The 65771-nt window shown below is 33.9% G+C and overlaps 1 protein-coding gene and 1 non-coding gene across 2 annotated transcripts; both read right to left on the reverse strand.

The window, feature by feature from the left end:
* Positions 1–44067: 44067 nt before the first annotated feature.
* Positions 44068–49950, reverse strand: Su(f) (cleavage stimulation factor subunit su(f)). Its single transcript, XM_076762396.1, has 13 exons — positions 49805–49950; positions 49488–49679; positions 49273–49305; positions 47650–47747; positions 47403–47556; positions 47084–47317; positions 46625–47008; positions 46289–46535; positions 46131–46200; positions 45935–46031; positions 45587–45845; positions 45374–45508; positions 44068–45262 (listed from the first exon to the last, which is right to left on the reverse strand). The coding sequence occupies exons 1-13, from the start codon at positions 49826–49828 to the stop codon at positions 45048–45050; spliced, it is 2142 nt and encodes a 713-aa protein (XP_076618511.1). The 5' UTR covers positions 49829–49950; the 3' UTR covers positions 44068–45047.
* A 664-nt stretch (positions 49951–50614) lies between these two features.
* Positions 50615–50688, reverse strand: Trnan-guu (transfer RNA asparagine (anticodon GUU)). Its single transcript has one exon. It is a non-coding gene; the product is annotated as a tRNA-Asn (tRNA).
* Positions 50689–65771: the final 15083 nt, after the last annotated feature.

Raw genomic sequence — 65771 nt, forward strand, 5'->3', positions numbered from 1 at the left:
AAGTAGGGTAAACAAGATTTTACAAAGCATTACCAGCCTCAAGTAGACCTTACACGATCAGAAAACTAGATTTTCGTTTCAAAAACATATTTGGTTCTTCAAGAAATACTTTTCAATGACGTAATTAACTTTGCAACCAATTTAAATCGCATTTCCCAATATGATATTATTAAAATTCTTGAATTAAAACTACGGTAAGCACAAAAGGTTTTAACAATTATGTAACCGTTGTGATCACAAGAAAAGTACCGCAAATATATTTCGAAAACACGGTTTACCGTATTATTGCAAAATTAGTTGTTCATCTGGGGACTCAATATTTTTCAATTTAAAATATTACGGAAATCGATTTTTGATTGTCGGACAGTTTGTTTCGTTCCACCGTGCGCCGTCGATGACACCTCGCAATGATCGACTCGATTTCTCGTTCCGAATTTAATTTCAACGAGCTTTTACGCAACTCGGTCGACAAATGAATAGGAACACGCGACCTGGGAACAATGACAGTTTCGTACTTTCGATTACGCTGTTTTGCACCTTGCGAACTCGGCCCATCCAGTTCATCCCCCCTTCCCTCCCCGATGTTCCTCATTAATTATTCATATTCAATTAAAACTTTTTGCTCGTGTTTCAAGAGTGCACGGTAAACGTTTCGATTACCTCCGCCTCCAACCAAATAAAAGCCGCGCCCTCGACGTCGAAGGGTGCGCGAACGTCGAACGTATTAAGGCTATTGTACTGTGCGGAGCAAACTGAACGAAAAAGAAGAAAAGAGAATGAATATTGCGTAAATAGAGGGAGGAGAGAAACAGGCGAACGTTTGATTCCCTCGTTCACCCGCGCCCCATGTTAATCAGAAGAAACGGGATCATTGTTTGTACGATCAATCTTATTTGAACGCTAAAAACGATCTCGTTTGCGCGAACTACGCAGCCTGATGGATGGTATGTTCACGCGATGACATTAATTCCTCAATGTACGGTATTTATTAACAACATTGTTTCGTTCGACGCGATCATGGTCGTTGTAATCGTTTCACCGGCGAATCAATTTTACGCGACCGTATCGCTTGCTACCTATAACGAAAGCCATTTCGTTAACCCCTTAACCCTTCGTTAGTCGCGTGGGTGACACGTGTCACCCGCCCCTATATTTCTCTTCATAATTCCAACACGGTTTTAGTTAGCAACGCTCCCCTGTACTTTTCCAACAACGTGCAAGAAAACCGTTTATACTAACACTTACGTAAAAGAATTTCTGGATTACTGTTTTTGCTACAAATATGGATATGTGTCAGTTATTTAAAAGTGTGCATATATTGCTATGAAAATTAGTTTGTGTAAAGTGTTTAAAATTGTTTAAGAGAAAAGTTTTAAATGATTTTATCGTAGTAAATAGACCATTTCATTTTGTTAAAATAGATTAGTTCAATTTTTAGACTTTACACCACTGTAAATAATCATGTATTTGTTAAAAAAGTAATTATTATTGGAGTTTGTGTTAAAATTAAAATTTGTTTTCCCTACGATTAGTTCCTTTCTTTACACATTACATTATATGTTACATGTGCCCTTTCTATGTCGAACGACCTGGTTAGATCACAAGAGTATAGCAATATTAACAGCCAACATTATCACCCCTACAATATTTAAGATATTAATTATTTTTGAGCTCATACAATATCATTTTGGTTTAACCTAAATAACTTTATTTTTTAAGAAGTTTCATAAAGAAGAATTCTAAAATATTTCATCTGTCTCAATTTTCAATATTTTGGGTATTCTGGAAAGTCCAATAATAATTTTATATTTAACAGCGTTATCCATGATGTACAATAGAAGAATTATTTTATTGTGGCCATATTGATACGTGTATTATTATTTTATACCTCAAACGTTGGCAATGTAATAATTCTATTATTGGATTAGTTTGTCATTATAGATTTTTGCAAATTTTTGACGACTGATTCTCTGTTCTGGATACAATTTACGTTGCGAGTATAACTAGAATTTTTAATTTAAATCCCACTTCCGTAGTAGTAGACCAAACTTGGTTTTAATCGCAGGACCGAGTGACATGGCCGGTGTTATTACGACAGGGATTAATTTAAGAAACTAAAAACTACTTGAGAAGTTAAGGGCTTCGCGAGGTAACTCGCACTTTCTCCGATATCTATCTTGTCTGAGCACTCGAGAAATCTTGGAAGTCACCAGATTCACCTAGGAAGTAAATCTTCTTGAAAGAACCATCTAAACATAGACACTTTTAACGTATCGAATACGATATAATGGATTTCACGACGTAAAATAAAATAAATTAATTAACAGAATGAAATAAGGAATATTTGCTCTTATAATAACAGGTTTTGTTTATATTATTTGTAATATGTAAACGCGTACAAGAACGTTTAATACTATCGCGTCCAATGGTAAACTGTATACCTTTGCAGCGATAGGATTTCAGTAATTCAATCAGAATAATAATTATTGGCAGTGTATGTACGGTCAATTGTAATGTTTATATAGCGTACCTTCGCGAGTTAAAATTTAATTATCTGAAAAATGAACATCTATCGCATAATTCAATTTCTGTTTCATTTATTTCCTGCATTAGTTGTTACAGACAAATATTCATAGTTGAAGTATTTTTATTCGCATTTTTGTCAGAAGTACGTTTCATTAAAATCTATTAATATTTGCATGAGTAACTGTATTACCTGCAGCGGTGTACGATATCGATTGCAATAGTTATGAGCAGTCATTCATTTGTCGTACAATAAAGTCGCGAAAATGTTCGATTTAAAACAAAATTTAATATAAAAAATATGGTGAATAGTTTATATTAATGAGAACAACATTAACAATTTTTTAAATTATATTTATCTGTTACATCTAGGTTTTTTCAAGATAAATGTACAATCTCAAAAAGAAGAAATTATATTGCGAGTGAATTTAATATGAATACGTTTATAAAGGAATCTTACATACTATCACTTTTGTTTAATAACATAGTAATAAAAATTAATCTAAGAACTAGAAAATAAAACAAATCTAAGAGCTAGAAAATAAAACATACTATGAAATTTGTTGCACACAAATATATAAACTTTTTACGTATACATTTGTCCTGCTTCTGTTCTAAACTCTGCTGTTCGTGTCAAATGATTAACAATTATTATCCTACACAAACCTATTCGTATTTTAAATTTTATATCATAAAGTACTGTTATTTTAGTGTTTCCATCGTATCTTCTCCCCTTTCAAATCTCGTAAAATATCACCGATTGCGAAACTAAAAAATTATTGATGAATCAGGTCTATGCGATGCTGGATCATAAAAATTTCCAAAGTACTTGCTCTTCAGCCCCCATTCCAGTTAGTTAAACGTATACGTTGCGCCTTGTTTGAGAAAACAGCGATTGCAAATGGGGGGCAGGAGCGTTTCCATTTTATCTTCTGCCATATCGTTCCAGTCCCGAGAAAGAAGAATAATGCTGGGCAGAAATCACAAAGGGTAAACGAAACAGAGGGTTGGTTCAAGGACGCCCCAATATTCCGAAGTTAATTGAATGCAAAATAAACAAGTCTGCTGATGATGTCAATAACTTGTCAGACACGCAACCCTCTAATTAAAAAGTTTCTGCCACCAAAAACACTGTTTTTCGGAATCGAACGAATCTACTTTTTTTACAAGTAATCAGAAAGCACTGGAGATTATAAGATTTTATTTGACCTTTTTCATTTATTTTTTGCCGATTTGCGTCGGTCTATTAATTCTAACAGTTCATATTTTTTTATATTTTCTAAATGTGTAAATATGGAAAATACCAGCTAAGAAACATGGAAATTTTATTTCATTTCAATATGTGTTTTGGACAATTATTTATTATTAGGGTAATGCATTATGAACAAAATTTGTAACTATTTTCTATTAATTAAAATAATTTCCATCTGCTTGAATGTGCTTCTGCCAACGACTAACAAGGGCATAAAAATAAGTTTTTTTAAATCCGAATTTTGTAGACTTATTGATAGTGTTTAGACTTGTTAAGAAGAAACTAATTTCTTCTTCGTTGAGTAAATGTATCCCTTTTAAGAAGATGTCTAGGTCTATAAGAGATCAGTTTAAGATGCTGTACAATCTCATAGTTTAAATCATTAGATTTCAAATCTGTTATCAGTGATGTACGAGTCCTTGCATATCGTATTATTCTTCCCTTATTTGTGAGGACCCCCACCGCATTTAACAAGATTAGAAATTGAAATTGTGAAACTGGACTTTAGAATAAAAGCATAGCCATCTTATTTTTTATTTTATACCGAATATAATAGCAAAGACTACTTTTCAAACTCATGATTCTATCGAAAGCTACGATGGTTTCATACGCTGCATTCGAAGATTCGATTTCACGTCGACGCAGAGAGAAATATTGTAGACTCCGTCGGTTCGGAACGAGTTAAGGAGAGTCGGATTATAAAGTTGTCGAAAGTGGGACATAAAGCGTTCGCTATTTAAAAGCGCGTTACGTCCGTATAAAATTTTACACGTACCCGTATTCCTGGGAAATTTGAGAGGGCAATCGGTAGAGCGGACCCATCAAGGGAGAAATTCAAGAAAACATTGACCTAAACTCGGTGAAGATTCCATGGGGTTGGCGTTGCCAACTAACTCGATGGCCCTCCCAAACCACAAGGGGTCGTCGAGCCAAAACGGCAGGAAAATTTAATGTTAGCTGGCGATTCGTATCGATCGTTCGCAGTCAGAACTTCAAGTCTAAACCGCAGGACCAAACGTCGGGATTCTCGCTCGAAGTCCTCGCCGCGTCGGTTTAAGTCACTCGAACGCGACAGTCGTTCGAATTATAAACTTTGCATCGTCTCTGCGACAAACTGTGTCTCTTAGATCAGGGATTCTCAATGGAGATCATGCGGTACCTAACCGTGAACCACCATTTCTTTAAAGCCATGAGCGAACGATGTAAAACAAGTAACTCAACTTTAGAGCAGACCATGGAACAAAATTCAAAATTAAGTCCCCATTTTTAATTTTGACTTATTTTAACGCGTGGAATCGCCGCGTAAAGTTTCAAACACTTGTTGCACAACGCTCTGTAATTCTAATTATAGTAGTAGATACTAAATGCCAAAATAAGACGTAAATAATTTTTGTGTCGGTACCGTTAAACAATCAAACAAATTCTCACATTTTACTGTTTTTTTCCACACAAAAATCAATAGAACCAGCTTCAAAGTGCTGGCAAAATTTTATTTTTCAATATTTGTGCACAATATATCGATCTGCATTCATACTAAACAAAATGGTTTTCTGTTTATCCATTTTAGAAAAACAGAACGGTCGGAAACGAGGCAAACGCGAAATAACTGTATCTTTCACAATTGTAAATATTTGTGCATGGAAAAATTGCGTATATTTCCTAGAAGCGAAGAACATGCAATGAAATTCGATAGAGTATTTTTGAGTTCCAAACAACACATAAAAATTGCCTAGTCTAGAATACACGTTTTTACCTTTAGTCTCGCGAATTCTATGGATCGTATAATCATATAATATACTTACACCTCGAATACGCTTTACATATTTACCGTCATATTCATATATTCACCAAGATGCCAGCGTCTCGCGGTAGTATACTTAATCAATTCACAAATCCACCCAGGATCTCATCAGAATCGTAGACGGTGTATCGAATACGCTGAATCCATTCTCGTTCTGCCATGTTTATGTAAGGTCACGTAGCATCGTCTGCGAGTAGTTCGACAAGTCTTAGCCGAGTTTCCGGTTTACGAGCGTGGAAGGCTCCTTCCGCGTGTTTATTGCCCGAGAAATAAGGGACGGAATTAGAGGGCCTCTCGAGGGGAGGTCGCGTGAGCGTGAAAAGCACGAAAATGGAATAAACAGGAGTCACTGTGTCGAAGAAATGAGATGGGTGGTTCTCGAGGGCCTCTAATACATGTAGTCGTTATGCCAAAAACAACTTTGAAACGCGAGATGGTTGTTTTCAAGTAAATTAGCTATTTTCAATGTCTGACTGGTTCCTTTCCTGATTGCTAGAAGGCATTAACTCTCGTCGATCCTTTTTTGAAAACGCAAAAAAACGGTGCTCTATGGTGCTATTATGTTCGTCGCCATTTTTATTGCTATATACAAATCCACTCAAATTGTACAGTGCCAAATTCTACGACGACAATTTAATAACTTTATCGTATATTAGTACAGACAAGATTCATAGTTGATATGTCAAAAACAAATATTTTATTATAATATTAAATTCTTGTGTGGGAAGTAAAGGACGAGATATTTCTTCGATATTTTATATATTTATTTATTTAATATCTTTACTACTGGAAACACAAATACAGGAGTTTTAGAAGGATTGATCAATTTTACAGAGACAGAGTAAAGATCACCTTTGGTTGTCACCATTTTTATTGCTATATATAATTCCACACAAACAACGATAATTTAATAACTCTATCATATATTGGTACAGACATGTTAAGATCCATAGTTAACAAAAATTTGAGGCAAACAATTGATAATGTCTGCAGAGGAAGAAGAGAAAATTAAACAAGAAAAATATTCTTTCTTGAGTACAATAATTATTGGTGATGGAAAGTGTTTTTAAGAGAAAATAAGTTAATGTTACCTCAAAGTTAAATATTCAAGTGGAATAGACGGTTTACTACATACGGTGGATGTATTTTTAATTGTTAAAACCTAGGTAAACAATTATTGCAAAACTTAATAGTTTCTTACTCGACACACTGTTACGTTTAAAAAACTCAGTGTGACTTTCGTACGTCGACAAAAAAGTACAAATTATTGTGTTGTACCTTCGCCTTGATACTTATACTTTTGTGTTAAATATTTTTTTCTATATATTAAACAATTTATGTATAACTTAGGGGAGTCGAGTTAGGCGACTGTATAATAGCGTCCCAGGTAACGTGTGTCGCGACGTTTCGTGCAGTCTTTACTAAGCAGAATAGAATATAAAAGCAAATACGTCGACTCGTTATCATCACGCCAGCGTTCTCGGCGCGGAAACTTTCTTATTACGCGGAAACAAATCCGGCACTCGTTACCACCGCGGGACTTATAACTTTAATAAAGCTCCTTTTTTTTCGGTCCGCGCGAGCAGAGTCTCGCATTAGCATTCGCGCACCGACGATAACTGCGGCTTGCGCGACTATGCGCTCTCTCTTTCTCTCTCTCTCTCTCCTTTCTTTTCTTCTCAACGGGGGAAAAATCTGTACACCGGTCGCGGAGAAAGCGGAAAATGCTTTCATTCGTGGATTAAAGAACGCAAAACGAAGGAAATTCTTTCGGCAGGAGGTAACATGACCGCGTGCACTAGGAATCTATAGGGTATGGTTTCGTTATTTGGATCGCAGACAAAAGAGTAACTTTAAGGTAGATATTAAAGTTTCTTAGATATTAAGGATATTAAAACAGCAATCGAAGTGGATAGTGCATATTGCAAGAAATTGGAAGTTGTTTACATTAAATATTCCTAACTTTGAATTAAATATTTTAATTGTATAATTTATAGTTGAAAGTCGAGTTTTATATTATAGATATAAAAAGTATCTCATCAATATTTCAGGTTTAATATAACTAAATTTCTTTAACGTCCTCGTTTTAATTCTAGTACGCAATCTTGTTTTTCAGGCTTTCGTCTATCAGAAAATATGTATGTCAGGGCTATTAACTTTTTTTCAATAATTCTAGCGAAGATACTCAATAAAAAATACGCGGGTCATCTCAAGAGTAATATAGAAATGCGAATAAATGAAAGAGAGTGTCCTTATGGACGAATTATTCCAACATTTCACAAGTATTTCGGCTAGCTTTGTCAAGAGATTTGTCAAGAATTATTATTTATTTAATTTTGTATAGCCCTTCGATACGACCACCTTGGCAACCTTTGAATGCTTCTTATCGTTTATGAAGGTCTTGAGTACTAGTTAATACCTCCCTGAAGTTGATCTCTTCTAATACGTCGGCTCACGACGATACTCAGCGCCTTCGAGTTAGGATAACGATTACATCGCGTGTATCCCTCAAGTTTTGAGAACTGATCGTAGTCAGGGGAGCAGTAGAGTGAATAGGGGAGCGTTTCCCAATGATATTTTTTATTAAACTGGTCACTAGATCTATCAAACGTGGACGTTCTCGTGCGTTTATCGTGATGCATAATTGCACACAATTAACATTTCTACGTCAAGCATTTTTCGAATTTATGAACGTAATTTATTAGGGTGCCGAAATGTTTCATAAATATAGTTCATTCGCTTGTACGCAACTGTGGAACATGATTGAATATCTTTTATATAACGTTAAACGTTTTATAATTTTTAACAGATTCCTAATAATAAAATTGTTAACGAATTTTTAAAGAAAAATCTTGTTATACGAAAAAAAATTATATTTTGCTCCTGAAAATTGAAAAATCTTACTATATTTTAGTAAAATATTTGTGAACTATACATAAAAAGTAATTATGTTATTAATTAAACCAATATTGCACTTCGTATACTTGAAGTATGTAATTTGTAATTAATGTGTGCTACGTTTCGAAATTTTTGGCAAGAAATAGTGGAGTTATATAACAATGATCAAAAAAGATGCATTTGCCCCACTGAGCGCTGCCTAAATTGGAACGCGTTGATAAATACGGCGAGCCCTCGCTTAATGCACTTTTTGTGCTGCATAAGAAGTACACACGTTTAGTTATTAAATACTTGTAATTAGAACCGTGTGTTACGCGAAAAACACCTTTTTCGCATGAATAAAGCTGCATAGTCGACAGAGTGGACGATTAGTCTCGACGGTTGTTTCTTTAACACGTTGACTTTAACGCTAAATTTGCGTGGAAATTTGCTGAGAAGATTGACTGTGTTTGGACACACTACCCTATGTGTTAGTTAAAATATTTTCTGTATTTTGTAACTTGACGATACATAAAAAATCATTAGCATATAAATGTATTTACAGATTTTACAATTATTTAAACTTGATATGTGACTCAAAGCTACATCTTTATAGTATTTAGGATAATTTCTTTTAAAATTATAACGTTTATAAATTTTTTCAAAATTTTTGATTACAAAACGGAATTTTAAAGAATTAAAAAATTGTAAAAATACCAATTTTATATAGAACTTATCAAGTGACCACATTTATATTTTCATAGTTTTTGGGTCATGTTATAATTATTAATATGTAATTTTGTCAGATTTTTCGTTGGTAAATTTTCGAACCCAAGAATCATAGAATTTGTTGGTTATTTGGATTAATTTACACGTTTATATATTTGGATTAAATCTCCTTTTCCACGTGAAAATAAATTTAATTAGTTTTCTATTATTCCGTACCGAACAAGGTTGAGTAATTAGCTTCTTCCCCTTTCATTAATTTTTTTAGGTTTTATTGTGACTCCTATAGTAGTCGATAAGATCGAGAATAGTGATCGATTGAGAGATCGATTAGTTCGAGGGGTTCATTAGTCGTGACGCGCTCCTCGAAACAAATGAAGAGCGACTTTTCCAAATCTTTAAACGCAAAGCTTGTATACTTTTATGTACGCTTAGTGGAATCTTTACTAAATATACTAAATATATACCTTGTTATTCGTTAATCAGTTCGTAATCTCCTACACTGCAATGTTCCTACTATTTCGGATAATCAACGTTCTACTGTAAAATAATAACGTAATATGTTGTATGTGTTTAAACGTTGGTTGTGACATTATAGTGTGTGGTCAGCTTTCATGTTGGGAAATGCAACAGTTGATTTGTTACGCAGTAAAATCTAATTTCGAGAAGTTTAATGTGATATTAATTCTGTGCAGCTAATGTATTTACAACCCAGAAGATAATACATTTTAGTTATGATATAATATAGCAATTTTCCAACATACACGTGTAACAATTATTTTATAATCGCTGCGTATTTTTAAAAACAAGAACTAGAACAAAATTACAGTGCTATTAACAATGATTTTGATCGATATAAGACACGATAGTAATCTTTATCGTCGGCGTATTTTATAATGTTTAATATAATAAATGTGATACGTCTAATACGTAATCATAATCGTAAATCTTTAAATCGTGTAACAACTCTCTAATTCTCGTGTAAGTACCATTCGATTATAGGATAATTACAGTGTGATTACACGAGATTGTACAGCGACAAATATGATCGGATTACATTTTGCTGAACTCTGCATCGAACTAGTCGCGCGATTAGTTTGGCGCGCAATGCGTTAGAGAATATCGAAACAAATATAACGCCAGATCGATTTAAATTTTGTATTTTCGATTCGTTTATTAGAGATACTACGATCCAGGAAAACTGTCGAAAATGATTTAGACAACCTTATCCCATAGAAAATGTCGTGAAATGGGTATAACTGGGTAACGCGCGATTTCGCGGCTCGTCCGCCTGAAAAATGTACATAATACGCAGGAGAAATCCGTGTTAGGCGCAAGTGAAATATACAGACCGGAGTTCGGTTAAACGAAATGAAAGGCTGCGCGCGTCGTTGTCTTGTAACGTTCTTTCCACTTCTTTTATTCGTTTTCCAATTTAATTCTTTATTCCCGGCCGTACCGCAGTAGTCCGGGCCCTTTGTCGCTTTTTCACCTTTCTCTACCGCGCACTCACACTTTTCACGTTCCCCATGCTTTTGTGCTATGAGTAATTAAAACATTTTGGCCGGACTATGAGGGCGAGAGTTCTTTGAGCTCTAAACGTGCCAGAAAATTCATCCTTCGCCGCTGCCCCCGCTGGTTCCCGCCATACTGGCCGCGGTTCACTCTGTTTTTTTTTATCTTTATCCGCGCCGTGGGTTCATAAAAGGATCCACGCACGCTGTACAGAAACAAAACTCTGTTGAAATGATAAAGGCAAAGTGTCCAGTGGGGAGAACTGCCGGTCGTTCGCGCGTTTTTATTCGAGACCTGTTTAAACGTCAGTATTTTGTTAAACAAACCGGCTACACCTTCAAATTGTCGTATTTTCGTTCTTCCTATTGTTAAGCTTTTGTTTTATGTTGCGTCTGCTGGTTAACCCCTTGACGTACAAGTTCTTCATGTCAAGTTTTACAATTATGAGGCTACTCACACGTCATCAAGTCTTATACAGTGTTTTGTCTAACTGTGTACAGTGAAATATATCAGAAGAGGTAAAAGCTACGGAAAAAATGTTTAAACATGTTATTCAGAATGAAAGGATATCTTATGTAGTAATAATAATTTTTCCATTGATATAATGGTAAAGGACATTTCGAGGTCAAGTTAATTTCTTTAAATCAGATCATATTTGTTTATTCCTAGTATGACAGTTGGTTTCAATACGAATTTAATAACTTACAATGTTGTATCATTTCTTTCAGACAGTCATAAATTAAGAGTGATTAAACTCACAACAGTCGGAGGCGAACAGTATTACAAGTCGATTGCCTACATTTTGGTTGACGTGTTATTTTGACTTAATCTCGTGCCAAAACGTTGTTAATAAATAACTAAATCAAATATTAGAAATTTGAGACTTTTCTTTATGCCATTATTGATCGATATTTATTTTCTAAAATTTCTTTTTTATTTTTTAATTTTTAAAACGATTTCAGAAGTGTATTATAAATGGTGGCAGTCATGTTGAAGGATAAAGTAGGAGAATTTTAAATTCACGTTAATGGAAGCTTAATCGGTAATGAAAATAAAAAATGATCAATAATGGCGTAAAGAAAAGTAGCAAATTTCTAATATCTGATTTAATAATAACAACGATTTGACATGAGATTGAGTCACAATAACACGTCAACCAAAATGTAGGCAACTGACTTTAATATTGTCCGCCTTCGACTGTTGCGAATTTAATTGCTCTTAATTTATGACTGTTTGAAAGAAATGGTACAACATTGCAGGTCATTGAATTCGTATTGAAATCAGTTGTCATAATACGAATAAACAAATATGTAGTCTGATTTAAAAAAACCAACTTGACCATTATATCAATGAAAAAATTGTTAGTACTACGTAAGACATTTTTTTAGACTGAACAACTTTTCTATAAACATATTTTTCGTAGTTTCAACCCATTCCAAAATATTTCACTGTGCTCAGTTAGACGAAACGTCCTGTAAATTAAAATCAACACATTTTTACATTCACGAGGTATTCGTAAATGTATTCTTTTTCGTGGCCATTGTACGACCAAATTTAAACAAAATTAAATAGTGGACGTTTGAAAAATTATTTGGAATGAAATCGTACATAAAAGAGTTAATCGTTGTCGACGTAATTTAGCCTATATAGTTTTTTAAATGTGTTTGTTTGAATTTTGTAAAGATTGCGCGTTATAGTCGAGTAAAACTTGAAGAATCGTCTTTGACAAAGGACTAAGTTATGCAATTCGATTTTACAAAGCTTATGTTTTGCGTATAATACATATACTGTGCGTACGCGAGAAGTTGACTAGCGAAAGGAATGCGGGTCTGATAAGTTCACTACTAAGTAGGGGAGACTGGGACTAGAAATTCCGATTTTGAGAAAACATAAAAAATGACTAGGAAATAATGTAGTTACTTCATTCACTCCTGACTAATTCATTGTTAAATTTATTATATTTTAAGATTTTCAGCTCAAATTTAATATATTCCAATAAGTTTTTCATAGAAACTCGTTTTTTTGTGATTTGTCGAATCAGAATTTCTTACCCTGTCGTGCAAGTTGTTATCGCTCTGAGGTAAGTTGTTACCAAGAAATAAGTGTTACTTTCCAATGAGATATTTCATTCTCTGATGAAGTAAAACACAATTTTATTAATAAGGTTTGTCTATTAACTTCGGATTAACATAAGTATATATGTCGGAGAAACAACATCATTAGAAATTATTCGTGGGCTATTTCTTTCGAGTCCTCTCGGGCTGCCAATCCTTGGTCTCGTAATTCGTTTCATATTATTTAAAATTGTCAACTAATTAACAATTAACTATTAACTCAAACAAACTTTATTAAACAGAAAATAATCAACGAAAACTGATGAGTCCTTTGTAGGAATTATTTAACTTTTATATCACACGTCTTTATCGTCCGGAAACCCTTTTTATTCTGTTCCTTTCTTTTCGTATATTTCTTTTTTCAAGCATTCTGGTATCAAGGCAATCATTTGGATTACTTTCAAAGGCCACATCCAAACGTGAATGCCAACCAGTCGCACGTTTCGATTAAAGCCAAGATAATTTTATTTATACAGTATGAAGTAATATTAAATTTTCTAATGGTTTACGATATATATTTTTGAAAGAAAAAAATATGTCATCTTTGGCATAAACATTGATTTAATAAAATAAAAACAATAATCTAATATAATATAATGACAAATGAATAATAACTTTACTTTATTGGAAATAACTTCGATATTTAACTGTATGAATATTTCATCTTTATTCCTTAAACATGATTTCGATGGAGATGGTGCCTCTTTCCGTTTTCCGTTAATATGTCGTATGCTAAAATGTAACAGGAATTATTTTTACATTTGTAAAAGATGGGGTAAGTTGTTACGGTAACAATATGCCTCGAATCGTGGGAACAACTAGCCCCAATTGACTTATATTGCAATGTTTACAAATATTTTGTTTATATATTAAATATTCTAATAAATGCTATTACAACATGTTCTTAAATGTTACTTGATTTATAACGACAGAACAATAAATGATATTGACATTAAATAATTGAATACGACAAAAGAATAATGATTGCAAGATATTTACTTACCTGATATGTGACTACTTCTTGTCTAAAACTTCACAATTCGCTGTCATGAACGCTGTTAGAATGTTTAACAGCGTGGTGTGATCAATTTATGTTTTCAAAATAATTGAAAACATAACGCTATCTTTTTCATCTTAAAAATGTAACCGTCGGAATAACTTACCCCTGGAACTTGTAGCCCCAGTCTCCCTTACTCTCCTGTACCCTGTGACTTTCCACTAACCAATTTCTCACGAATACACAGTATGTTTCTCACGCGTCAAAATGATCTTACGTAACCAATGGAGAAAGATTACCGAACTCGTATACAATGTAGAAATTATATCAATCGAATGTTTGACTAAAAGTTTGTTACTGCTCTTAAAAACTAAATTTTTGATGGATGGAGAAATTAAAGTTCAAGGACAGAATCAGATGTGGCTATTCAGAAATTGGTTATTTAACAGAATTGTAGAAGAGGATCATAATAAGGAGGTTGTATGTAAAATAGTTCAAGGAAAGGGAAAAATGTGTGACAGAATGGTCGTAGGAATGAACTTAGCCATTACAAAAGTTAAGTTACAGGATAATAATTTGCACAAATCGGATCTAATAAATACACTGTTCTTTATCAATTATCTATTATTCGAATAAAATTTTGCCCACCTCTAATGCAGTTACAGAATTTAGCATCGCCAGTTGCAAGATAACGATATACATTGGATTTAAAGAATTCACTGTTGTTTATTGATTACTTGTTATTCAAATAAAATTTTGTCCAATTCTGATCGTTATAATAGGTAGTACGTTGGTCCATCTCAATTCCGTTGGCGCGAATTCTGTTGCCTCTCGTTTTTGTGGAAGATGAAATATTCGCAGAAAGTTTCTGTCCACTTGTTACGGTCGTCGAAGCGATTTCATCGAATTGCAGGAAATTCCGATGTCGAAAACATCCCCTTTGAAGCCGCGACCGTACTTAGAGTGTCTCGATTGCGCGAATGTTTTTGTTAGGTCGACGTTTAATTTCGCTCGCAGCGAAGCGAGGGACGCTTTTGACGCTCCGACGAATCTTGCGATTGAGCAACGGCGCCTTCAGAGTATCGAAATTTCAAAGAAACGTTTGATCGTCCGGTAATTTTCCTTACTGAAAATTGTCCAAGCTGATGCTGACGCTGATCAATTTTTTTTTCTCAGTCGAGACGGTAGGTTTTGAACCAGAACGTTGTTGGCTGCCGCAGAGTTCACGGAGCTAATTATTTAGCAAGTAAAAACTTGTTCGCAAATATAATATTTATCAGCGATAAATATAAACATGAGCAAAAAAAGGGTATTGACAAATTCGAATACTCGAGTAGTTCGACCACATTTCAGGCGGTTTGAAGCAATCATCCAAGAGCCTTCGATTTCTTTTACAATTTTCTAATAGCACAGCATTTAATTAAATTAAAGCAGTTAAAGAAAAATATCGTGTAAATTGGATATCGACTGATCAATTAATTTTAATCTTCGTTTCAAATCAAACGGTAACACATCGATTAAAATACATTAGCGTGTACATAGAAAATAAAATATAGTTGATAAAACATCTTCCTTATATTGTTTTGAACAAAATAATTCGAAAAGTCACGTAGGCATTGTATAACATTTTCTTCATTATCTTTTCTTTATTTTTACAAAAGCAATCACTTCTTGCTCGTTAGTAAAATACTTTTGAACGTACCTTGTACAATATATTAGGGGTTTCGTGAGAAAATGATACAAACGACAAAGTCAGTAAGTTTAGAAAATTATGATAATTAATTAAATATGCTTCGTAAACAATTTTGTTATATGCCTGAGTGAAGTATTATTTCAACTTTAAAAACGAGTAGCTGTCTTTAACTAGACTGAAACTGTAAGATCAGTTATTTTCGTAAAACAATAAACGTCACGATCGCAACGATCCAAAATTTCGACACAACACAGCGCGCTATTTTAAAATAAAATGGCAACTCGCAACTTTTTTTCGCGTTTTCGAGCCTTTTGTCTCGCAACAAGCCTCCACTGACAGAAGAGCAATCATCATGCTCTACACTACGGAAACGTTGCAAACGGCGCGTAAACGTAAATTTTTCCGAGAAATTACGCCAGGAAATATACAGGGTGGTCCGTCAGCACAGGAAACTGAATTTATTTTATTATAGTTGTAGATACATGAATAAATGTTTCAAATATAGTTCGAATTGATTTTAAGGATGAAACGTGTGCAATAGAAATTTTTTATTTGCAATTGTTTACATAAGTTATCGTTAGAGTTGAAAAAATTACAATTTAGATAAAACGCTAATCGTTTACAAAATAGTTAAAAAAGGAAATACAAAACAGGTCAAAGTAGTTAGATCTAAGACTGAAATTGAAGTACAGAGACAAATAATTGTAACAGAAGGAGAAGGTAAATATAATTATAAAACGAATCAAGCTTTAAGTTGACACATACTAGTTATTTTTTTCCTCTGTTGGAATTAATTATTTTTTAACGTTCATGGTGTTATTAAATTTTCTATCCTCTTACGTATATTTAACTCCTAACTTTATTTTAAGCCCAGATATAACCAGTTTCTTCTATTTTAGTGGTTTGAGTAATAATTCAAATGGTTTAAAGTTCACAAAATCTTAGTTAGAATAATAGTTTATGTTCTAAAATATACAGTAATAATACAATTATTTTTTAATGGGAATATAAACTAGCTTGAAAATTACTTCAACGTTTAAAAGTTCAACAAAACTGATCTCGGAAAAAAAGTTTCTCTTCGTTATATTCGTCCTTCAAAACCACCTTATATACAGATTGTTCGATAACTGAATACAGGATAGAATTTTTTCATGCAAATCTTCGTTTTTGAGATAAATAACTGAAAACGCAATGACTTGTCCAACATGTCTGGCCATTACTTGCTATTTCTACTTGAATTGGGTATTTGTAAGCCTGAATTAATACTGGTATGCCATTATTTGTTTTAATCAATTGTAATTAGTTAAAAAACAATAGACAATACAATACAGCAATCAATACTTAAGGGTATTAACAATAAGAACGTTAATTAAGGAGAAATACCGAATAATAGCTAGACACGTTAACCAAGTCGTACCGAAACATTTTTAGAAACCAAAACATCGTACAAAAAAATGTTATACCTTATTTTCAATACAGTTTTTCATCCATAATGATCCTATACCTCCAGTTACCAAGCATCCTGCATACTTAAAACGTTTTCTCGTGCCGCCGAAACCGAAGCAGATAATCAGGCGTCCAGTTTCTGCTGAGGCACCATGTCTGCGCAGATTCGCAAGTAAAATAATCTCTTAAGCTTCCAAAAGAAACACACCTCCGCCCCTTCGGGTTATCACCAAACTTTTAAACCTCTGTTTGACAACTTCACAGATTCAACAGGGAGGGGGGAGAAAAAAGAAAACAATTACGTTGCAGGTTTTCACTCTGCCCTCGAGAGACTGCGCCAGCGTAAACTGAAACACGCCGCGAAAACTGGTAATTTTCACCCGATTTACGTGGCTCGTCACGTACCACTGGGAACAGGGATGAAACGTGCCTGTCAGAACTAATTAAAGATTCTCCCGATTCTCCAGACAAGCTGCTTTAATTCTCGCGAGTATCCCCTGCGTGTCGGTACGACGATAGGGGCGGACAGGGCCACGGTGTAAAACGGTGGCTGCAACAGGGCATCTTCTTCGCGGAGAAACAACGAAACATCCCTTGATTAATAGCGCCGCTCGCTAGACCCTGTGCCCCGTCCCTCTTTCTCTTTCTCTTTCCTGGAAGGCACTCCATTCTTCTTGTCTCCCTTCCTTACTCCTTCCTTCCTCACTTTTGCCCTTCCATGCTGCACGGGGCTATTTATCATTCGCGCGTTTCCGTGTGTTATCAATTTCACCGACTCTAACGACTGTGTACCGGCCGAGCTTCTTAATTTTTTTAGAACCCCGACCCCCATATGTGTAACAAATGGTCCGTGTCTGACACGTCACGGATGCTACCACTGCGTGTTCGTCGTTTCTTCGCCGTGGCAGTTTTAGTGCCGACGATTCGCGAGCTCGGAGAAGATGGAGATGGACGAAGGAACGTCTCCGGGAATGATGGAATAATTTCGAAGATGTTCTGACGTTTGTCGTGCCGACAGGACAACGAACGGACACCTGTTTGTAGGATGGACGTGACTTGGGGCTTTAGAATTTGTCTGCCATTTTTTTGTAGATATTACCACTTAAACCGCTGGCGTTTTATTAATGTAGTCTGTGATAAGATATACTTGGAATACCAGTATCTTTACGAAGGCTCCGTAAATGTTATGTTGCCTTTTGTACATAAATAACGCACAACCATTGTTACCAGACATCGTTATTCATGTTTAGCTTTCACTTTAAGCTACACAAAATAAATATTTACTTTATTTTTACTGGTCCATAAATCTAGGAATTGAAATCTTAGAACTGTTTGCATCACTACATTTGTATCTTTCGGAACATCGAATAAATTTCTTTTGTCGTGCAAAGTTCGAAACTTTTGTAAGGGTTGTAGCCCTTATGAGCAACATTTTATTGTTTTTAAATTATTTACTGGGAAATTGAAAGCAGAGAAACTTCGCAAAAGTCTGGTTTGAACGAACTCGGTATTCGAGCGTCTTTGGGAAAGAATAATGTGCTTCTATAACGTCGCGAATATTACATCGGTGCACCTGTCATATGCACACCGCTCGCATCTGTTCAGTCGTTGGAACGTTCAATGGAACAACGTACGCGCGTCAAAAGAATCGATAAATCCCGTGTTCAATATTGAACAAGAGGCGAATAATCGTGAAATAAATGAAACGTACGGTCTCTTACGTCGAACAAATACATTGCAATTTCTTACGAAGCGGAATGGCCGAGCGATGGTTCGCCGCATATCTAAGAAACGTTCGCGTTGCCCGAAAACCGCTGGCAGGATCCAGCAGAGTCCGACGGAATCCCCCGATTTTGGTAAATATTGCAGCCTTCGTACCAAAGATATTCACAGCACGCCACAATTGGCCAAGCCAATTCCATTACTCTCCGAACTGAAGGATTGCCGCCACTCTGGCCATCGAAGTATGTAACACTTTCCGAAATTGAAATCTCTCAAACCGCCAACTGATTCCAAGTTTACGGTGGTATTTACTTGCGTACTGTTACCAAGAACTTGTCTGGTTTTCTTCGGGGTCCGTAGAAAGTCTCTTCTTCAAAGCTATTGTTCTTCGTCTTCGATGATACGATCCACGGGAATGGTTCGTAGGTGCTTGGAAATTCGATTTTTTTGTTTTTGCATTTCTATAATGTTTGGACTTCTAAACATTGTTATTGTCGAATAGCTTAGAACGCGTTCTTTATTCCTTTCAAATATTAATAGTACAAGGGTTTAAGACCCTCCAAATTACTTAATAACACAGAATTTACCGGACTTATTTAAATTTAAGGAATTTGCAATTTTACCATCTCACTGCCTCACTTGACGATAGAAAATTAATACTTAAAGATATTAATACTAATACTTAACCCCTTGACATACGATTTCATTCCAAATAATTTTTCAAACGTATACTATTTAATTTTGTTTAAATTCGTTTTTACAAAGAATGACCACGAAAAAGAATAAATTTATTTTATAATTACCTTATGAATGTAAAAAAGTGTTGATTTTAATATATAAGATTTGATGACAAGCGAGTAGCCTTATGATTGTGAAACTTAACGTCAAGAACTTGTAACGAGTCAGACTCGTCATTGTACGTCAAAGATAATTAGTTTTCAAGGGATATTTTGCGCCCAGATACCTGCACCGTTGACATCGCGGCCAACTACCCCCGTACGCGCCCACAGTGGGTAGAACTTAAAGTTTCGGAAGGACTGAGCCATACGGGATGGGTCAGCTCCGATTTATCAATCAAAACATCTCCCATAATAGAAATTTTGTATTTAAACAACGGCCGTACAGGACAAACTCGGAATTTAAGATTTAAAGGATTAGATTCAGATTTTTAAGAGCTTGTACGAATTGAATCGTTTATATATCTGCACTGAACATTTTCTGTTAATTCGTTTATGTTTATATATTTGAATTGTTAATAAATTATTGTGCTGTCAAATAAATGTTTTCTTTACTATTTGCTAAATAATCGACTTCACGAACTTTGTGAGAACCAACATATAAAGTATTTGAATCGAATCGATCCTGACTTATGGCCACTTGTGATGCTTTCAGATTTTCGTACGGAAATTGCGTAAAGGAATAAGGGATTGTTACTGTTTCTGTCAATGTTACAAAACATTCGAAACGAGGTTCGTAAAAGACATATTACTAACACTAGAACTACCAAAGCGATCAAAATGACCTATTCGTAATTTCTAATAAAACTTGTCAAAAATTTACTGTAATTTTCTATAAGAGAATGAATAAACGCTTATTTCTATTGCATTATACATTTCTTTGCGTATCTATCGTTTTAATTTCTTTGGTACAAATAAATACACTATAATTGTCAGTAGTTCTAATGTTAATAAGTATTTAGATGTTTAAATAACTTTTGACGCTACACCAAAGTTTATCCAGAAAAATATTTCTCGCTGGAGCTCCTTAATTATGCAAAGTGAAGGAAATATTGTGGCGACAGTTCTCGGGCTCTCGACAGCATGACGTCTAAGCAAGCCCAGGACTGCGTCTCCCTCTCTTTTCCTTTTCTTTCCTCCTACTATCTTGCTCATTCCTCCCTCCAAATATGTTTTAAATAAATTTTATTAAGTTCGATAAGGAGCAATTTAAAAAAAAGTTTCTCAATATTTTTGAGGTATACGTCTGAAATGGTTTTGTTATCGGTTCAGCCTGTACAAGCATATGTTCTTGTTGGTTGGTGAAATAATAATTGACGAAATCATAATTGCATATTCACAAGACTTTATACAGGGTGTTCGGACACCCCTGGGAAAAATTGTAATGGGAGATTCTAGAGACCAAAATAGGACGAAAATTAAGAATACCAATTTGTTGATGGAGACTTTGTTAAAAAGTTATTAACGTTTAAAGTTCCGCCCGTAGTGAATTTTTTTCTCGAGGGTATGTTTGTTGACCAAAAATTGTAATTGACACCTGCACCCGGAAATAATTTTTCTAAAATGATTTGAAATTTTTTTTTTTCGCCGAAAAATTTAGGCACCTACAACCCCCGTCGATTTTTCTTAAAAATTCGTTTTTGATTTTTAGTAATTTTGTTTGACGCCCTACAGAAAAGTTGTCTAATACTTTTTTGTAGGTATCTATAGGCTCTACATTAGAAAGAAGTTTCATTGAAATATATTCACTATTGTAGGAATTATGGCTGTTTGAAAATTGGACCATTTTCATGAAGTTTTTCTCACTTTACAGGGTCACGGAGCAACTTTTCCAACATTTTCATAATCTTTACATATTCTCCATTAAAATATGCGTTGTTTGCTGTTTGAAACATTGAAATCGTCCAATCCGTTCAGAAGTCACGATGTTTTAAAAATAAGCACGAAATTTTCGGGTAACATTTCTGGCTATAAATTACATTTTCGATTAGGAATTTTTTTCTCGAAAATACGTAGGATTTCGGGGTTATGTCTATTCACCAAAAATAATTGTTATCGACTCCTGCAACTGAGAATAATTTTTTTAGAACGATTTGAAAAATTTTAGTACCTTCCCGAATTTTTTTCTCGAAAGGGGGTAGGATTTCGGAGGTATGTTTATTCACCAAAAATGCTTGTAATTGACCCTTGCAATCAAAAATAATTTTTTCAGAATGATTTGAAATTTTTTAATTTAATTGTTTAATAACTTTTTAACAAAGCCTCATTCAAGAAATTTGTATTCTTGATTTTTATCTTATTTTGTCCTCTAGAATCTCTCATTAAAATTTTTCCCAGGGGTGGCCGAATACCCTGTATACAAAGTAAGATGTGTTCGCCTTAGCTGCTGATACAAGGCTGTAGAGAGAGGTCGGCAACGTGCACAGCACTTTTATAAAGCCTAGATGGCACCAATACAATGCCTATTGTATGATAACAGATGTCGCGATTAACCCCATACTCGAATTTCTATATTCCAACAATTCTGATGCTTGAATTGCCATCGAATTTGTCGATTAATTGACTGCTGGAACTCGATGGGAGTCGACGTCGACTGACGACGAAATTCTGGCGTCGCAATATACACACTTCTTACCCCGAAAATGTAAAAGTGAAAAGTGCTAGTGACCGTGCTGTAAAGTGTTTTCGGGGTAAGAAGCGAGTGCAGTGACCGGGCCGTCCCATCAGCTGATTTTTATTGGGGTCTTCGACCTTTCCATGATCGACAGGGGTGCACTAACTGGCCCTATTGCAACTTGCAAGTAAATGGGTAAGGCGAATTTCAATTAATTCTCTATTAACCCCTTGCATGCGAAAAATGTTTCGGTACGCACAAATCCAGTCTGCTTTTCCAGTACAGTTTTTAATAACAAACGATTACAAATGGTTCTTACCGTATTTATTTTAATTTTCTGAAAATAATTCTTATTTTAATTTTAACACACTCTGGCAAGAAGGGTCACTCAGGTGCGAAGAATTAATTTCCTAAAAATTCCGAGAGCATCTTCCCACATTTTATTTCTTCTTCCTTGGAAACAGCGAATACAAATAATTAATAAATTCGATTTAGCTGACTGATTTATCCAATCCGCAGAGGTAACAGTTGCAGTGGTAGTATTTTTAATTATTTGTATTCGTTCCTCGACGTATCTCCGATGCACATCTTGCTACCTACCCGACACGGTGGCTCTCTTAGTTCGGACGGCCCTGAGCGCGCGGCAGGCAAGCGCCGTGATTCGTCAGTGTTTTTCGTTAATAATTCAAAAACGAAGCTCCATCCGACATTTTTGCAAAGGAAATTGTTGTTCAGAATCGTCTCAGCTACCCCACATTTCCGGCTCTTACACTATTTACGGGACACCCTGTACACCTGGTGGCCAAAAGAATGCCAGAGGCGGATGAGTCGCGCAACGATTCAAACGGCGCAGAAGGACGCGTGATCGGCATGTCGAAGACAACGCGTTGGGGAGAGTATTTTGAGCTGAAATTGAAATTCCTGAAAACGGGACCTCGCGATACTTGGATAAAAACTGGCATTAAACAGCGCCTGACAGGGACATTGTGGGTGTTGCTTCGGGCGGAAGAGGCCGATACCCGGACCGTTACAAATACTCGCGCCGACTACTACGAGTCCGTGCACGGTGAACGTGCATTAGAGTGATCGATGATACTCGACGTCGAGCGGCCGGCGGCCCGTTGGTCAAGTAGATGCATTGGCTGCAATCGCGCCGGACCGATTCGGATTTCAATGAACCTTCGACGCTCGAGTCCAAATCGTATAGAAATATAGACGATGGTTAGCAGCCCCCCGACTCTTTCGCGTTATTTTCCGAGCCGGGGTTCCGCGATGCATTAAAAAGCACAAGGCAATCGATCTGGATGGTTTTATGTCCCAGCAACGGGTCCGTAACGTTTCTGTACTAGCTGGATCAAATTACTCAACCACCTTGAATGGTCTCACATTTTTTAATAGAAAGAAAAGTATTAATGATTATGCGTACTTTTAGTAATTGCCTAATTTTTTCAAATATATGTATGCACGTTGACATTCATTCTTTGTTGCTATTTCACGAGAATTAACATGATAACTGCCTACAACTGTGAGCAACTTTAATTATGTCATCAGTTATGAGTTTTATACCGCTTAGTATTAATATGAAATTTCGTATTTACTACTGATGATCGTAGAAAACGTAAAGTACATTTATGATTTTTTGAAAATGTAATTTTTTATAGCGAAGAACAATTCCTCACCATTTCTTGATCTATAGATTAATTTGTGGTGGTTTGTTGTTGTAGAAAAGCTAAGACATGTTAGGACAAATGATTGCGATAAATTAGAGTCAGGTGTCGCAAGCATGCAGGACATGTGACGAGAACGACAACGTGTGCCAATTATAAGAAGAATCATCTTTATTATACATAGAGAGAACTCTTAAGAAAGCAGTAGTGAATAAAATAATCGTAGAGAGTCGAGAATAAATTAAATGTCTGCAAATTGTAAAATTGTAATAGTGTCAAACTGAATAGTGATAGTGTATAATTAGTGTAAATCCCTGTGAATAAATATTTGTGTAGAAAAACAATAAATAATTCCAATTATTGCCACACATTAAATGGTCGCTCGAGGAGAGTATATACAGGGTGTTCGGCCATTCGTTGGAAAAATTTTAATGGGAGGTTCTAGAGTCCAAAATACGACGAAAATCAAGAATATCGATTTCTTGACTGAGGCTTCATTAAAAAGTTATTAAAAAATTAAATTAAAAACTTTCAAATCATACTAAAAAAATTATATTTAATTACAGGGGTCAATTACAAGCATTTTTGGTGAATAAACATACCTCTGAAATCCTACCCACTTTCGAGAAAAAAATTCGAGTAGATACTGAAATTTTTAGACGAAATCAAAAAATTTCAAATCGTTCTAAAAAAATTATTTTCAGTTGCGGGGGTCAATTACAAACATTTTTGGTCAATACATACACCCCCGAATTCCTATGCACTTTCGAGAAAAAAATTCCTAATCAAAAATGTAATTTATGGCCAGAAATGTTGCCCAAAAATTTCATACGATTCTTTAAAATGTTATAACTTCTGAACGGATTGAAGGATTTTAATTTTCAAAAACGCAAACGACGCATATTTTAATCAAGAATATGTAGAAATTGCAAAAATATTCGAAAAGTTGATCCTTGACCCCGCAAAACGAGAAAAACCCCATAAAAATGGTCCAATTTTCAAACAGTCATAATTCCTACAATAGTGAATATATTTCAATGAAACTTTTTTCTGAAGTAGAGTTCATGGATACCTACAAAACAGTATTAGACAACTTTTCTGTAGGGCGTCAAACAAAAACACTAAAAATGAAAAAAGAATTTTTAAGGAAAATCGACAGGGGGTAGGTGCCTAAATTTTTCGATGAAAAAATAAATTTCAAATTGTTCTGAAAAAATTATTTTCGGTTGTAGGGGTCAAGTACAATCATTTTTAGTGAATAGACATACCCTCAAAATCCTACCCACTTTCGAGAAAAAAATTCGAGAAGGTGTGAAAATTTTCGACAAAATTAAAAAATTTCAAATCGTGCTGGAAAAATTATTTTCGGTTGCGGGACTCAATTACAATAATTTTTGGTAAATAGACCTACTCCCGAAATCCTACCCACTTGCTAGAAAAAAATTCATAAACGTTAGACTTTAAACGTCAATAACTTTTTAACGAAGCCTCTATCAACAAATTAGTATTCTTGATTTTCTTCTTATTTTGGCCTCTAGAATCTCCCATTTTAATTTTTCCCAGGTGTGACCGAACACCCTGTATAAGAATAGGTGGTCGGTCGAGTACTTGCGAGAGAAAAAGGTTCAGCGTAGCCCTCTGCTGACGAGCGCGAGAAGCATCGCAAATTAATTAAAATAATATGTTAACAGAAAATCCGGACGACGAGGGTTAATAAAACACCTTGTTAGTCGGAGAAATGTCACCGATCGGTCAACTTCTCGAGAAGGATCATAGTTACCGGATCATAACAACGAATTATCGCGTGTCTGCGAGCAAGCAACAATTCTCTGCCCCGCGAACGGTGCATCCTCGATTCGCGTTTGAAATTTATAACGTCTGTAATGCAGTATACGAGGCAACGGTGCACGAAACGCGAAGTCGTAATAGCGTGCATCTGTTCTCATTGCGTTGCATTCATCTCGAGTTTACCTTACTTTCTGGTTTGGGAATTTATAATTGCCCCTAAAATCGCTGGACGGCGCACTTGTTGTATTAATGCAACCCGCGCCGGGATTTACTCGTGAAATTGTATGCACAGATCTTTTTTTGCATGTGTTTTTTTCAGTGAATTGTACGTATCGCTTCATTATCGTGCCGTGAATGCATGCTTCTTTTTAATAACCGTAATAATGTTCGATTATGCCCACTGAATTATTTGTACGCGAGAGAGTTGTTTTCACGCAGATGGAAGTTCTATTATTCACGTCTTTTTCATGTTTTTAATTTCTTTTTGCATGAAATCTTTGCAGTTGCATTTTGCCATTATCGTAGCTGGGTTGATTTTCCATATAATGACACTGAATTCTGGTTTCTTTGAAATATTTTGTTACCGGAATTCATAACGATACGTTTTTCTATTGGTTTGCTAGTTTTAGGTCTACAATTTCTTCGTTAGGTTTATTTGCAACGTAAACTGTCGTATATATAATTTTAATTTGGTTTCCCGAAACTAACACTCTCGTCATTTGATATTTCTTCGTTAAAGGAAGTATCTATACAAAATGTTTAAGTTTTTCCCCAATATTCTACCTATATCTGTATTTTAGTAAGGCTTTTAATTTCAATGCAGAATATATAATATTTATTGTACTGTTTGTTATTGAAATATAAATACCTATGAATGCTTCAATGTATAAATGTTTCTTATTTTTTCAGCCTTACTGAATACAATATAATAATATCTTAACGAATAAAATACGTCATTTTACTAATTGAGGAAACGAAAATCCCCAGTCTATCATGAAGAAGTAACTTTATATATAGCCAAATGAATTAATTGTTATTTATTAACTGTATGTCAAAGTGCTTCAAGGGTAGCAAAGTGTACTACAAGGGATTATTTTAGAGAAATTTATCTTTTCATCCATAAATTGAGTTTTTATCCTAATAATATTATTAATCAGTTTATTTTCTAAAATTCTGATCATTTAATCAGAATTCCATCCAGGAATATTTTCTTTAATCCTCCAGTGTAGAAATAAAATTTCATTTTCTAAAAATCTTATACATATATTTCTATCGAAGGAATCTTCGACAACTTTGCCAGATTATAAGCGGCAGTGGATATAATAAATTTTTGAATTTTATTTTTCCCCGTTTTCGTTAACCTTTAGAATTATTTTAGACGAAAGTAACCTTATTCTTTTTAATCCAATAATGACTAAAGCTTATAATTTGTTTTACACAACTATTTTTTCATGGATAAGAAAGTTTCTTAGTTAGAAGTATGTATTCCGGTGGTTATTTAAAAATAAATACTTTACAATAGTTATTTCAACGATAAAATTTTCGAACAAATATGACCTATCGACGCTCGGTATTTTCGCTATAAAAATACAATATCAAAAGCGTTAAACATCGATGTATAGATTGAACCAATTTGCTGGAAAAATACGATCGTGCGACGCAGCCCGATTTTTATTTCATTTCACGATCATCGTTTCGACTCGTTAGCCACGGAAAATTATCGAGAATTTCATGACCGGCCATCACGAAATATACAAGGCAAGGTACTTAAAACAGTTCGTGTGGATAACTCATTCGTTTTTAAAGGTACAAAAGAATATATGTGACAGAAACTGTTCGATTTTACGAGCGACACCGTATGGTAAACGTTTCCTTACTTTCAAATAAAAACGCACATTGATTTTAAAGGTGTGATATATTTTTTATTTAACTTCAAGTAGACGCATGTAAAACGAGTACAATAGAGACATTTTTAAATTTCATTGAAACTCTGAAGTACGTACGTACATTTAAAATAATTTTTTTTTACAATAATCAAACCGTTGTAAAAGAATCGTGAAACGTGTTTTTCCATAAAAAAATTTCGTGAAAAATCAAACAGTTACAAGTACATTGATTTTATTTAAGTTTATTGAAAATTAAAATTCAATTAAATAAATTAATGTAAATCTCCGATTCGCTCGCATGTGATTCTCGTCTGTCAATTTCTTGGACAATCATCGGTACAGACGGCATGTGCTCGCATACCTAAACAATAGGTTCTCGTCCCTAATATCCGTCACAGGCGATCCAACGTGAATTTTGCGCATAAATATTGTCAGGCCCTCGACAAATAGATATGTAGGCCACGAGCCCGTCATCAGGCAGTGGAAGGCGCGTCATTAATGCAATAGGAACTGCGCGCGCGCGAGGGAGACACGGCGTGGTAATTAATATTAACGGCACAGGCATCGGCGTAATTACAATTAAATATCGTCTCCGTAATTAACACTATTGTCCCCGCGGCGCGTGGTTGCGTGTTCGCGGTGCGTGTTCGCGTCGCCTCTGTGCTTTTGTTCCCGAACTGGCAAACCGAGTAATAGCGCTGTAGATTTCCAAAAACTGTCGGAAATCAAAGGAAACGTGGCGCAAACATTTGCGTTAAATCAGTGGTTGGCAACAATTTCGAAAGGTATATGATCCTAGCAGATCGGACATAATTAGCAAACTGTTCTAAAAGTTACTCTTCTATATTTACGAGATCAATGCTGCCATTTATTATCCGCTTATATCACCTGTAATGATTATATTAAAATTCATTAAAAAGTGCAATTTTCTTTGTTTGTAATATCGTTCTGTTCACTGTTCAAGTAATTACTAGATTACTGGTTTGTATACAATTTTCTTCTTTTTTTTTTGTTTGCAATATAAGCTAAATACTATTATACAGGGTTCCTTTGGGTATCAGGGTTGTTTAATTTTACTTCAGTTCGATCATCAATAAAAAGTAAGCAGGAGTTCTTGGTACTATCTAATTAAAATAATTTTTTTATGCAGAAGGATATTAGTTCTATTTATTTTAACTAATTGAACATATCATAACTTTTTCCCTGTTGATCCTAGTATCATTCTCAAATCTCGAGAAGAATACTGTTACATACATAGCAAAATGGACAATATATTCAATAAGTTAATGATGATATCAAAAATAAAATAATAGTATAAATTATTAAAAAAAATTAAGAGGTTCATGATACGTTACCAGAATCTAAATTATTGTGAAGAAATTTAAATGGTGAATGGAAAAATAATTATAAGTGAACTGAATATATAAATTAAACGTAACTTTAGCGGTCTATGAGTGTTCCTTTATTATTACTAATATGCTTGTTTTAGACCTTGTCTAAACCTCGAGAGATTACACATAACTGCTTTTGCTCGTCTGAATTCGGGAGCCGTTACATGTTGTACGAAAACTCGAACGTCCTCTCTGCGCGAAGAAGAGAGAGAGGGGCTTTTGTATATACACCGTACGATGTAATAGGTATTCAAAATACAAATGTTAAACGAATTGTCGCTTACATTATAAATGATATTTACATATCTTCCCTAATTATATATATTTTTTAAACAAGTAAAAGGACCAGATTAACATGCATATTTACTAAATTCAATTATAGAAGGATGCACAATAATACATTATCGATCATACGTGTATATTTTATTTGAGTGAAATATTAATGCACATCAAACAATGAAATTTTGCGTGTAAATTTAAGTATTAATGTAAAGAAATATAACCATATTTATTATTGTATAGCACGGTATTAATATAATAATTACGTCGATGTTTTTGTTGATGTAGTAGTGTTGCGTCGCGAACCCTCGAACGTCCCGTCGCGACGCAATTCGTGATTTAGGGTAGGTCCACGTGTTCGGGCCTTTGGTCTTTGCGAGGAGAGTCGTGGTAAACAAACCACTTGTGTGTTCCCTTATTAGCCATTTTCGTCACCTAGTCGAGTGGTATTCTTAAAGTCAGATGTCAGCCAAGTAGTTAGAGGCGCCATATTTCGATCACCCATATTTAGGTTTAATGTCTGCATCCACCCCGGTGTCCTCTTACTTGACTTTCCTTTCCTAAAACGATCTTATGCATATGTATATCCACTCTTCTTCCTAGGTCCCAGCCTACATTTTTCCCAACTAATCAATGACTAATCAAACCACACTCAATTTTCCTTCTCGACTCTGACGCCTCCACTCACTAAGGACAGATATAAACGTATGCTGTAAGCAATGAAAATGATCACTGTAGAAATCCTTGCCTTGAAAGAGTATACCGCGCTTCACCTTATCTGTTGTGTGTAATCACAGCAGGAATAAACAATTTTATTATTGATCAAGAATCAGTATTTTTATACTTTTCCTGTCGTAACCCAATAATTCGAACATTGTCGTGACGTACACAAGTAGTAAATATTAAATGGAAAGCATTTACGTTAATTTTTGCATAAAAAATTAATTACTAGACTAAAAAGAATATTTTTTATCGATTTCCAAAATATCCTTCATGCGTTAATAATAATTTGTATTTTTATTCTATCCTTCTCAATGGAGAGTCGCCTATGTGGCATGTATTTGCGTCGTACAGAAGGAGAGCTAAAGGATCGTAAAAGTTCGAGACATAGCGATGGGAGGACGAAATCGTTTCTGAAAAAAAATTACACGAAAGTTCTTTCCAGTATGGCGTGAGTTTTCAACTGTAGGGGAAGCGTTCGGTGAATATACGCAATTTGAAAATGTAGAAGTTTTCAGCGCCGGTACTCGAATACACTGCACTCGAAAACTGTAAGCACTTCACTCTGTAAAAGCGTAAAAGCGCGCGAAATTTTTCGTTTCATTCCGTCATCAGTATCGAGTCCGCGTCAACAGCTATTATAAATAATCGTTAGCATATTGCTGTTCCAAATACGTTCTTTCGAACATCGTTACTGACGAGACACGATATTTCTATTCGAAGCAAAATAAGAAAATACTTTCGTACTTTGCTTTCTTGATGATATACAATACCATAAAAATATAAAAATAACACAGGTATGTTATAGATCATGAAAGTTTTTAGTATGATTCTATTAAGAGTTTATTGCTTGTCCAGTATAAATATGAGTAGTCACAAAGTACCAAATTAAAATCGAAAATTTAATTATGACTGAAAAATGATTGAACAGAGAGAGGCAGCTAGTACGAGTCCTTTTTGAAATGAGAGTAGAATTAATTAGTACGATTCTGTGACGCAACTGAACAAGAGCTTTCGAATGTATTTCTCGTTGAGCTCGGTGAAAATTGTTACGGAAATGCGATTTAACAAAACTGAAACAAACCACAATAACGGTTGTTCAAAAAGTTTCATGGAACGTTGTTAGCACCTAAAATAAAAATCAAATTAACGTGCGTGTATACCAAATGTAATAAATATTTTAACGGATATTGAAAGTATGGGAAGTACATTTTACAATATTACAATAGGACGCTTCGTAAAATAATTAATTAGTCATGTATGAATATTTTATCTCAATTTAATTACAGAAATGAACTACAGATTGATGAAATCAGATCATTATATATTAACGTACATTGTACGATGCAGTGTGAAGATTTTGTATATACGAATTGGAAATAAAACCCCAATAATGCATAAAATAGGGAATTTTCCAGGTATATACGATCCAAAATGAAATGTAAATTTTCATAGGCGTCATGTTTCTATAGTTCTATGAACATAATTGTTTGTATCTTCGCTTAGGAAAGAACTATAGTTTTTCCTAGTTTCTAGGATCCCTCACTATAGCCACTATGATTTGAAGGAAAATAAACGCGTTAGTCGCTGCACGTAACCAACGGCGAGAAAATTTCAAATGCATTGCCTGGCAGGAAAGGCAATCTTTGTACAAGCAGGTAAATAAATCGTTGTCGAGAAGATATTAGATATTGCAAGAGTTTAAAGAACCGACATTCTATCGAGTGAATAGTATTTAAATAAAATTGTGTCAAGTCCTTGTCTTATGTTTTTCCAATTTAATTTAAATTCGAAAATTTGCAATTTACACTGTTTATTTATATAAGGTACACAATAACTAACAGTACAAACGACAAAATGGCAATTGGAAAACGTTGATCTAAAAAATTCGTCGAGTACACGTGCGAATCAGTACGTGGCTAACATGTCTGACCAAAACACGTTATTTCTACTTGCGTTGGTATCATTAATCATTGTTAGTAGAGAAGTATTAACTATTTTTCGTTAATCATGACGTCTGCTTACTAGTTTCGATCAGTTGAAGTAAATAACTAATACCGTACGAACATTACTGTTTAGAAATACTCGATATAAGTAGAAATAATCGATAATGGCCAGACACGTTAGAAAAATCACGCGCGTACTGAATGAATTTTTAGCATGAATTATCGCTAAAATACTTATGCCACCAATAACGGAACACTTGGCATATCAAATTGATTGAAATATATTTTAATATATTCTGAGCGAATAAAAACCGTTTTCGATTGTCCTTAGTTTAGAAAAACTACAGTCATTAAAACAGTAATAACATGATTGTTTATATTATAATGTAAAAAGTTAATCGTTACCTTTCCAAAATAACTGCATACTCAAAAATCAGCTACAAAACTATTTGAAATTATTTTATATTTCGAACGAATACATTTATTAGCCAAAAATGACCGATCCTCAACATACATACATGTATTAATAATGAATTGCATATTTAAAATATGCTTTGAAAAATAATTTTTAAAAAATGTAAGAATACGTAACAGGTTTGTTTCATTGAAAAGACAACTTTAAGTGTTATACATGCACAACGCTATGCTAACAAACTAAACAAGGGAACTAGAATTATGTTATCTAGTATACGCAAAGATCCAGAGTTACTCGAGTTAATGTCATAATTCTCCACTACTGCTCGTCCCCATAAATCGAAGTGTTAGCACTCCTGACCATTTCCTGCAGGGGTTTCGCGTGTTAATACATTACTCGTGTTCTTCTTCTTCTTCTTCTTGGGGGTGCAATTTCACTAGCGTGAACGAGCATCCCTCACGGAGGATAACGTGGCATGTTCGCATAAATATTCCTGCTGGAAGTTTATTACGTCAATAACGCATATCAAATAGGGAATAAAAAGCATTGGTAACGAGATTGCGGAAAGGAAAAGAGAAACATCTGTTGAGGTAAACTCGGATATGTAAATAAATATGTAGATAAATATGTGTGTTTATGTATATTTATATACATGTATATGTATTTCTTATGACTTGTTTAAGTACTTTTCTAGCTCGAAGTAAACGAAGGCATCGTTAGAAGGTGGTTCGAAAGAGATCTCAGCCACAATCCCTTCGTCTTAGAAAACACCATTATCGCGAGACGGGCATAGTTGAGATAGCTATTGTGAAGATAACGATGTCGCCCCTGAATGACGAGTGCTATTGAATCAGACCCTCGATAGAACTTCTAATATAGTCACGAGCTTCCATTATTGCTCCACGCGACGTTATAACGTATATAAAATCACGTATGACGCATCAAGCCATGCCAGCGTATAAATGATTTAAACTCGATATAGCATATCCTTCTCAGAGGATCGTTTCAGACGTGGTGCGACGACAATTGTGATTGAAATCTTTTATTGTCCTTCTTTCCTGTAGATTCGGTGAGTCTATCATTTCTGGCGAATATGAAAAGGTTTCTAAACATTGAATTGCTACCGAAAAAGCAATAACTTTTCATGCACCCATTTTTGTTAATTCAAGAAAAAATATTTTAGCTTTTCAGAAATAATGAAAATAGTTTTTAGTATTTGAGTATAATTCGTCTGATTTGGTAGAAATAGAAACGCCACATGGAAGAAATAATTTTTGCAACTTTAACAATCGGTTTGTTAATATAATGTATAATATTGGAACATCTTAAGAAATTCTTTAATCGTGTGAAAATTTTGCATAGATTCAAGAAGGATTGGTTCTTTATTTTTGCGTGAAAAACATTTATGTAAATAATGGTGCAAAGTGTCAAACTGACATCTTAAATAGTTCTTCTTTTTATAAAATTTCAAAAATGCTCTACTTTTCTTGCTTCCAAATTACATTATTCATTTTAAGGTTGCCAAAATTTGTCTTCTTTAATATATCCACAAGCTACACTACCAATTATTCTAAAACAATCTTCGATGGCGTCGATCCCCCTGTTGTTCAAAAACTTTCATCTACTCGCTGTGTGTCCGCGTCGTCTTTTTCCATTCTGCAGATAAAAATCATTCACGTCGGAACGCAATCGGTGATTTATTCGACGACGAAGTACTCCGAGGTATTCGGTTCTCGGCGGACCTGAAAGTGACTCCTACCCTTCTTTCTTTTTTATCGATTTACCGAAGAAATTACTCTTACACGCTATCTCGCGATAGTTCGTTCTCGCCGAAGTGGGAGAATTATGCGTTTGTGTTCTATGAAAGGGGAACCAGCGGTTCTAGGGGCTCCTTTCGGCTCTTGTCATTTGTCTTCCTCCGAGATAGAACCAAAGTTTCAAAGACCCCGCCAAGTTGCGTCCCAGGCGGTTACCGGTGAACGCCTTCCTAAATTTTCTTACTCGCAGGAATTAATGGTGAAGGTAGTTCCTAAAATCTTCGTTAGCTTCGCGCGATAGTACGCCGGGATCTATGTTTTGATAGTTTGCCACTGGCAAATAGAACCGATCGCCTAAAACGCCCTGGCGCATATCGTCTCTGCGTACACCCCCGTTCAATAGTATTTAAACGCTTGATCGCAAGAAATAGGATCATCCCACGCGAAATCGGACACTTCTCGGAGTAAATTTTCAAATCATATTCAATTTTGAATATATCGTAGCTCTTAGGGATGTTTAAACGTATTTCAAAAGATTTTTTTAAATTTTGTAAATTGTTAAAGCTGCAGACGTGTAAAGTGCTATCATTTTTTCAAAAAATTATACCTGTGAACTAATAAACGGATGAGACTGTGCTTTTGGCTGCTTGTAGCGAAGACATTAGAGTAACAAATAAAAATTGTACTAAATAAAAACAAATTGTTTTTTACCATTTTTTTTCAATTGTTTGAAAGAAATGCCTTAAATATTTCGGGGAAATATTTAAAAATCAGAAAAAAATGACAACATAGTCTCATTTGTCCTCTTGATGGACAGCTTTTCAAAAATAAGGGCAACTTAAAATTGACCCTATGAAAATTAATTTTAATGAACGCTGCATTGGCTTACTGCGGCGCCAGAGCCCTGTACAAGCGAGGCTATTGTTTTAGTGTATGTAATTACTGTAGGGTTCAAGACGATTAATATTTATAATACTATTGGGAATTTAGGATCTCACTCTTTGTCGATGGCACTAATTATTGGAAATATTTTTGCACCACTACTTGACGAAGTTATTAGATTCATGGCCACGAAAACAGATTTAATTTCTTTAAAAAAGACGGTTTAAAAATGCATGTTAAGAACGTTTAATTTTAAATAATTTAAGGGGACTGTATTCACTTTTCAAACAAGAAACTCCGTCAATAAAAATTGGATTCAATAAATTTGCTCAGCTTCGTCCTGAGGAGTGTGTGTTAGTAGAAACCATGGAACGATTTCTGTGTGTGTATGTCACATACATGAAAATGTGAAGTTAATTCTTGCTGGTGCTAAATTGCAAAAGTTAATTCCTCCAAGCTCTAGTTTATTGGACCAATGATAGTTTTGTATTCCGTTTTAAATAACAAATGTATAATTTTCTGAAAAATCTCCGTTAGCAACAAACTCATGTGGTTCTAAACTTTCTTATGCAAATTTGAAATAACTACTCTAATTTTTTGAAATGAAGTCATGAACTTAGTCGTTAAATTAGTCGTTAAATATTTTACCCTTTCTAAATTGAATCTATCGGTATTTGTCCATTGGCCACACGAGATAGATATAATGTAATGATTTTTAAATAAACATTCTAACACTTTACGAATCAAATCCTGGACAACCTTTACAAATATGCAAGTTGCAAGATTCGAGATTTTAATACGATTTTAAGTGACAGTCGCTGTATACACTCCTGATTGGTGAGCAAACACCGTTTACGTCTTCAATCTGGCAGATGCAGCGTTATAATGATTGAGTGGTCATCATGGTTCGTTATTTATAAGGAGTTCGTTGCGACCCCGAGCGGACTTAATAAACGCGCGAGCGTTCATTAGCGATTTCGCGAAGCTTCGATTAGTGTTGACCGGTCTATCGATCGACCGCGGTTCCTGTTTGTTTCCATAGAGGAAAGCTTCTAGAAACTTCGATCATCAAAGGACAAACATATTGATCGGCCGCAATTCTTATTTTCCATAACGAAAATCCTTCTAGAAGGTTCGATTTGCATTTTGCAATTGCCAGTCCGATTATTGATCGGTCGCGACTCTAAGTTTTTGACATGACAACCAATTTCGCGAACGTTCGATTCCAATTATAGGCGTTGTATCATTACAACGTATACATATTTAATAGTATATTCTTGTAAGCGTTCGGAAAATTTGAAAGTGGAGGAATTAATTTCTGCAATTTAATTAAATTCACATTTTGATGTGTGACACATATACACACACATAGATATACACACATAGAATGCGTTTCACTGGTTTCTGTTAACACACACTCTTCAGGACGGAGCTGAGCTATTGAATCCAATTTTTATTGACGGATTTTCTTGTTTGAAAAGTGAATAAAGTTCCCTTAAATTATTTAAAATTAAACGTTCTTAACATGCATTTTTAAACCGTCTTTTTTAAAGAAATGAAATCTTTTTTCGTGGCCATGACTCTAATAACTTCGTCAAGTAGTGGTACAAAAATATTTCCAATAATTAGTGCCATCGACAAAGAGTGAGATCCTAAATTTCCAATAGTATTATAAATATTAACCGTCTTCAACCCTATAGTAATTGCATACACTCTAAAACAATAGCCTCGCTTGTACAGAGCCCTGGCGCCGCGGTAAGCCGATGCAGCGTTCATTAAAATTAATTTTTATAGGGTCAATTTTAAGTTGCCCTTATTTTTGAAAAGCTGTCCATCAAGAGGACAAATGAGGCTATGTTGTCATTTTTTTCTGATTTTTAAATATTTCCCCGAAATATTTAAGGCATTTCTTTCAAACAATTGAAAAAAAAATGGTGAAAAACAATTTGTTTTTATTCTGTACAATTTTTATTTGTTACTCTAATGTCTTCGCTACAAGTAGTCAAAAGCGCAGTCTCATCCGTTTATTAGTTCCGCAGCTATAATTTTTTGAAAAAACGGTAGCATTTTACACGTCTGCAGCTTTAACAATTTAAAAAATTTTTAAAAATCCTTTGAAATACGTTTAAATATCCCTAAAAGCTACGATATATTCAAAATTGAATATGATTTGGAAACTAACTACAAGAAGTATCCGGTTTCGCACTCGACTCAATATTATTTGGAAATGTTGAAAAATTGTTAGCGAATTTCATTAAATGTTGTGTATTTTATTTTAACTTATGGGAGTCTTTAAAATACCACCGCAAATAACGGATATATTTAGGTGTTCCCTTTTAAATGCTCCGCCTTGTCTATTGAGTAAATATTCGATTAAATATTATACCAAAGGTATTGAAGGAAACGATGATTATATTTTTCCTTCGTCTGTACATCCTCATTGTGCTTTTATCACTGCTTTTATAGTTCTTCCCATGAACTTTTTTCCAATTTGAAACACATTTTTCAATTTTGACAATCTACGTAATTCAAGAGCTGCTCTGTTCCCTTGTAATTGTTCTAAAAAATTCTTACAACTTTTTACAGCATATCTTTTATAAATCTAATATTGTTTCTAAATATACAGTTTCTGTACAGAATGTCTCTATTCGTTCGTGAAATCCCAAAATTGTAGTTTTATAAATGCATAATTATGAACAATTACCTGAATTAAAGTGTGCCAAATTAAAAGTAGCAAAATATCAGTGTTTGATTACTCAGAGTGTCTCGTATACAATTAATAACGAATAAACATAAATTAATAGTCATTGAATACACGAGTGAAAATAGACAATTAGTATTAATTGGATACAATAATAGAAATAACCATTTTCATGGTAACGCATATCAAATTACCAGCAATTATACTCGCACTGATTATGTCGTTATGTTACGTTAAAACACTTTATTGCCCAACCAAATTATCATTGTCACTTGTGCGACTACATTTATTGGGAACTTGCATTATTCTAGAGTGAATAGCATATGCTCCCCAAACTTGTGTCTAATTTGCATAGTTCTAAATTTCTCAATATTTGCCTGAGTTACTTTCGTTGCTCAAACTATTTGGAGAAACAATATAATATCTCTGTACAAGCTTCTGTTATCGAGGAAAATAACTTAAAAAATCTGTAGGATTTATATACTTATACTTCCATATTAACAATTTTATATGTAAATATTACTATTTGTTAGGATCTTGGCCAGCTTTGTAAACGCCGCTATTTTTTAGAATAGCTACTTTCAATTTGCTTGTTAATAGTTGCAGCTAATCGAAGAGCCAGGGCCCTAAAGAACAATTAAAAATTTAAAGCCAAATTAAAGACTCGTGCCAGGACCCTGATCCGTTGTCCTCAATAGCGATTGACGTGTCATAAACGTTCCAACTAGTCGCGCGATCGATTGACGGCCTTCGTAGATACCTGGGTACGGTCCCCGGTTGGGTGTTGGGAATTTTCCATTTACGGGCTCCAGTTTGCACCGCGACTGGTGGGCGGTAACCTGAACTTGGCGTATTTTGGAAATCCAATCCCCGAGAAAGGACGTCAACCGATTGGTTATTTTAGTAACGCTTCATCGGCAATTTTAGTATTTAAGAAGAACTTTGGAAGAGCTTCGGTAGATTATCATCAAAATTGAACTTAGAACGTTACTGTAGCAAGCGTTGAGTATAATAAATACCATACGAAAACATTTCCTTATAAGTATCCTATATTTCCTTATACAGGATGTTCGGCTACCCCTGGGAAAAATTTTAATAGGGGATTCTAGAGGCTAAAATAAGATGAAAATCAAGAATACCAATTTGTTGATGAAGGCTTCGTTAAAAAGTTATTAACATTTAAAGTTCCGTCCATACTGAATTCACCAAATATTATTGTAATTGACCCCCGCAACCGAAAATAATTTTTCCAGAACGATTTGAAATTTTTTTTTTCGTCGAAAAATTTAGGTACCCAATTAGATTTTCGGTAAGGAATTTTTTTCTCGAAAGTGCGTAGGATTTCGAGGGTATGTGTAATGATAAAAAATGAATGTAATTGACCACCGCAACCGAAAATAATTTTTCCAGAACGATTTGAAATTTTTGAGTTTAATTGTTAATAACTTTTTAACGAAGCTTCCATCAACAAATTGGTATTCTTGATTTTCGTCTTATTTTGGCCTCTAGAATCCCCCATTAAAATTTTTCCCAGAGGTGGCCGAACACCCTGTAAGTACAAAAAGGTTCCTTATAAAAAGGTGGTCCTTCGAGTTAGTATTCGACGGCACACACGTACAAAGTCTAATAAAATCCGATCGAGCACGCCTCAACCAAGGATCAAACACTATTTAAACAAAGCAGATGGACAAAAGATGAAAAACCAAAGAGGAAAACTTGTCATAGGCTCGAGCAAAGGGACACTGAATGTAGTTATTACCCCTATCGCGTTTTATCGTTCGTGCAAACATGAGTGCCATTACCTTCCTTTTCCAACTAACCAGCTTGTGTTTCGCTGTATATGTATAACTGCACTCGAACATTTGCAGGCATACCGGTTGAGTCAAAGGTTACAAAGACCTCTCGTAATTAAATGCTGGTTCAAAGACCACTGGGAGATATCCTCTGTTCTCGTAATTCGTTCGCAATTAATTTCTCTGTTTCTATTATTTCATTGCCTGGTTTCGAGTATCTCTTAATAAATCTCGCACGAACTCGCTTTTTCCTCAAAATCCTTCCAATCCAATGTTCGAGAAACACCGATTTCACAGAATAAATGTAATTAGTATAATATACGAATTGCTAATGACACTGACTGTCAATGATATTCGTTTATATCGAGGCTCTTATCGTTGCCGCCAAATACATTTTCGCGTTGGAAACATTATCGAATTTTATTATTATAAATTACCAAATACAAACATTCATTCTGATATTTGAGTATTATAGAGTGTTAATCTTGTTGAATTAATACTCTATTTGAACTTTTTCAATCGAATACCACAATTCAACGCTTTTAAATTATTAAAGGCTTGATGACTAAAGATCTTATTAATTGTATGTATTTTTAAAGAATAAATTAAGTTGATATACTTTTTTAATATTATTTCATCTAATAAGCGATTGTGATTAATTTACTACCCAACTAATAAGCACATTAATATTAATATTTGTCAAAAAGACTGTCAATTCGTTATAGATGTAATTGCAAATTTTGTTTTTTAATTATAAAAGTTTAATAAACTCTCGCCATAGCTGCAGATTCCCTTCGTTAGAATGTACTCCCCTCTCCTTGCAACGTAATGTTAAACTGATTCACCCTATTGCTTCGCCCCTTTTAAACGATTCCAATTTCATCTGTATAATTGCAAGTTACAGCTATGAGCTCGGAGGAGTGCATTAATCAAAATAGAATGAGTGCACGCTCCATCAAACTATTGTACTTTATGCCACGCATATGACTCGTTAAGAAGCAGTTAGCATAAATAGGGGCGAAATGTACAAAAGCGAGCGTCACTCTACACATTCGGGCAACATGTGATGCAGAAAATTACGTTTAAATTGCAATTTTAATTAAACTTCGACGCATCGAACGCGTGTCTTTGAATAATTTATATTGCCTCTTTTAATTATTATATTAATTACGAACAAAAGTTATAGACCTAACATTACACAGGACCGCAAAACATTTTCTACGAAACATTTACAAATTTTTGTCGGTTATTTGGGCCTTCAGTTCCGCAGTTTACGTCACTCGAAATTAAGTAAAACTGAAAATAAATTAACAGGCACCAGTACGACGCGTCGCTTTGATGCTATTTTAATTAAAGTTTTAATTTGCTAATTACGTAAACGAAACTCTGAAAAAACTAGAACTTTTAGTCGGAAATGAAATTCGCTCAAAACCGTTTGTAAATCACGAGCCCAATTTCTTCGGTAAATAGAAGCTCGTTTGGAGGCAACAAAAGCATTTTAGAATACCAGATAGAGAAATGTTAGGCATTTAAGTGTCGCGGCAAGGTATTATTGAATCGGAACTGAAACACCTGGATCCACGGGTTCAGGTGGCCGTGAGAATTTCCGCAGGACGAATTTTGCCGTTCCGCGCGGAACTGCCGCGGTATTAGTAGATTTTAGATGAGAAACAGCCTTCTGTTGCGTAGGAAAACAATAGTTGAAACGCTTTGCACGTTTCTTATTGAAGATCAACTGCTTGTGAAATTTTCTCTATATAGTATTTATTTTTATAACTTAATTGAATAAGTCCTATCTAGATTTATTTTCTTTAACATTTCAATGTAAGTATTAATTTATTTAAGTCCTTAAGTTATTGAAAAATTCTGTTATATTAATGACGTGATAGTTAACGTATTAAGGGGAAAAGCATCCCTTATGTCAGTCATCCATTTTATTTATAATTTTTAAATAAAAAAAGATATTAAAAAATGTACAATCAAATGTTCAAAATAAAAAAAATCTAGACTTTCGAAACAAAATTTGTTTCTTACTAATTAGCAGAATTTCAGAAGTGAAATGAGAGGCTCTAATATGAGGGATGATTTCTTCTTTAATAAAATTAATAAACATTTGTACATTATCGTAATAATTAGAGTTCACAGTGTTCTCTTGTTAGTAGCCCGCTTCTTACGCTGAAACTATACATAAGCCGTATTTTTATAATCCTACTTAGACCACTTTTAGTTTTCTTGATTTTAGCATCATAATCTTTTATTAAGATTCGAGAAACTTTTCAGTCTCCAATGGCCTTCATTAGTTCAATAATTAATACAAGTATTAATTAATCCTCGAGAGTAATCTCGGAGCGTATAGTACTTACAGAAGCATCACGTTTAGAATTCATTTGATGAAATTTATTTATAATATTTAACATGCATATTCTATACACTATATATTTACAGGAAAGGTCGAAGAAAGTGAATTTTTTGACTGAGGGGAAAGAACATTTTCTTAAATGAATCTAATAAATGAAAAATGTATACTTAGATTTTTTACTTTTGATTAATGTTGCGTCGCAGACCCTCGAGTGTCTCGTCGCGACGCAATATAACACTTAAGGTAGGCCCAAGTGTAGGGTAGGCTCAACCACTTGCTCGCCTCTTTATTAGGTATTTTTCGTCGCCTGGGCAAGTGGTATTCTTAAGGCCAGACGTCTGCTAGGTGGTTGGAGGCGCCGTTCGACCACCCATATCCCTAATATGTTTAGATTCACCCTGGTGTCCTCTTAACCGACTTTCCTTTTCCAAAACAGCCTTATGCATACCTCCACTCCTTTTCCTAGGTCCCAGCCTATATTTTTCCCAACTAGCCAATGCCTGATAAATCACTCCTAATTTTCCATTCCGATTCCGGCGTCTCCACCCACTAAAATTAGATATATAAAGTGACTGCGAGCAACGAGGGCAGATTTTACTCCAAAAATCTGACATAGTTTACTCTAAAACTCCGAGCGAGATTAGTCACGCTTCACAATCGCGCTTCACAAATAAATAAATTATTAAACCAACCAGCATTTTTTACTTCGTCGTGAGCCAATCATTTCATCGTTGTCGCGATGTTCACGACAATTAATATCTACAATTTAATGGCAATATTCGAAGCGAGTATTTGATCTTTTGATAGGAGTTTATAATACTCAGCAACGCGTACACATGCATCTTTGATGAAATGGGCGAAGGATCTTGAGTCTGAGAATTGCTGTACTATTCAGTATGCAAAATATGCTCGGCAACGTCGATATCTCTGTACAAGGTGTACCTTGGTCATTGAGAAGGAATGTCGCTAGTTTAGCCAGTTTGAGAAGTGTACAAATGCGAGGCATCTTCGTCTAAGATTGATGGGTGTAGAACTATGCCACAATTACACACTAAACGTTTCAGGATTTATGTCCGTGTAATAGAGATTCCTCCGGATTCCGTTGCTTCTACTGCGAACGCTTCATATCGTTGTGGCGTTAGATTATAGAGAAATACCGGCAGTTATTCATCATTTGTCTTAGTAAAGGTATATTACAACCAATCATACGTTAGAAACGTTGTCTGCAAAATTCGATATATCATTGTGTAATTAAAATCATTTATATGTGAGCGATATTTTTAAATTTGGGCTTTGACGGTATAAACAAGTGGTTTCCAACAGGTTGGGGAGCATCGTTAAAAGAAAGTTTTAAGTGGAAGGTTTCAAATGATACAAATAAAATATACTCATATAGTTTGTTAAACTTTAAAGTGAGCCATTCCTGAATTCCTAACTTTGAAAAACTAATGTAGACTACAGTGGGTGGCCACGTTATCAGTTATAAGTGTTAAAATTGTATTAAACAATCGATAAAACATTCTAAGAAGACTCTAGACTTGAACTCTTTTGAAAATGTCTGATAGCTTTTAAAAAACAGAAGAATAACTAAGATTTCACATCGTGATGAAGAATTAAAAATTAACGTTAAATAAGAACGATTCTTATAGAAATTAATTCAAATTGATTAGAATGTATTTCTAGCATGTATAACTAATAATTTAACCACAGAGTATTTAAAAACTTTTATTCAGTAGAAATTTCAAATAACGAATGAAAAAATTGTACTTACAAAATGAAGTAAATCGCAACGAACAAATCTAAATTGAACCGTTCGATCGAATAAACGTCGCGAATAAATTTGCTATAGCTTGGTTAATTATTATTCGAATAAGTTTACCCATCTTTGATTCATGTATTTATAAGCGTCTCCGTTTGTTTATCACCGTCCTAAATAATCCTGCTCGTACCAGGTATCTCGTGTGATTTAAACCGATTTCATTCTACGCATGCAAATTAGAAATCAGTCACACGTCGTGCACTGTATTTCCGTGTAAATGGCTTTTTGTCCAGAGCGTGTGAATGCAGTTGACGAAAGTTACATCGACGTATGCAGATTTCAGGCGTCTCTAAAGTTTTCAAAACAATTCCAGCGGCGGACCGCAACTATTTTCGCAGCTCGCAGCCCAATTTACCGCGAGCCCAGCGGGGCCATTACCAGCCACTCGAACTGGGAACGGTGATCAAAGTTTAATTGCACCCTTATCGAGCAGTTACACCTGCTAACAAACTTCAACTTGCGTAGAAGCAACTGCGATGACGAACTATTTAAGTTCGCTGTCGCGCGAATGTCCCGAAACATTGACTTTACAATAACGATGGAAAAAATATCCGATCAATATGGCGTGCAACTTTCGTGTTATTCGATAACTTTATTGAGAAAGGAAAACAACAATAAGCGCAATTCGATTGAAAATATCATTGCAATAGGATGCTAATCATTTATTGGTCCTGTACATCGAATTATACAGATCGACTTAAGTGTACAGCACGCTGGACAAATGCATTGGGACGAATAATTTTCTGAAATTGTTTTCTGTATGTATTTTGCTGGCAACGTGCCATTCGAACACTTTATAAAGTATTAAACGACAAATTGAGTAACAAATTTAATAAATATCAAAGAAATATGTTTACACATTTAAAAATTAATATAGATATTGAGATAAACAGCAGAACGAGAAAAGTATTAGTTCGAACACATTTGTTCGACGCCGTATACCACATACATCGTTCTGCGAACGAAAATAATAAATCGCGTTTTCCGGCATCGTGCACTTTATGTGAAGATGCCACGAATAGCAACCGTCCAAAATAATACAATTCCTATTATACAATTTAATTACAATAATGCGCGATCGTGCCATCTCGATAAAAATGTGCCAATCATCGCGTTTATTAAATATTTGTAGCAACAGGTTTGTAAGGCCTGAGCAGATACTTCTCACATATGTATAATCATCGTAAATGGTAGTGTAAAAATTAAATCTCGATCTTATACTTATACTAAGTTTATGATTTTGTTAATTTATAGTGTACAGCAAAATAGGTAACAATGTAATTAAATTCATCTTTCAAATATTTTCAATTTTATCGTAGTTTCGATTTACGATTCGATATATCGTATGCTGATGAACACATCGGAACAAAGACGAAACCAACAGTGTAAAGGTAGGATTTCTGAGTACATAGTACTCAAAATATCGTGCTCAGTGTCACATAAGAAATTTAGTAATCGCTTATATACGTAACGTACGCTTTTCAATAATAATAGGTTTGTTCCTTTAGAAAATGTTCCTCTTCCAGAACAAACGGAAAATGTAAAAATATATATGATAACATGTATCAAATTTCTCGAGAATACATAATGATGATAGGTAGCTCTTGTAGGTTATGTCATTTTATATTCACTTGACTCGTTTCTGTTGTCTTTGGCGATATATATCGTTTGCAGGCGGTGGTGGTAAGTCTTCTTCTTCACTGTCGTCACCACCTAGACGCGTTCTTCTGCGCTTCGATCCGATACTGACTCCATCGTTACTTTCATCGACGATCCAATGCACGGATTTCGCGAGATCGAACAATTTTGTGTCACAACCATTATCCGCTATCGGTAATGGAGCTAAAAACAAAAGGAAATAAATTTTGTTAAATAGCATATAAAACAATCTTCGCTCGTTTTGTTAATTTTATAGAGATTACAAATAAATGTGTGAAAATAGAAAAATTTTACCGTGGTCCGGTAATTGAATTCGATTAAAGACGTCCATGAGCAAGTCAACAGCCACAAATGGTCCCCTGAAACAACCTGGTGGTGGGAGCATGGTACATAACTGTGCTGCTGCTGGTGGTAATGGGAAAGAACCGCCTAAAATAAAAGAGAATAAACGCGTGCAACTTATTCTAAATATTCGTAAATATAAAATACTTTAGTAAAGATATTCACCAGGTACTGGATGTTCTCCAGGTAGTGGATTTACTTTCGGTTTGTAAGGAATCATTTGTGATAAATCAGGCCTAGGTAAAGATGCGATTGCCTCTTCTGGATCTGGAATTCGTGGTAATGCACCAGCTGTACTTCTAGTAACACTAGATACTTCCATATAGCCAATAGATCTTAGTTCCATAGGAGTACATGGGTACAAATCCAAAAATTTATATCTATCTACTAATTGTGCAGTCTCTTTGCCTTCAAATTCTTTAATCTAAAACATAATTGAGTATAGATAATAATATAATCTGCATAAGAAATATGTACGAAATTTACGTTAAGTACTAATTAATATTATAATACCTTTTCTAATACAGCACTGCGCCTCTTTTCAACTTTAACAATACTAGCCAGATCTCCGATGTTGGATTCAAATTCTAAAAACCGATTCCAAATGTCACTAAAAAAAATTTTTCAAAATTAGATATTGGAACAAATCCTTCATTCCATGAATATGTTCATATCAATAAACACGTAAATAAATATACTTATTACGTACACTGATTTCTCTGGTTCTAAACTACCAGAAGACAAAACTCGTTCAAATAGAACTCTCGTATTATTATCCTCTGCAAAAAAATTGTAATGATAAAGCTATAAAATTATAATGATAATATATCAAAATAATTCTCATAGAAATATCAGTATACATCTTACCATTTAAATGTGATAAATAATCGATGTAACAAAGTATATAGTCAGGATTATCTCCAAATTTCTTCAAACCCAGTTCAAATATTCGGAATGCAATATTTTTATCTTTGGTACAATAATATTCCATTAGCGCAGCAGCTACATATACATGATGTTTGCATCTTGGATCTTCCCTAGCTCTTTTAAAAACTGTTCTAGCAGACTTTATACCTTCTGCGCGCCTAGCAAACTTCATATATTGAACAAATGCCTATAAGAAAAGTCGATTTAATAGCATTATTTATTGATATTAAAATAAATGAATATAAATCCTAATATTAACAAAAACGAAATACTAACTAAAGTAGGATCGATATCGGGTATATCGAGGAACTTTTGATATATTTGATGAACTTTCTCGTATTTTACTCTTCCTTCTTCAAAATCTGCATGTGCAAAATATAGTAACATATTTTTTGATAACAATGTACTTGTAGCCCTTTCAAACATAGTGGCTGCTTCATCGCTCAAATTTTTTGCGGCGTTTACATCTCCTTTTTCCGTTAATATTTTTGAACTAAGTTCTAGAAAATGTGCAGCTTGATGCCATACTGCAGGGTGGTGACCCAAACATAGTAAGCACTGTTCAATAGCAAACATTACTCTCCGAGCAACTAAAGAAGTGTCTTCTGTTCTTAAGGGGTTACTGCGCTCCCATGCAATGTATTTTTTCCATAATTCAACCTACATAATACAAAAGTAATTTCATTATAGACAAATTTCTTTTCTATTGCATATGAACATTGGTTCAAAGAATACCTGTTTGACTTCATCTGGATGACCAGTTGGAGGTACGCTTGGAGCACTTCTATTCAATCCTCTTGTTACAGCTTCCAACTCTTTAGCAACGCGTCTTGCATTCATATAGTCCCTGGAACGCTCAATTGCCATTTTCTCTGCAATTATTGGATTAATATTTTGTTCAAATGCCATATAATCTTTCCATAATTGTTCCATATTTATCATAGGATTGACAACACCACGTTGATATACCTATAATTTAGCAATATTAATATGTTGTCAGATAAATCAGTTGGTATACATTGTAATACACTTCCAAACATATGTGGTTGAGTACCTTCCGAACAGCACTAATTTTTTGATTCTCTGCATATGAACCAACAGCTTCAACGCTTTTTAAAAACATAACATAGTCATTCCAAATACTGTAAGAATGTATGTCCATTCCAATTTTATCCAATGCAAAATCATATGCTTGTGCCATCTTTTCCCTATGAGTATATTTTTTTTTGTTTATTTATGTTGATGAATTTATAAATGTACAATTATTTGTTATGAATCTCTACACAAATGTAAATACTTACTTATATGTTGCAAGACTGGCTTTTGTTTCTTTGACATAAGAAAGGTAAAGTTTCCACAACTCAATATTTAAGATTTTCATGAGGCACCTTTGGAAAAGCTGTCAGAGAAAAGAAATATTTTAGAGGCAATGTAAGGAAACTATACCATCCACACGAAATCCACTCAAATGTGGTTACAAAAGAACATATCTACCACCTTACTTACCCATAGAGGCAAGTCTTTTTTATACACATATTTAAACATTATCAACAATACCAATAAGAATCACAAAAATATCAGGAAGTAAAAATTCAATAATTTATTGATGCAAATTTTTAATACAATCACTACTACAATATTGTTTGTATATAATGGGAGAAATAATAATGCACCAATGCATCAATTGAGAATGGTTTATTGCATAAACATATGATTCAATTGTTAATAATTAAGAGATGAGATTTTTAGACATGAGATTATAAAGGTAACATAAAACAAACCCCTTAAAATAGAAAAAGTTTATTTATTTTTTGCAAATGGGGTTGATAATATAATTATATTTCACCTATGTGGGATCTAGAAATGAATGATCCCAAAACATGACAAAAAAATTTAGACAGTGCGAAGCAACACAAGGTGATTAGAATAATAAAACTACCACGTAAATGATTAACCATCTGTTTTATGCGAATATTTATAAAAATAGATATTAATGTATCATCACCTTGTGCTACCTCTATGTAGTTTTCACAATATTTGAGAATATACCTCAAATATTGTTCAAGGGAAAAGGTAAGTTATGTAATTTTGAAAGCTTATTTGGAAAGCAAATGTATTCTATCAAGATTTTTTCTAAACCGTTATGCGAAGATATAAATATACCTTGCATAAATATTATTCCACTTTTTCAACAGTGAATATTTATTTAGTATAGGTTTATTCTGTACTCAACGTAATAAAATTTATACGCTGTATGAAATATGAATTTTATCTTCAAATAAATATAATCCAAGCACAGTGAAGAATGTGTTGCAGGAAGGAATATAAGGCTGTTACATTCAGGAAGTTGCCTTCGTAAGTTGATTTATATTAACAACTAATTCTTTATATTTGATGTATCAAATACATTCTATCTATGGCATATTCCCAATTATTCAACAAAGAAAACAACCTCCCAAATATATCAACAGAGCAATCATTAATCAATGAAATATTTGCTTATGGTGAAATATTGTTTTTATTCACCTCATATAATATGCAAAGTGCTTAGAATCACATTGTATGATGGTATTTGATCACAACGAATTAATAATAACCTGTCAGTGTTACGCGTAATCCTATTACACTAGAAAAATCATAGAAGACTTTTTAATATATCAATGTTTAGTTAAAAATTTTTCTACCATATATAATGGTTATTTGAAGTATAACTACTTTCCATTAAGTTATAAACATGCATATAAATATAAATCTGTATTAAAGAAACAATTCACCCAATAGTTTTCAATTCATATTGATAATGAAAACTGTTTGCACGTAACTTCAAACAAACAACTTAAACATACATAACTGTAAGTTTGGCAATATATAAAGTGTAGTTATTAAATTTTGAAACTTAGATTAGACAACTAATGTTAACATACCTTTTCCACCTTTTCAAAGTTGCGCATTTTCATCTGAAACAGTCATAAAAATTACGAAATAAGGTTTTGTTCCCGATTATTTTAAACATCCATCTAAATTATGTTGTTCAACATCGACATTTAAGTGAAATTCATTCGATTGAAATTTTTTGGAGCATCTTGAATCAATCTTATCTATAATAAATATTATTCGATCAAACGTATAAAAGTTTTACCTCTTGTTCAATATAAATCTTCCAATAACGACCAGCCGAAGGAAATACAGAAACGAGCTTCTCAAACACTGGTCTTACTTCTGTAATAGGCCTATTCTGTGCTTCGCGGATGAGGATACTCCACGCTTCCAAATCGTAGGGCGAATCGTCTACCGTTTTTTGAGCACGTTGCAATTTTTCATTTCCCCAATCCTATAAATAACAGCGAATGCGAATACAATTCAGAATACAAGTATCGTACAGAATATATTTACATAAAAGAAGTGAGGTTATGTATACGCAATGCGAATTACCAACACATTTTCCAATATACTTACGAATTCCGTTTTATTCTCTGTCATTTTGTAACAGTTTAAATGTCACAGATGTCCTGTAAAAAAAAAACTTCTACGATCGAAGAGAAAAACAGCCGATAAAAATTCTTCATCAACCAACTCACAATTGCCTATAATCTTTGGTAAGCAGCGCTGTTCAGAATTTCGATTATGTTCGATACATCGTTTCTAGAGGTCGATCGATGTCCGGTCTACTTGCGATTTGCGATTGTTGCCATCGTAACGAGGCATATGTTTGGAATAAAAATTGTGCTTTGAAAAAACATTTGTTAAATCGGAAGTTTTGTAGAAATATGTCGTGTATATTTTTCTGTGTAGAGAATGACTGGTAAGTAATGTTTAGTAATATAATTCAATGTGTGTAGCAATATAAATATCACTCTAAATTGCGTATAATTTGCTTAATTAAAAACGTTGGATTTGGTTCAAATTGGTTAGCATCAAAAATATTTTGTACATTAAATTTTAATTTTGATGTCAGATCACTTTAATATATCATGTATACAATTACAAAATATAATGTGAAGTCGTAATACTCAAGATACTTATAAAATTGGAGTATCGTTTAAACATGATATTATCGATGTAAGAATACATTTCATTGTTGTTGAATATTTTCTTTCTTTCAAGTTTATTTACCTAAGTAATTAAAATCTTGTAAAAAAATAATTTGTTTCATTCTTTAATGAAATAAGTTTAACGTAAAATAATTATAATGATTATTTTATATTATTCTTATCTGTAGAATATATTTACATATGACGTAATTAAATATTTTGTATAAAAAAGAAACGCCCCCGGGTGGGCTCGAACCACCAACCTTTCGGTTAACAGCCGAACGCGCTAGCCGATTGCGCCACGGAGGCAGTTGATCTACTGTTCTAAATGTTGTATGAGAAACTACATAATACTAAAAACTTTTCATTTATGATAATATGAAATATTTATCATCAAAACTAAATTTTACTGCAAAGAAATATTATTCTTATTATAATATCACATTATTCGATCTTATTATTATTATCCAATATATTAGTAAAAACAAATATGCGTGTATATAATCAGTTTCTCGTGTAATCGCTAGTTTTATATATTTTTCAGAAATTATACATGTGCAGTTTGGAGATGCAATGATATACAAGAACCTAATTAAATTCTTAAATATGTAAGTCAATTATTCTTTGTTTAAATATGTTAATGTATGTTATACTAATAGTAGATATACTCGAAAAAAGAAAATAATACTTTTTCTGACATTCAAAATAAATATATGATATACTATGTGCAACAAAGATATACATTTCAGAAGTTTCTTATTTAATAATTCTGAATGCGTTTAATTGTATAGACAACATTTGTAGTATATTAATCTAGTCATCAAAACAGGAAACTTTTTTATATTTAATATTTGAATCGGTAAATTGACACTTAAGGTAATAGAATTAATTTTGTGCAGTGGTCACTTTCGTTGAAGTGTTGTATTTTATTCAATAACTGTATAAACAATTTATGCATACTAAAGAAAATGGACATTTCATAAACAGTAAAAAGCCTCGTAGCCCCTAGCACTGTCTATTTTGCCTAATAGATATTACGGACTTGCCTATGAAAAGGTTACAGGCTTGTTCATAGCTCGTCAATTTCATTCTGCTTCAAATTCGATTCGAGCAATCGAAAGAGGACGTTTCGATTTTCGAGCATAAATAAGTATGAGAATTGAAAGCTACTACCGGCTCGAGTGTCGGTCACGATCGAGTCAAATTTGCTGTGACGAGTTCGTCGATCAGCCTGGGGCAGAAATTCAGCATCGATCTTAGGCGAACACCTACCTTCTGGTACTGTTATGCCATAGAATCCTGAGTGGATGCTCTTTGGTTTCTCATCATTTTGCAGACAATGTAATAAACATCGATGATACCAGAGAACTATCTAAACTTTATTCAGAATTCTTGATATAAATACGACATGAAATGGCCATAAAAAAATGCATAACATTTTATTGTATTTGGAATCCGTATTACGATAAATATTCTCTTGGAACAAAATATAGGAAACAAGATGACAAAATCTATGACAATTATTATTAAACTAATTTGTTTAGGAAATGTTCCTTGTTAATTTGTTTTAAATCTATTATTTTTAAATACAAGCGATGTTACGAGTTTTTAAACAAGAGGAACACTTTTAAAAGTAATTTAAATTAGGAATATTTGAAATTATGGAAACACAACACGAAAATTTATTTTTGTAGAATGATCTTCAAACTTTACCCTTTAAAGTGCATAGACTACCAGAAATAAGTCTGAAAATATTAGTATATTATTGTATCTGTTGTTGTAGGAATAACTTTGGTAAGATTTTATCTAATATCGCTCAAGATAAAGCATTTACTTTTAAACTAAAATGGTAGTAATATGAAACGAGAATCTTGCGGATATTCAACGTGAGAACGATGACATGGCGTACGGTTTTTCGTCACGCTCGATCTTTCGCGGAGATTCATTATACACAGAGTTCCAAAGTCGGAGCAGATCGATTAACACATCAATTTGCATTTAAGCGTAACTAACTTAATGCAGGGCACAGATGCATACATGCAAAGTAAGCTGTGCCTTACAAATGATGGCTCCGACTGACGACCATTTGTTATTCGCGTCCCGAACAAATTTCTATTTTGCATAATGGACTAGACTCTCGTTCGCTAGCGACTCTCGCTATCAGGTTGTATCTAAAACTTTTCAAGTTTTTTTCAAAAGCTACAAAAGTATTTCGTAGCTCGACTTATCTATTCCAACTTATTATAATTTTGTTTACTGTTGATCGTTTTTCATTTCGGAAAACGGACGAGTTTTTGTATAGAAATTCGCGCGGCTCGAGCCGAAATGACGGAAAATGTTGAAGTTTAAATTAAGACAGTGGCCGGCGGAGCAACGAGGTGTCGATAATGAATCTCAGCGTTAATTAGCTCCCAAAGGTGAGGCGATAGGTAGCCGGTCGTGGCATACCGATATCTTCTTCTCAGTCTCGCGCACACATTGCAAAGCAAAGCCTAACTGAAACGTCACGCCACTTGTTACTCGTTAGTGTGCACGATGCCATCTTTACTGCCGGCCACTCGGTCGAGTTACTCCTTCGGCAGCCTCGTCGATACCAGCTCACGGTCCTGTAATTAACAATGTTCTCCGCCTTTATCCGGCCTTGGCCAGGGCGAGCTTCTTAGACAGATTTCGCCGAAGATGTGACTTATCGTCCTCTCGATGGCGACCCAGGCCGTTTTAAACGGGGACACGCATGGCTGGTCGCTGGTACTTTCGATGGACAAACGAGTTCGGTGGATTGTTCGTTCAATTACAGGGTTCTCGGCTTAATCTTATCAAAGTTATTCCTACAACAACAGATACAATAATATACTAGATTTATTTCTGGTAGTCTATGCACTTAAAAGGGTAAAGTTTGAAGATCATCTTACAAAAATAAATTTTCGTGTTGTGTTTCCATAATTTCAAATATTCCTAATTTAAATTACTTTTAAAAATGTTCCTCTTGTTTAAAAACTCGTAACATCGCTTGTATTTAAAAATAGTAGATTTAAAACAAATTAACAAAGAACATTTCCTAAACAAATTAGTTTAATAGTAATTGTCATAGATTTTGTCATCTTGTTTCCTATATTTTGTTCCAAGAGGATATTTATCGTAATACGGATTCGAAATACAATTCCTTTAAAGTAGCAGAATTATGTTATCCATTTTTTATGGCCATTTCATATCAAATGTATGTCAAGAATTTTGAATAAAGTTCAGACAGTTCTCTGGTATTATCGATGTTTCATATTACATGCTTATATTTAGATTAAATGCTTTATCTTGAGTGATATTAGATAAAATCTTATCAAAGGTATTCCTACAACAATATATACAATAATATACTAGTATTTTTAGATTTATTTTTGGTTGTCTATGAACTTAAGACGGTAAAGTTCTCGGCGGGAATCGGAACGAATAATTTATACTATGCGGGGTGAATCTGATTTTAAAAGGGGTTACATCACTACGGTGTAGGAAAAATCTTATTCTAATTGAAATATAGATATTGTTAATAGCAGGTCTACTGGATAAAAAAAACTTTTTTGAAAAGTGTCATCACTAATGAAACTTATTATATCTGTATTCGTTAAATTGAGGTTTGACAAATAGTGAGATTATAATATGAATTTAGTTGATCAAGGCCCCTCTAAGTTTAAACCTCCATTTTTTAATGGGAAGCAAACACGATCATCTACACTTTACTAATTATAATATAATATAACCCCGTTTGTTGTACTCTATAGAATACGTGTAATCCACTTTTAAAGTTACAGTTTTCTGAGTTTTTGCTTTGGGGCCAGGTGGATAAATATTCTTGAAAACTTTTATAATTAAAATATAATAACGACATATCTACTGAACGATGATTTTAATTAATATAAGACATTGTATGTAGTTTTCTTCGTTTCATGTTTCGTGACCTTTAAATAATATAGGTATTGCATCAAGAAATTAATTTAACAAACATTGCCTTAGATGCAATCCATTGTGATTGTTTCTTATATAAACTTCTATTGAAAGGATATAGAGAGAATGATAAATGATGATGAAAGATGAGTTTCTGTAAACATGTAGTGAAAAGCATAACTAATAACGTGGTACATGAATTTATTGTTGCACACATAACTGACGTTTCTGGGCAAATTTCAAATGTTCTATTGCGTTTACTATTCTCATATATGGTATATTCCTCCGTACACAAGTATAAGATTTTTTCTGGGTTATTTCAATTGGTAAATGGAGTTTTACTTTAATTTCTTCCACAATATAAAATATATATTTAAAATTGTTCTTAAGCACAGCTTCATTTTGATGAATAGTAGTTTTCCTTTTCCTACTTGTACTAATGTTTCGGGTTCGCCTGTAATGTTTTCTTTTCTTAAAGATTTTCTACTAGCATAACTTTTACAAATTCATTCTATAGCAACTAACTCTCTTGTTCTTGACAATTTGTGAAAAATCAAAATACATTTATTCAATTTTTTAAATTTCTAAATACGTCAATAGTTAATTATAATTTTACTCATAGAGAAAGATTTATGTATGCCAATAATTTCAACTGAAAATCCTTCGATAGTTTTAATAATTTTACTTTTCGTTCGATATCGATACATTATTTTTATTGATTTAAAAAAATGTACTAATCGTATCATCATCTTTTGTGACTCTACTATTAATTTTAAAACGTTTATATTTAAAAATCGTGCTTTGATCAAGAGTATGGAAAATATGGATAGGTTCGACGAGTTCCTTCTTGAAGTTTAGTCTTTTCAGGATTTTAACTATTCACGATATCAACATTTGATGCACTGAGCATTCCAAAATATTCGTTTTCGAAAATCTTCAAAACTTTTAAATCTTCTTTCCGATTCAGTGACGCGTTTAACTTTACAAATGGGAGAATTTGTGAGATTTCCAGTGAGATGAACGACTGTTACACGAATCGCACAATTCTTGGCCGGATAAGCTGGAATTAGAGAAATTGTCTCTTAGAGGAATCCCGTAACGTTGGGTCGTATCAGGTGGAGTTAGTTCGTCCAGCTGGACAGGGACCGTGGTCCAATCTGGAAGGTATCTTTCGAGCGTCGACAGAGAGTGCTTCCATTACGCTGGGCGGTGGTCCCTCGTTATATCCGGGACAAGCAAGTCCGTGGCTACTCATCTGATAGTCCGAGGATTTATGGCGTCCCTGATGGTTCATTTAGCGCTGACATGGCTGGACAGGGGCGGGTCGAGACGCTTTCGCGTACGTGTATGCGTGCGTTAACGCGACAATACGGAAATATCTTGTTAAAAACGGTTTGAGTGGCGCTATAGATTGGCTGATTTAACTGCATACGCATCGTGCGTCAAGTGCATCAATTGGGAAATAAGCCTAAACTGCGCCTCGAAAAACCGTTATTAAATAGTTGCCGTTCGTTAATCGGACCGGGGGACACTCGTTTTCAACGAGCGAAACTTTAACTAGGACCTCGGCCGAGCTTGCTTCTTTGTCGAAGAGATCGCAAATCGTGTGGGTGACCGTTTTGTTTCCTTACTTTATTATCACGAGTATGAACAACCAGTGTAAATTTATATTAAAAAGTAAAATAAATCTACATTTATCTAAGCTTCATCTCAAACTAAATCCTCTACTAAGCCTCTATTATAAAAATACCTTTCAAGTTATACGATCATTCGATAATTGCATGTATTTGCGAGTTGCAAATATACAGGGTGTTCGGCCACCCCTGGGAAAAATTTAATGGGGGATTCTAGAGGCCAAAATAAGACGAAAATCAAGAATATTAATTTGTTGATGGAGGCTTCATTAAAAAGTTATTCATGTTTAAAATTCCGCACTTACTGAATTTTTTCTCGAAAATGTGTAAGATTTCGAGGGTATGTCTATTCACCAAAAATGATTGTAATTGACCCCCGCAACCGAAAATAATTTTTCCAAAACGATTTGAAATTTTTCTTTTTTCGTCGAAAAATTTAGGCACCTAATTAGATTTTTGGTAAGGAATTTTTTTCTCGAAAGTGCGTAGGAATTTGTGGTTATGTGTAATGACCAAAATTGATTGTAATAGACCCCTGCAATTGAAAATATTTTTTCCAGAACGATTAGAAATTTTTTAATTTCACCGAAAAATTTCATCATCTACTCAAATTTTTTCTTGAAACTGAGTAGGATTTCGAAAGTATATGTATTCACCAAAAATAATTGTAATTGACCCCCGCAACCGAAAATAATTTTTCCAGAACGATTTGAAAGTTTTGAATTTAATTCTTAATAACTTTTTAACGAAGTCTCAGTCAAGAAATTGATATTCTTGATTTTCGTCTTATTTTGGCCTCTGAAATCCCCTATTAAAATTTTTCCCAGGGGTGGCCGAACACCCTGTATGTTTCCGTAATTCATTGAAAAGCAAAGTAACCGTAGTTACGCGTAGCGAGAATTGCAACATCCCTAAACGGTCAAATTGGAAAATCAATAACATCTAATATAAAGTCTAGCGAGGATAAAATACTAAAATATTAAACAGATGTGGCAATGAACGGCAAATATGAAAGTAAATAGAGAATGTCGACTTTGTAAAGCTGTAATTTATTTATGGTTTTCATAGCAATGTGCTGACAGTGCATCCATCAATCAGCTAATTTGACGGGAAAAAGTCTTGTAATTAAATGCGTAATAGCTGGTTAAGAAACATTAAACAACGATATGGTATACGATTATTGAGAATTCAAGGATAAAGACTTGTAACAAATGTGCAGGTAGTTGAGGTGTATAACAAGATAAATCCAAAGTGTCATAGAAGATAGATAATAATCAAGAAATTGTATACGCAATGGTGATGAAAGTAGTAATTATTGTAGATCTTTATTTTGAAAGTCATTAGCTTCGTGTGTAGGCTATCGTACCTGGGTAAAATATGTGCAAGGATAGATTATGGTTCATTCCAATGTTATCAGATCACATAAAATTCCACTGTTTATTAATTGGAAAATTACAAAAAAACCACGTGCTTTAAGTATGTCTCCAATAACACAAAAGAATGGATGGATAGATACAGAAGTATTCGAGCAGTGATATAATTTAGACTTTCTTTCAAGCATAGTAAAGTATCAGTAATATTTAGGAAGGAAATAAAAAATTCTAGTTACGTTAGATAATACTACATCACATGTTGCAAAAGATTTAATGGTCGCTGAAATATTCAAACTGATTTTACATATCGTTAATGGAATGTGCAATTGTTATTAATACGAAATACATGATGAATTCAATAAATATCGGAGTATTATACTTTATGAAGTTTCTAGTTTCGTAGGTTGAAGTGTTATGTAAAGTATAATTTACAAGAGCGGTTTTCAATATTTTTTCCTTACGTATCACTTTTCTATGATGCTTTTCTAAGATTATTAAATAATTATATTAGTATCATAATCGTTGCTCAAGTGGTATCGCATAGAATTGATCGATAAATCTGAGAAAACCCTAATAAAAAGAATGAGTTAAGACAGTTGATTATATTGTGATTATATTACTAACGACATTACAAAAGCCATTATAAACGAAATTAATAATGATTATATTTTAATACACGTAGATCCAAATGTTCAATTAATTATCTTGTCGAGTCCTACGTTTCTCTGATTGTAGCACCATTTTTCATGTTATTACAGTAATTCATACACATTCTGGCACATTCATACACATTGAGCTTCTCAAAAGCTTATGCAACATTGTCTGAGGCACTCCATTTGAGTTTCACGTCAAGAATTTTTCAGCTTTTTCTGCAACCTACATGTAGCATCAATGTTGAAATTCTCCTCGATATGGGCGCGCGTGTAAATCACGCGCGGCGAATAATAAAACTCGCGAAAATATATGTTCGCAATTCAGCTCGAACGGCGTTTACGTGTAACTTTCAAAGATTCGCGCGTGATAAACACAGGACTTTTTTATACCATAAGTGTATTGAAATACCATGATATGTGTTTTAAATCAAATTCAGAAGCGAAATTTAAGTCTAGAAATTTTACCTACGATCACAGAAGTGGAATTTAATTTAAAAAATTCCAACTCTGTGCTCGAAAGTGGAATCTAAATTAAAAAACCCATCTATGCGTTCAAAAATGAAATTTAAATCTGTAAATTTAACCTTTGCCTTATAAAAATAAAATTGAAACTTAAAACTTTCCTCTATGAATTTAGAAGTGAGATCTAAATTAACAAATTCCATTTACGAATTCAGAAGTGGAGTTCAAAAGTAAAATTTTTCGTTCTATCTGAAAATAAATCATATAATGAGGCGTTGAAAAACATTGCAAAGTGTGCACGAATTCGAACGTCATTTCATTTAATAAACTTTTTATCAAAAAGAAAGGTTTACGAATCCATAATGAAGTGAAATAAAACAAAATTTGTATAATAGAATCTATAATATAAATGTATATTTGGTACATGACCTCGAAGTCACAACGAATTATAAAGGGTCAAGGTATCTGCCTGTGAATTTAGAAGAAGGACTTTAGATATTCCATCTGTATTTTCAAAAGTTGAATTTAAAATAAAATCCCACTCACAAATTGATGTCGCGTAATTATGGGTGTTGGTCGTCGATCGAACGTAGAATGGGTAGACAAAGTTTTAAACGTTGGGAACGCAGTCGGTGGCTGCTAATGACCAATATAACTTATACTTCATGCTCATTTTAATACACACGTATTTGGTGTAAATTCTACCCTGTTATCGAATCTGATTCGTAATATGTGCAGGAAGAGTATAAGTATATACGAGTCTAAAGATGTACTGGGCTTAAAAATGTGCCTTGAGTTCTAATTACCTGTAGTGCTTATAATTTTCTTGGACAATTGATCGATGAACACCATAAGATTCGTACAACTAAAAATAAATACCTTACCTAAGATTAAATTTATAATTCTCTGAGAAATTTTTACTTAGTCGTTCATTAATCGACGTTTAAACGCTTGATCTCTTTTAAATCTAAATAAAGTTATTGTTACAGTTATATTTACGATTTTGTGTTTTCACACAAAAAGTAGGTGTTAAGTAATTCTCGTATGAACAGAGCTGTTATTCAAAATAAAAGTCAATATAATGTGTCCTGATCTCGTTTTGGTTATATTTATTCAGTTTATATTAACTATATTATATCATTATAGTTTATATTATATTAACTTTAGTTTATATGAGCTTTTAGATCAGAGAAATTAGAAATGTATACTTTGTATGTTATTTATGTTAGATTTCGTGTTTATAAAATTTGAAACAAGGAAGTTATATCTATTGTCATCTTTAATTCTGTGAATAATCGTTAATTGTTTAGCTTCAAATCGTAGAGTGATCTCGAAAGCATCGTGTATGAAGCATCCTTATAGAACAAGGAAGTGTAAAATCTGTTATTTGTAAAAGACATGGAAATGACATAACTACCGTGCAACCTTGATATCGTCTGTTGTGCACCAAGTAACTGGTTAAGGTAAAGCTAATAATCACCGACCAGTACCTTTCTACAGCCGTGCCAGTGAACTGATTTCCGAGAGCTGCATCATTGTGCAACCGAATTCGTTCGGTGCAACCTTGGCTACCGTAAAACACGCTTCGCGTTGCTCACAATCAGTCATCCCCGATGTTTCTCCAATGGAATCACGTCGTCAACAGTCTGTCACGTGATAACATAACGTCGATATCTCTCAGACGATTAATAAAAATAAATATATCGTTGTAAAGCGTATACAAAACACTTAAGCGCATATGTAATGATCTAAATCTCGTCACTATTAATTTTAATGCAAAATTATTTAAAAGCAATAGAGGAACGTTTCGTATTTAAATCCAAAAAAATCAAATACAAAATTATTTTATTTAAATGGTAAAAGTTTCGGTTGGATTTACAGGGTAAAGCTACCTTTTAAATATAATGACGACCGTAAAGCAAAATAATAACAACGTGTGAAATTTTCACTCTTGTACCGTTGCTAGACGTTTATTTTGCGAATCGTTGAATATTAATCAGTTGTTTCAAGAGTAAGGGGCAGTATAAAACAGAACATAAAACAAGATCACGTTTTAAACATTTGTTTGCCCGATGTTTTGCCATTCTTCTCCGGAGACTGAAACTTTTGTCCGTCTCTATAAGTTCGCATCTGAGAACGGTGGTCGGATAGAAAATAACGAACATTCGCGCTTGGTTCCCTTTCGTCGTTTGCCTAAGAGGGAACTGCGAAATGCGTAAAGAACATTTTATGGCGGTGAGTTTCTTGCATGTACATACGTATGTATGCAACTCGCGCTACACCGCCGCCGTGGGAAACGTGACACGGACTCGCTCCTAAACCTGAAAAGCTGTTTCGAGATCGCGGACAGAGGACTCTAGGTAGCCGTGGATGCTCGACGTGTTCGATAGATGGAAAAAAAGGAACCTCTGGATAGCGGCGCGCAATAAATTACTCATTTGCTTGTCGTCAAACACGACCGGATGTCATCGAAACGTCGCGCGCTGTCCTTTATGAAGAAATCAGCGACGGCTACTCGAGGAACTCGTCCAGTGCCTTTTTGATGTTTCAAGTACGGGAACATATTCACGGTATGCACTGCACGGAGAACAGGCAGTAAAGTACACGAGTATAGCCGTATTCAGAAGCAGATATACCATAAATTATCTTAATCAAAATTTTCAGTTGAATTAGCGGGAGGCACTGCGAAGAATCTGACAATGATGCTTTGTTAGTCCTCGTACCGAATTCTAATAGAGGATATTGTCAGCTAAGAGGAAAATTTTATTCATTTTATTTCTGAAATCAGCTAAGGGAATTGGAAGGAAGACGATCGACACATTGAAATCGATCAAAATTTCAAAATTAGAAGGATTCACGAGGAACTAGATCATCTCAAGCCTACTTGCTGACGAAAAAACGCTACAGATACAATAAGCAAAGAGGATATGACACAAATACAAGAATTACTAAGTGTATCCTTCTATAAGAAAATTCAGAAAGTTCCATTAAAAAACAAACAAAACGAAGACAGTAGTCAATTGCCAGATAACATCCAAAAAGCTATTCTCTTAAAGGAATTTAAAGCACATAAACTTTACGAACTTCTCAGGAACCACAAACTCGAAGTTGAAGATCATAGTTTACGAGGTTATTGAACTCAACTACAACGCAATGAAGAAGAAATAAAAAATAAGAAATTATTTTTTTTTGTAATTTGTGGATAGTTGATCGAAAACTTACTCTTATTAGAAACGTTTTTCCTGAACTATGAATTATGAAGAAACAGCCCATACATTTTTCGAAAAAAGGTTCTAAATATTGCCCATTCACGATTCGTTTTGATGTTTCGAAAGGAATACTCTAAGGTTAATTTAAATAAAGTTGCTGGTCGACGTTTACAATAAAATGTCATTAATCGTTAAATATGCTGACGATCAGCGATTACTTTTAACAGACTCGAGCGTCCCGACTCGACCAGCAAGAGCGTTCCTTTTCATTGGATTCAACTTTGTCGCTTCTTGCAGCGCTATTCGCTCGTAGCCGTCGTCAAATGATCAGCTCTCTCGTAAAGATCGTAAGATATGACATGCGTTATGGCCATAGCGGGGAGTTTCTGCGTTGCAGTTTCGTAGAAATGCATGCGCGCGTGTCCGCTTATGTCCACCAGCGACGTCCGGGATCTTTTGTTTCGCAAAATCGTCTCGTTACTCGTGAGTTGCGAGTCCGGTGCCATTGTATCAACCGTGCACATACAATAACAAGGTTTTTACGCAAACAAATCCCTAAGATGGTACTTCTTTCACAAGGTGTAAGTAAACTGCAGATATTGTCTTTACAATTTAATAAAATCCATTAAATCCATAAAAATTATTTCTTTACTCTCGATCAAACTATATCAATACTATCTTTACAATTTAGTAAAATCCATTAAATCCATAAAAATTATTTCTTTGCTTTCGATCAAACTATATCAATATTGTCTTTACAATTTAATAAACTCCATTAAATCCATAAAAATTATTTCTTTGCTATCGATCAAACTATATCAATACTATCTTTACAATTTAGTAAAATCCATTAAATCCATAAAAATTATTTCTTTGCTATCGATCAAACTATATCAATATTGTCTTTACAATTTAATAAACTCCATTAAATCAATACAAATTATTTATTTGCTCTCGATCGCACTACATTAAGCTATATCAAACTACATCAATATTGTTTTTGCAATTTAATATGATCCATTAAATTGATAAAAATTATTTCTTTGCTCTCAATCAAACTACATCAAATGACATTAAATGATACAATCGAGAAATAACAATTATAGAACCGTTAAAACATCATTTGGTTTTTATAACTGTTTGAAGAACCGAAGCTAATATCATAATTGTTTTCAATCTCTAATTGAAACTAATCTGTCTTGCACTTATTACTACCAATTCTTCAATATTTAAAATCATTAAATCATTAAATCCATACTCCCTGTACAGAATAAATATTATCTTTCTCCTTCGAGACCCACAGAGAAGGGCACTTTGTTGTACTCTGATTACGTGAACAGACAAATAGAACAATTTTGTTTTTATAACTTCTCGATTTTATCGCAAAAAGTTCCCACAATTTTACAGTCGAGTATTATTGCACCATTAAATAAACGAAAGTTTCTCTATCAACTCGTTCGGAACTGGTCGATTTATATTCGTGTGATCTGGTGCAGTAAAATAAATGACACGAGTCTATTGAAATTCTCGCTCGCCAGACGAATCGCGTTAATTTCACAACTCATCGGCAAGGTGGCTATTACCTTTTTAGTAATTATGGAAGCTTCAATTCGTAGGAAATTACGATTTCATTGCTTACTTGTGAGGTATTCGTGCATGAAATAACGCCCTTGTCGAATGGGAACTGCGTTGGGGATTCTATGGGAATACGTTTGATTTTTTATAGCTCTGATCGATCGAAAAATACGCGAGACCGCATTTCTCGTAATGAATGTAATTGCCTTAATCGCAGCAGTTCACGTTCATAACGGAGCATTTATCGCTGGCGGCCTAATAAAATCTACTTTAGTGTCATCAGTTTGAGATAATTAAATTAGTATCTTATTTCGTTTCGATTCACAGTCTGAAGAGAAGCGATGAGATTAACAGCCATTTCGAGCGGACACGGAATCTCCATTTGCGAGCTGAACGTATTCCACATTTTACCGCCAACCCTCGCGCGCTATCCTTGAAACACGTAAAATTAAATCTATTAAGGGAGCAGTCTGGAAATTTCAGATCAAGAAATCAATTTTAACTTCCTTACACTTTCTTAAAATAGCCTCGAGAGTGTATCCCGTAAATTTGATTGCGAAACTCATAAAATTAACTATTTTATAGAATTTTTGAAAGTCTTTAGTTCAAATTACGTTCAAATGATTTATTTGTTAACTTACTATTACCGTTATAAAAGAAATAGACTGTATCTTAGAATCACAAACTTTTAACTTGAACTCTTTCTACTAAACTTAAAAGAGTAATTTGAAGAATAAGTTAAAAACTATATGGACTCTTGTAATTGCTCTTGTAATAGAATCACTAACTTTTAACTTGAACTCTTTCTACCAAACTTAAAAGAGTAACTTGAAGAATAAGATAAAAACTGTATGGACTCTTGTAATTGCTTAACGATTTTAAAGTATGGATAGTTTAAAAAAAAATATGCAGTTAGGATTTTAACTTCAACGTGTTAGAAGATAAAGTTAGGAACTCAAAGGTGGTGCCTAAAATATGTCTCCGAGGTTTTTCTCAATGTAGGAATGACAATTTAAATGTAATGATCTGACAATTTATTCGTAAACATATGCATAGTCGCAATGGAATAATTGAAATTGAGACTTTTTGCGATCTTCTGATCAATGAAGATTCCCGATCACTTGTACAATTAATGATGGTTATGACCACTGACGCGTCTGTTCATTACTGTTTCTATTTATATTGATATCCAACTCGGAATTCTATTACACGCGATCTTATATATTTTTAAATTCGATTTTGGAAATAAAGCTTCTTACAAAAAGTTTAATTCTTCCTTTTCAACTTGTTTTTTTCTCACGTTGAGAATATTTGCATTTCAATATTATTTGAAACAATACATTATCATTTTGGTACTGAACGATTAAAATTTTTTTAGTATTAGATTTCAACTTCTATAGGCAATTCACAAGTTCAAACATTTGGTAATGTTTCATTTTCAAATTAGAAGAGACTCTAAATACCGTCTCTAATTATAAAGTCCATAAAATTAGTTGTATTTCATGACAGAAAAACTTAATAATTATAATTTTTGCTACAATAATTGTTTTTCTTGGTGGAAAAGGATATTAAAGTGTAAACTATAGACCGACCATCTGTGAATAAAATCAATTTTGTTTAAGATTTATTTAAAATATTTTCAAAAATAATCATCATTGTCCAAAATCATACAATTTAACGTATATAAATATTTATGTACATACATTTGAAGAAATTTTTTTCAAAGGTTAAAACGTGATATGGAGCCTGAAGGCGTGTTTTTTCGATAAACAAATTTTTTTCAAAATTGTTTTCGATTACAATGCTTTCCTTCCTTTTAAGTCGGAAAGTAAAAAGGAAACAGAGTGTGATTACAATATCTTCTGTGGCTTCTACCTGGTCTAACATCGTTTCAGCGATGTGCGAACGAAACCAAGCATCTTTTTGCGGCATTGCGCGCAGTTATAAATCATGCCTCACGTGCACATTCGTGGCGAACCCATTTGATTGCGAACGTATAAGGGATTGGATACTACACAGTGTGCCAGGGACCCGTTACCGTGGTAAAAGTGACGATATAATTTTAGCCGAGCATTAGAAAGTGAATTACGAAAACGTCTGCGTTTCGTAAAAAGACCGTCGCGATTAAGGTCAGTCTGATATTTTGGGCCTGAAATTCAGAGTTCTTTATAATTTTTTTTCTCTCTATAAAGGAATAATTGGATTAGAAGGGAAATTTATAAACACACACCTTGTGTAGTTTAGCTTAAAGCAATATTTATTAGTTTTCTAAAAGAATTTTTTGTTGCTGTTTTTTTTTAAACTTAAAACATGAAAAGAAAAGAAATTACAACACGATGATGCATATTAATCTGACGAACAAAAACCATGAAGATTTTGTTTCTTCTATTATTATGACTACTTTTACGGGTGTATCATTATCAGTTCTACAACCTTCATTTAATACTTTTATTTATTTCATGTGTTAATAATGACCAGAACCGTAGCTACTTATTTTTGCCTTTCTGACTTTGATTCTGTTATTTTTTTCATGTATCGAGATTTGGCAAT

This window comes from Colletes latitarsis, chromosome 3 (assembly GCF_051014445.1).
Source record: "Colletes latitarsis isolate SP2378_abdomen chromosome 3, iyColLati1, whole genome shotgun sequence".
In the NCBI taxonomy this organism is placed as follows: domain Eukaryota; kingdom Metazoa; phylum Arthropoda; class Insecta; order Hymenoptera; family Colletidae; genus Colletes; species Colletes latitarsis.